Here is a 66,868-nt window from a genome sequence, read left to right as displayed (position 1 = left end):
TGCTACGGGGGATTGGCCCGGATGGGATTTTGGTCCGGTCCGTTCGTGTGAAGACCGGTGCCGCTACCATCATGCCACCGGGCCGCTCCTAAATTCTTCTTCTTATCGGGATAACAACCTCAAGAGGTCAAGGGCTGCCATTTTTGGCTTTCTTTGACATTATTTACCCGTTGCGGGAAGGTCAGTCCTGCGTACGGGGGTTTGGTTCGAATGGGATTTTGAATCAATCCTGTCATGTGAAAATCGGCGCCGCTACCACTATCTCACCGAGCCGTTCCAATCTGAATAAATTAAACCTACAATTTAAAAGAAGTGTAATCAATCGGGCAAATAACTAAATAAATAATGCTGAATAAATCGGGTGGACCGACGAGATGGGCGAAGAGGTATTCCTTTGTTCATAAACTGTTAAAGAAACAAAAAATACAAACAAACTTTAATTGTATATTACAAATAAAATGATCTAATTGAAAATTAAAACACTACGCAGGGATACACTGCATTGTTATTCGCAACAATTTGAATGATGTAATTGGCAAATAAACGCAGAAGTAGCAGTTGGATTCACTTACTCTTACTTCAGGCAATCGTAGGTTTAGGAATGAAGACGTAAAAGTTTATTAGAGATTTCGTTTGCTTGCTTGTTGAATGTTTCAAATCTAAGACACTTAGGCCTATCAAGACATTTGTGTGCTCCGTTGGACCAGGGAGCATACTTTACGCCCCTTGGATGTATAGAGTATAAGAATTAATTTTATATTTATGACACTTTATACATGTTGAATCATCTATTACTCATTCATAACATAAGGGTTTAATCTGTTCATCAGGTCGACAATGTACCAAAGAGTATAGTCATAATATTTTCAATATTTTTGTCATGAATGAATGAATAGAGCTGAGCTGCTAATTGACGAGACCTCCTACGACGTCATGTAAAACAAAACACTGCCTTCCTGGGTGGCCACACATTGTGAATCTTCGGATGAATTAATCAGGAAATCAATTGGAAAGTGTTAAATGAACACACACGTTGAATAACGTTTTAAAAAATTACTCAACACATAAACAAATGCCATCGTTATTGCCGTGACCTATCACTCCAAATTAGTCAAAGCTAATGCGCAGGTAATTAGTCGCAAATCAAATGGGCGCCATCGAGTTATTCAATGGGAGATTAAATACATTGATTAACACTGCACCGAACACAGAGAATTGAAAAAATCTCAGTAAAAGATAAGTGCTGTCAACTTATCGTACCTTCTGACTTTTTTAAAGGCCCTCTAGGTGGAGAAATGTTTGGTAAAAAATAGCAATACTATTACAAACCACAAAGTGGGATCCTAAAGAGTAAACTTATCTTCATTTAAAAACGTGTATACTCAATGGTCAAAAATATTTTGCTCACTGTTGTTTTGCAAATAAGTACTCATAAATTGAGTACAGATTGACTTGATTTTGTTCTAGGTCTTTTTTAGTACCAATTAATAGCTCAGGGCAAATTTTTTTTGTAAAGTATAAAGTTTTGTTGTTAAAAAATAATAAATTTTCAATCCCATTTCAAGTCTCATTTTTGAATTGTGAGTTTTGCACTTTTTTATATAGCGCATATGATCTAGGGAGGATCCGCATGATTTTTTAACTGCACGAATTCATGACAAAACCCTCGATAACGCACGATATAGCAATGCTATTATTACGTTAAATTTTCAACATTTCCAACAATTTCAATTTTTCAAATGTAAGTAATTCGTAGCTTGTATCCATGGCTTAATGAAATTCTTAGCTCAAGCTAGCTTACTTGTTGGTTAGCTTTTACTTGTTTATCGGCACTACAGTCTCGAGAGATCTGGGTCTGCCATTTCTTGCTCTCTTAGACTTTATTTACCCATTACTGAATAGTCAAGACTGTATACGAAAGCTTAAGCTCTTAATTCAATCTTACTGTTGCTCAACAGTACGTTTCACCAAACGTTCACCAAACATTTCGTATGGCTTCTAATCGTATAGCTTGCTTCGCTTGAAATGCTACATTTTTGACAGCCAAATGTGTTAACAGCAAATCACTAATCATGTTTACTTTGAAGACAGTATACAGGCGAAATAGGCTTATATGGTTAGGAACAGTATAGCTATAATTGGTAAATTTTAATTCAGTTGTTAATTAAGATTTGAAATGGCGATTCTGATCAATTTTCACAATTTTGTTTCCTTATCTACAAAATTTAGGCTTCTAAACAATACATATCAATATTACCAAAGCTTAAACTTTAAAACCGATGAAAAATATCTCGTTGATGAGACATCTCAGCCATAATTGGATTTATGTAGGAATCCATCAGTAGTTGACACACATCATTACATACATTTTGATAACTGTGAGACAGTTTTAAAAAATAATTGGCATTTTACACTAACAAGCACTTTCAAACATCTTTATTGGATTTTATTTTCCTTTTCCGTGTCTATGTAATAATTTGATTTCCAGGTTTACTCTTACCTGATTGCATTGATAATTGATGCCATTGTTTTGTTACAATACTTAAGAGATAATCATAAAACAAATCAAATGCTAAATTGTCGCCTTATCATCACAACAGCATAAATTCATACAGTTAAAAGAAAATTGTAAAAGTGTCTTGCTGAATAAGATTACAAATCGGTGAGCACCACTCCGCAGTTGCTTTGTCATACAAACATCCATATAAATTACCATCATTTTAACACACTTTCCGCGAGAAACGTCAACGAAATTGACAACCGATTGCAATCAAACATTGCACCAGTTCAGCATGCTGCACGTTTTACCTCCTTCCTCGATCCTTGCTTAAGTCGTCCGCATCCTCCCCCACACGCATACACGGACGCATTCCCCCGTACAGGCAGTAGGAAGAAATAAAGCATTAATTACATTCAATTGCGGTTCCTCATTAAAGCACTGACGTGTGTATCGGGCCGGGATCGGTCCGGCTTTCCCATCATTAAATGTGCGTACATCCTTCGGCGTTCAGCGACCGAGAATTGTTCGATTCCGGGAGTGCATAAGTGCACATTCCCGTAGCAATATGGGAACCGTCCGATACCGTGCTATGTGCGTGTGTCGCGTGATTTTGACTTTTGATTTATTTCAACGGCAACAATTCCACGTAGTGGTATGCTCCGCGGAGGCCACGCCAGGATTGATTATTATTCTGACCAACGCACCGAGATGCTGGGCGTACGATATCACATCATGGAGCTCGGCGTTGCATTTATCACACGCAATTATAAATTCCAGTACGCTGGTCCTTTTTTCTTCCCTCAGCGTATAGCACGCTTTTTTGCTCGCACATTTTACCTGTTTTGCGACAACCGATCGGTTGAATTTGTTTCGAGATGACCCCGGGAGTGTCCTTTTGATGCAATGCAAAGTGCCAAACAACGAACAGCAGCATTTTTTCCATCATCCTTTACTACACTTTCCAAACCAATCGATCGCATCAAACGGTAGACCTACGGGGCGATTATTTTCCGCACGATGGAAACCCCCTCGCACTCGTTGCATTGCTAGAAGCTATTAAATTATTTAATGCACGTCACCTGCCCGTGATAAGTTGGCCTTCCCATCACATTGTCCTTCCCACTGCGTTCTCATTTTCCCTTGCATTCGAGCTCGTGCATTTTTCACCATAGATGGAAGCATCACGAAATGTGTCGCCAGCTTGTCTTCCATCGTTCGTCTGCAATGTCCGTTTGCTTTCCCCTTGGCAAAGTAGATACACTTGCCCCGGAGGGCCTTAGACAAGTGCATCCCTTCAAAGAGCGATAGATGTCGTACCGAGATGTGAGACAAACGATATTTCATTTATTTTTCCTCATCCGTACCGCCTTCACTGTCAACGTGTTTTTGTTGTTATCAGTGCCCGAATGCACTTTCAACATGGTGATATTATGACGGCGGAGAAGATTGAGGATGCGAGACGCATTAAAACGCCCAGTGAAATGCAGCTCACGTTTGCCCGGGAGGATTCCAACTGTGTGCTGCGGGAAAACGGGCTGCCTGTGGCTTTCTCCAGACTGTTTTTCTACCACGAATTGACCTCTCTTATTTTCATCATAAGGGTTTTACCGCTTCTGCCGTCATACTCTTAGGGATCGCTTGTGGGGCTGTATGGGCTGGAAGTTGATGTTGTTGCACCAGTCGTTCCCCATGGGAAAATGGGAATGTAAAGGCCCGAGGGCTATCGTTTTTCATAGTAAATCGTTCACTGGAAACATGCGAAACGAGTGTTTCTGGTTAGACATCGTGGCAGCTTCAGTAAGTTACACCTTTGATCGTTAAGGGGACCATTCGGAATGATGCTGTGATAGACGATCTGATTCTGGCTCATCGTAATCGATCGGTGTGATGCGGTTTAGACCATCTCTAAGTCCTAACAAAATCCAAGTTAAAGTTTTTCATTTTAAATATAATTTCGTGTTTATTGTTAGATATTGCAAATTTATGCACTTATCAAAAGCATATCGGTTGGATTCGTACTGATTAAACCGTAATGAGTAGAAGGGAACGGTGGTCTGCGCAGAATTGCTTGGCGTAAGATCTAGTTGGTAGTAACAACAGCTGTGCAACAGCTTAAACATTTGATAATTAACTTGAAAATTTATTGTTTGATACTTAGATGGATGCTATTTAAAGACATCAGATGTAATGTCAAAATTAAAAATAATCAGTCTGTTGATTAAGTTACTGTGAATTTCGTAGTGACTCGTTGTATTTTTTAGTAAAAATACTATTATAGTGAAATTTTCGTGTATTTTAGTTCCGGAGAAAGTCAAGAGGAAGGTAAGAGGACCCGAGTATGATTCTTCAGTAACATGCCAGGTGTATGATTTTTTTTAAATAAATTTTAGCTACAAATAAAAACCCAAACCCATATAAAAATAAATTAAAGTGGTAATCTAGGATACTTCTCAACCCTCGACAGCGAGGTAAAGCAGCATTTAAAGGTAAACCTAATAATTAGCTTTCGCACAGCTTTTTTTTTGTAGTTTAAACATGATTCTCTACTAATCATTAGTGATATTTTTTCGGATTTTAATGTCTGTAGTTAACTGTACTAGTTAAGAGAGGACTAGCAGCACTAGCTTAACTTTATTTTTATTTACCCGTTGCTGGCTAGTCAGTACTACATGCGGATGGCTGATCCGGATGGAATTTTGGACCGGCCCTGTCGTGTGAAGACTGTCGCCGCTATCAATACACTACTGAAGGGGGCGGCCCCCTTAGTTAAGTTTACCTTGATGTTAATGTTAATACTGCACAGTTGTCCAGAATTATAATCAAACTGCATCTGTGATTTCAACTCATTTAAATATCTTAAAGATGATTTCCGTTTTCTCAAATCTTTGTTGAGGTGGAACTTATTACCATCATCATCAACTGTAACCAATATATTGATCCTTTTTTTTACACCTGAGCTAATTTCACATATTAAACCGTAATTTATGCTAACCGATTATCTGTTATCTCATTAAGTAACTCAACTCGTCGCTCAGTGAATAAGATTACCAAAACTCACAACATTTGTTTTAAGTCTCAGTGTTTTTCGATCAAAAAGGTATGAAGAAAATACAACAACAAAATATTAATTCGCCCTGAGTCGCTACGCCTCAGTACACAATTTGCGTTTTTGCACCTTCCTCCAACAACCTCAATGTATAACGCAATCATTCCCGGTGCGGTAAATCACAACTTCAATCTGCGCCACCCCGACATCCCCTAACCCGCGATAGCGTATGTTTAATTTAATGCACTTATTTTCTTTACCAATATGTGAGAAAACTGATCTTCCCCCTTCTCGATACACCATTTCTAGCGGGTTTTGTGCAGAAAAATTCTTGTCTCGCTCCTTGCATTACTTCTTTTTTCCTGTTTATATTTTTTTAAGTGGGACGGTATTGTCTCGAGAGTTGTCGATCGAGATGTGATGCAATGCAACAAACGCATCATTGCACCCTCTTGTTCCACTGGGGCAAGAAAAAAGCCATGTATCTTTTTTTATGTAGCTTATGATGGTTTAAACTCATCGCACTTTCGTAACGGGTTCCAAAGGTTCTTTGATTTTCTTCTCTCTTGGACGTTCCTTGAAGCTTTTCCTTGCTTTTTCTTGTTTTTTTCCGCTCTCGCCGCAAAAGACCACCTTCAATCGTTTTCTTTACGTGTGGTTGATGGCGGTAGCGAAATGCATTTTCCATGCGACCTCATTCATTATCACGCACAGTATCAATACCGCCGCCTTCATCGTGGAGGCTGTGGTTTGCAGCTGCTGTCCCTTTTCCCTAGCACGCACTGTTCCGTCATACAGACCGACGGTACAAAAACCAGCTCATGCCAGTGGTCATGTCACTATGCTACATCTATTGAATCGTTGATCATTCGTCGCGATCTCGTTTGGGTCGCACTTGCGGTAAAAATCTTTCACAGACATGCGGGAAGCACCGTGGGAAACTGTTTTCCTTAAAGAGCCCACATGTACACTGAAAAGGTGGTTGCTTTATACTAGGGTTATTTAATTCCTAGAACCGATCTCTTAGCGTAATGGAAAAAACGCTCTTAAAATGAACATTACATGTATTAGATCATTAAAAATAAACATCTAAAATAATTGCCGATAATGTGCCGATCTATTCGATTTGACAATAGAGCAAGAAACTAAACATAAATTCGAGGCGTATCAAAATATCAGTAAATTTTTACCAATGCCATATCTTCTAAAATGTCAATGCAAAGACCAGCACAGCTGACAAATTACCACCGAAGTGTTATTATCATATATTGTGATTTATTTTTGTAAAGATCGTTATCTAAATATCATTTTAAGTTGAGACTAATATTGTAACATTGGTGATATATTTCTGGAACAGCGTTCATTGTGGTAACGTATGCACTAAAATTAATGAACAAATCTTCCACCTAATAGAGTAGAAAGAAACGAAAAGATAAACGCAATTGCTTTGGGGGCCAACAAATCTATAAAATGCATTACCTAAGTTTACTACTTTTACTACGTAGGATGAAGATCAAAGGCAAAGGGATCCCTTCGTTTTTTTTCTGGAAGTTGAAGCAATCGTTACAACAGTCAAGAAGTACCTAAACAATAAGAAATTTGTTTTGGGAACTTATTTGTTAAATCCAGTCGCATCTGGTAAAATGGTAAGAAAATAGGTGTGGTAGGAAATAACCCAGGAGCACTGACTTGTAAAAATTACTTAGATTAGAATAAAATTACTAAAAAATTTAAACGTATTGCCGTAGAACTTCAACACCCTTAATGGCACTCGAAATCAATTTTTTTTTTCAATTGTTCTCTGTTTGGGTAAAGATTAATTAGAAAAATAAATCCATTAACTTTGAGGTCAACAAGCCTAATCCACGAAAGAGTTACATTTTGGTTTTGGGGTGACCGTTGACGTGTGTTCGCCCGTCATGGCTTCACAGCATTTTTCCTGTAGACTTATTTAACATAGGACTCAAGCATAGTTTGTTCTATTATCTTTAATAATTGTTATTTTTATTAGTATCATTTGTTTCAAAATTTGCCCTATTGATTGTTCTATTAATCTATTAATATATTCATACATTATTGGAACGCGTTACCTTGTTACCTTAAAAGGAATAGATTTCTGTATTTCTTTTCGGAATATAAATTAAATGTCATAGAAAATCAAAGTTACAACAATCAAATTTTTCGTTTAGAATGGTGCCTTTTTTCTTCCTTAGTAAAATCTATATTTTACTGTATGTATGTTATTTGTACATGTCTACTTCCAGCTTGCGACATGAATAGGACTGTCCAGTTGTCACATCAATTTCAAAACTTTGTTTCTATCATTACAAATAGCAAAAATAAATTTTACTCCTAAATGTATGCATTTTGCATTACATCGCTGAAATTAAACTTTCTTCTACCATTTTCAACTTCAACTCTTCTTTGTTTTACTTCGCACATTCTAGCTTTTCCGTAATTGTGATTGAACCAATTTTATCCGCTAGGTGACGCTAGTAGCAGTAACGCATTAGCAATTAGCGGCAATTATGTTAGACGGAACATTTTAAATATTTTAGTTAACTCTGTCACTGCAACCAAAAACACATATTCCTACCAACCGGGCTACGCGGGTAGCCCATAACATCAAAGTCGAATAACTTTTAATGGTTTATCCGATTCGGATGATACATTGGAACAAAAAATAAGTAAACTATTTATGTTCCTAAATCAATTTTGGTTCTGCTGCAACTTTCAGCCGTTTTGATGATCTTTGGTTTCTATTGAAGCTCTAGCTTTTTTAAATGTCAAAAAACAGGCCTCATTAATTGTAAATATTTACTATACCATTTTTATATATACCAAGTTTTTATCTATGAAAAGGTGAATAAACCTATGACATTTTTTTCTGAATTTTTCATCGAGAGAATAATAAACTAATTATTTTGTAGTAACAATTGCAATGAATTGCTTGGCTCAATGTTCAAACAATTATAAAGAAAAGACTATCGCTATTCTGGGTCCTTTCGTGTTCCTTGGTTCGGTGGGTTTCCCTTTAGATCGTGCGTCCATTCGTATGATGTCCCGACTCACGTCGAATCATTACGCATTGGATGTACATTTACAGCGTTTCAATGTCAGTGGCAGAGACAAAATTGTGTGTTTCTGGGGTCGGATTCCATGATGTGGAGTACCATCTTCTATGGTACTGCTTGGAATTCGTGTAGAAAGAGCAGTCGAATCCAGCGGTAGAATCCCAAATACACTGATTCGAGATGTATTGGCTTGCAGGGACATGGAGTTCATGAGGCTTATCTTTCGCTACGCCAGGGACAACGGTCTACTCCTTTGATTGACATCCCTTGTATCCCTTCCTTTTCTATTATTTGTTATATGTTGTGTTGTCTTTGCCGATAAATGTTTTATGTAGTACCACATTAAGCTAATGAGCCATCAGCCACCTTCGAGGACAGGACTTAAATCGCATAAAGGGGGACAGTCTTCTACGTGTATGCTTGTAGTCTGTTTAAACTATTTGATGTCTGTTTTGTTTCAATTCCGTCAAAGCTCGGTCAATGTCTAACTCAGGAGGTTGTTCCAGTGCAGAGCGACGCAATCGCACATCAGTCACACCACAAGCAATAGTTCCACAACCACAACAACATCTACAATAATAGCACCGGAGTTAGACCATCACCATAAAACAATAGGACAGACAGCAACAATAGTACGATAACAACACCCCATACGACAATCAACCGACAACCACCATACACCAACAACCAATACAACCGGGTAAGCACGGGGTAAGGGATTTGCAAGGAGGAAAAACCTTACCAAACCGTAGCCCTGTTGCAGGAAGTGGGGTATTGAAAAAAATAATCGGAAAACAGTGATTAAACAATTTTTAAATAATACCTCACATGTACTTATTGGAAAAGCACAGTGAATTTCATATATATTACAAATTTTGAATAGCTACGATTAGTATTCGTAAGTTATCAGCGAATAAAAACGCCTGGGCTACCCGGGTGGCCGGTTGCCACGAATATTATTGATTTGAATGTGATATTTTGGTTTCTTCAAAAAAGGAAATCTACCAGCGAATTATCGGAAGAAATAAAAACTGTAATAATCCATAACATAGAATTTATGACCTTTATTTAAGGCCATCAGAACACTTTTCAGAGGTGTACTACATGAACCTTTGGTGTTTGTTGCGTTGTGGCATTTTAGGTGTTTTTATTTATCATTTTTTCTTTTTCTTTCGAATATTTTTTGCACGATTTTAAAGTAGTTAAGTCGAACAAAATTTCATAAACATACATGGTATAAATAATGAGGATATATTTTGATTGACTGTCACCGATCAACGATATGACGGTAAGGTTACAATTGCCGCAGCACATTACAATCTCGTCTTTGGGTTAAACTGGAAACCCGATGCAGGCCGAATATATTTAACACAAAAAGCAACTATCATGTGTCGGTGCGTAACGGTGCTACTGGTAGTTAATCAATACGTTACAGAATTTCCAGATAATGCCATACTTTCGTCAACATCCCCTAATGTTAAACCACATGAGCTCTCGTTGTATCTCGATCTCACACGTTCAAAAAGTAACCTGTCTTGGATTAGAAACACTCATGATTTTTTAATGATTGAAAAGAAACATTTTGCCATCGCCGTCATCTTCATCTGCAATCCTATGCGTCACTAGTCGTTTGGAACTCGCGGCAAATAATTTCTCCGGCGTCGAGAAACTTTGCTGGAGCACTCATACAACGGGAGACAAAACTTCCGTCCTCAGAAAAAAATCAGATAGCTCTTAATGCTTGTTTTTGCTTAAGAATCTACAACATATCTCCTCTCAGAAATAGTTTCTGTCTTGAGATCCAAGATGATATTGAGTGGTTGGTGTTCGTTATGAATTCGTATGTATGCAGGAATCTAGCTAGGATGTTCGAACGATTAATCGAGTTGATCCTTATGATATTTTTTTCTGGCTTCATTTTTTTCATCTTGAGTTTTTTTTAGTTAATGTTATTTTAATGCTTCTTTACACACACGCAGTCTCCGGTATTCGGAATATAAAATCGTTTGCCTAGCTACGAAAAAATTTAATAAATAATAAAAATGCCAAAGCCAGGAAGTTGATACTGGCCACGGACTGTTGTCTTCTTATGCCCGGGGTTTTCAAACGCATTCACCTTCCATCTCATCCTGGCAGTCTTCCTGCTCGAATTCATCATCCGCGGTCGCCTCCTGGTACTGCTGGTATTCCGACACCAAGTCGTTCATGTTGCTCTCCGCCTCGGTGAATTCCATCTCGTCCATGCCTTCGCCGGTGTACCAATGCAAGAACGCCTTGCGACGGAACATAGCGGAAAACTGTTCGGAGATACGTTTGAACAGCTCCTGGATGGCGGTCGTGTTACCGATGAAGGTGGAGGACATCTTCAGACCTTTCGGTGGAATATCACAGACGGCGGTCTTGACGTTGTTTGGGATCCACTCTACGAAGTAGCTACTATTCTTGTTCTGAACCGCAAGCATCTGCTCATCCACCTCCTTCATGGACATGCGGCCACGGAATACGGCAGCTACCGTCAGGTAGCGGCCATGTCGCGGATCACAAGCCGCCATCATGTTCTTAGCATCGAACATCTGTTGCGTCAGCTCCGGCACAGTCAGTGCTCGGTACTGTTGCGAGCCACGAGATGTGAGCGGAGCGAAGCCAGGCATGAAGAAGTGAAGACGCGGGAAAGGGACCATGTTGACGGCCAGCTTGCGCAGATCCGCATTCAGCTGACCCGGGAATCGTAGGCAGGTAGTGACGCCAGACATCGTCAGCGAAACAAGGTGATTCAAGTCACCGTAGCTAGGGTTAGGTACCTTCAGGGTGCGGAAGCAAATATCGTACAGAGCTTCATTGTCGATACAGTATGTCTCGTCCGTATTTTCCACCAGCTGATGGATCGAGAGAGTGGCGTTGTAAGGTTCAACCACCGTGTCCGACACTTTCGGTGACGGTACAACCGAGTAGGTGTTCATAATACGATCAGGATATTCCTCACGGATTTTCGAGATGAGCAACGTACCCATTCCCGAACCAGTACCACCTCCAAGCGAGTGGGTCAATTGGAATCCCTACAATGGAACATTTATATTAGTATAACAAACAACACTAGTTCGCATCTGTCCTACTCACCTGCAGACAGTCACAGTTTTCGCATTCCTTGCGCACCACATCCAACACAGCATCAACCAGCTCAGCCCCCTCGGTATAGTGACCTTTCGCCCAATTGTTACCTGCACCGGATTGTCCAAAGACGAAGTTATCCGGACGGAACAGCTTTCCGTACGATCCGGAACGAACCGCCTCCATTGTACCCGGTTCCAAATCGAGCAAGATCGCACGGGGCACATACTTGCCACCGGACGCCCGCGAAACTGCTGGAAAGAGCCAATAAAACCCAGAACGCACGTGGCGAATTATAAGATATGTTGCTTCTGACTCCCACGTCCAGGCTACCATGAATCAGCACAAACTTCCTTCTGTACGAACAGGTGACTCACACCTACTACCACTTCCGATGCACAAACGGAACCGCTAATCGATGGAATTCCGAGCACGTTCCTTCACCATTCTATGCAGCCTCGCATCGCATCGCATTCTAATTATTATTGTTTCAAACAGCAATCGGACCGGACCGGAAACAATTAATAACAGCGAAAAGATGATCGTTCCGTTCGTTGGTTGTTGGTCAGCTAACATCAAAGCGAAATGTTTGCAAGTACCACTATCGTGATGCATCGATAGGTTCGTTCGCTGTACGTAGCCGCCAGAACCTCTAGCAAACAGAACGGACTGTCGGTACTAGCGGTGACTGACTTGATCATTATCGAGAATAACGGACAAAAGTTTCAAACAACTGAAGAGCAAGAAATGGAAACTAGAACACTAGCCATGAGCAAGAAACTTTACGTCATTTTCATGATACTAGAATTTACAGTGGTTTGGTAATGATCACCTGACGGTAGGTTGTGCTGATTCTATGGAGTTAGCTCTATTATTGAGCCTCGTTTGCTTACCCGAGGCTTCGTTGTAATACACGCTCACACGCTCCAGCTGTAGATCGGACTCTCCATTGTAAACACCAGTAGCATCGATTCCGTGCTCCTCGGAGATGATCTCCCAGAACTGGAAAGAAAAATTATAATGAAAGAATAATTATAAACATGTTTTACTTAATATCAAATTTCATGCGCTTTTTTGAAAAGCTAGTTGAACTTCTAGAGTTTCTTTACATTGAAAGAGGGCTGAGAACCAAGGCTGGAAATTGACTCATAACGAGTATTAATAAACGATGATCGAGGCAAAGCAGATGACATCATATTCCATATAATTGTTCCCCATCGTTTCGAAACTGTAATAAACCCACCAATGTGAAACCCAACACTAAATCTAATCCGAACTTAACTCATTAAAGCGTTGCAAATCAAACCACATGAGCTATGTCGATTCTTACACAGTACATCTAAACTTTCTTCCGAGAAAATTACGTTAGAATTATGTCATTCCTGTCTCCTTGCCGACCACAAATTGGTTTTTAAGAAACACTACACCCAACAATCGTTAAAACATAACCTACTGAATAAAGCAATAGAAATCCCAATAGTAAGGGTGTAGATTTTAATATCCCAGCCCTATTCGAAACAGAACTTAACTTAACCACCCCCCATATGCTCGAAATCATTTCAATCTAACCGCAGTGACAGTGAAGAAATATTGACCATTATTCATCCAGTATGAAGGGAAAACTCTATTCACAGCTTCCCTCTTACGGCTGAAGCAGAAGGTCGCCGATGCAGTTTCCTTATGGGAAATATTTACGATCGGCAACCCATTCAAACAAACACTTGAGGCCACCATGGTGGGTTCGGCAGCAATTCATCTAATCCACGTAAGCCATAATCGGTATCCCATCCCACACTAAGAGATGGTGCCATACCAAAAACCTGCTTACAAACGAAACAGAACTCCAATGTCAGCGATTCTCTCTGAGCTGCATCCAGGCGCTTGTTAACATTTTCATAAAAATAAAAATTAGATTTAACGATTTCTTTCGGTACTTCTGTGGCTCATTTGTGGCTTCCTTTCGCTGCCAACCGTACACGCAACACCTCCAACTTGAAACCATTAAGTGGGGGCTTTAAAAATAAAATGGATCTCGTTGGATTGTGCGGGATCGCACTCTGGTAACATCGCTAGCCAAGTTATAAATAAATCAGGGTTTACACCAAACGACTGCACCGAACGACTGCAGCATGCGTTTTGTCATCGCCCAACGTTGACAGCGATCGTCAATTAGATGGAATGGGGGGAGAAACAACCCGAAAGGAAATCCGATTCTACCCGTCTCTCTTAATGCGTGATGGGGCTTTTCCGGACTTAGAGAAACTTCATCGCAAGAGTTGGGTGCTGTTTGACGTTTCCTCTCACCGGTCACCTTCGAACCGGTCGTCCATTTTGACTGTCCCATTAAGATTAAACGCTAAAGTTTTGTACAGATTGCACAATCGATGTATGTCGCATGGAATGTGATATACAGTATACAAGCGCCGAAATTGTAATTTCATCCTAGGCGAACCAAATGATGCGGAAGTGCCAGCATGTCGTTTGCGAAACCGCACCATAAATCTAACACTCTCCTACCAAAATCCGGTCTTAGTAAAAGTTGTTTCCCCCCGGAAACGTGTACTAGATCCACGTCGGGACACATGAGGTGTGTGCAGTGTTGTTTGTGTATCCAAAAATAAATCTTCCAGAAAAGATTACTTTTTTACTTGAAGTCAACACACAAGTTTAAAAAAATCTTCACAACCCTTTCTCCTTTAGCTACATGCATATACGGCATGACATTCGAGCCACTTCTTAGGTGTCAGAAGATAACTCTTGCTTGGGTCGATTGTTTTGGTTAGAGGAACGATGTCATTTCATGCTTCGCGCTGACACCCTCCAATATGGGAGCTTCTGATAAAAAGCGAATGCTACATTCCCATGCTGAATTCATTAGGCGTTTCCTGTTAAACACTTGATCTCGGGCACAGCCTAATCATGACCATGATTAGAAATGTAGGAAGGGTTCCTCTCTATTCGTGCTCAAATAAAAGGCATTGTTGTACTAAGAGAGGTTATAGTAATCTGTAATTTCATTACAGTGAATCATTATGTTTTCCTAACTTTTTAATCACAAATTAGAAAATTTGTCGATTGTTACTAATAATGAACGATAAAGCTGCTAATAATGCTATACTCAGAGAGTATTGAGTAATTACGCCCTCTTAATGTGTTTGAACCACCAACAATATGCGATCTAATAAAACTCAAGTTACTGTGTGCATATCTGGGACAGTACTTCATTCTAAGCGCTTTCGACTCGCTGATCCGCATCGAAAAACTATAAAATCTATGTGTATGGAACCTTTCGTTCATAATACCATTCCGAAACAACACCAATGGCATCTCCACGCCTTCTTGCATTCGGAATGTCACACAATGTGCTAGAAAATTTTCCTCTAAACCACGTTCGCTTCGAATCTCTTATTAACCGACCGAAAGGCAGCAATAGTAAGACGATCAAATCTGTGGCCTAACAAAGCGTGACAAAATAATTTACAGTTCCATGTATGATCGTTCCAAGCTGTGCAGCATAACTGAAACCCGAAAATACCGTTCCGCTTCCCGAAATCGCTGTAACGACGACCACAAAACGTTCCTGCGTATGATGAAGGGTGGCTCTACCAGATTGACGTCCCATTTTTATGACGCACGACCTCGACCGTTTCGTGCGGAAAAGTTTTCAAAAACGAGGCAACCAATGCTGGAATTCAGTTTATTCTTGATTTGGTTGGATTGTTCCTGTTATTCATTCCGAAAAGTCGAAGAGGGACTGCAAAACCATGTCACATTCAATCGCCACATAACTGTCACTTCCGATGACGAAGAAGGTTAAGTTGTGTTTATTGATCCGTGAAGTACTCCCGGTAAAGCACTGTTGGAACTGTGTCAAATATGTAATTTACATAAAAACAATAGGCACACTCTGCTCGAACTTTCCTCGATGACTCTTGACTGGATACGTGCACATTTACAAACAATCTTCTGTACACGATTCATTCCCCTTGGCTATTAGAATACCTCTACTTGATTAGCTTTAGCATTAAGCATGGTACATTCTTTCACAAAGAGGAACATTATCGATTTTGTGACGGTTTTTTTGCGATGCATAGGGACACCTTACTCTATTACAAACATAGTGTCTGGGTGAAACATACAGTGATACGTCTAATGATAGGTTTTTGTTCTGCTCAGGTCGCTTGATAGAAGCGGAACAGTTTAGATTCTATTGGCCATGCCGTTCTCTTTCCCGACAACGAAATTCACATCGTGATGTCATGAAGGTAGCGAGTAATATTTGTTTATTGTACCTAGCAATTAAGTCGTCCGAAGCTCTCAAAAGACTCACTGGTTCGCTCAGAACGGGCGGGCTACAATTCAGACATTTCCGGCATAGAATCTCCACCGTTCCGTTGAGTTGTCGGTGAGAGTTGGTAACCAATTTCTATGCTTCGTTGTTCACGTTGGTAGTTGTTGATCAGCCCCATCAGTGGACATGAGAAGTTTTGGCGGTGTACATAAGATTCTAATCAAAGGTCCACGAAAGGTCTCACGCTAGACTTTCGTGCAAACTATTTATATCTAGTTTTTTTGGAATGCCATTTCCGTGGTAAGTGCGCTTGTTCTGGCACGACAGACCGTCGTGTGGACGGAATATTTCGATGATTTCTTAACCCACCGCACATCGGGTACGTTCACCTTCGATCAGTCGCACGACACCGGGTCATCGTCCAGAGCCACGACCGCTTCAGTGATGCTGTGGGAGCATCGCCGACTTATCTTTCACATCTTCACAACATCTCTATGACAGTGAGTTTAAGTTTGGTTTCGCCTATTTTCAGCATACCATCCGCTGCAAGAGACAAAGCTGTCAGTTCACAGTCGAACACTGTGTCCCTGCCTTCCCAAAATTTATCCTGTCTTCAGCGTGCGAAGAGTGCGTAATTCTTCTCTTCCAAAAAGTTCTCCCGCATCGAAATGCCTCACCTGAAATGTCTTCTCCCTGGTGGTGCATTGGGTACGTCTTGCCGACATGATGAAGAACGCCATTCTGGCATCATGTATGCAGGCGGCGTAGCTGCAGCTTATTAGTATTTTTAGACCACAGCATAATTTATGGCCTGCAACGACGAGCGTGCGTGCATCGTGTGCGCTTGTCGAAAGCAACGCGAAGCGACGCATCGCCAATGATGCTCCATACTCGAAATGATCGATGCGATAAGCGAGCAAGTTATTACGAGGCAGACGTACCGCAACGCGGAAATATCAAAGAAGCTGACTCGTTAAATGTCGGTGCAAGACTAACGATGTTTAGTCAGTGCATTTATGGTTCGATCTATTCTTTACCGTCCGACAGTAATGGGTGAAAATTCTTAGAAATGAATTATGTGAAACATTTATGACTATGTAGAAAAGATTTATCAGCTCGATGAAAATGATTTATGTGATGTAAATGAGAGATCAATTTTGTACAATAGCATATTTAGATCCATCTGGCACATACCAGATAGATCGTGACTGGTATACTCACCGGTCTCATGGATCTATTTACAAAATTTTTTGTCCTACCGAGACGTTTTGTCTAGCAAATACGAGAAATTAATTGTTTTCCTTTACGGTTGCTGAACGATACTCGTCTGGAAGGTCATATTCCTACCATAAATTCATTTGATCCAATTTCTGACCATTTTTTGCATTACACCAACAACAGCTGCACATTTACTCTGCTGAACCGGACGATAAAATGAAAATGCAATTTCATTCTCACTGCCCAAAGGAGCATCGTTTACAGAAGTCACATGTTCGGAATATACATACAAGAGGGTGTATGACCGAAACCGATCGGATGACTGCAAACTTTACATCAGGGTCAGCAACAAAGTGAACCCATAAAACTGTTACAATGTTGCACTGACGATAGGTCTTCGCCTGTTGTGAATGTTCAGGTCTTAGTTTAGTAGACTCTTGTTTTTATTTTGAAACAGAAACAGTGCAATATCCTTTTCCATCCGGTGCATAAGACGTCAAAAGTTTTACATCACGAGTGTCGGATTTATGAGAGCAAAGTAACACTCATTCTCAGACATAATGGAAATGAAGGTTCCAGCTTCTCTTATGGCGCCATTCGTTAGAACATTTTTGAGAACGTTTGCACTTTCGCTGGTTCTCTTTCACAGTTATATGGTGATCTGGTTCATTGTGTTGCTTTTTTTTCTTTTTTCAGCCGGCGGAGTTGAAGTGTACCGTGGATATGCGATACGTCTGGATGTGAATGTCTCCATCGTCGCCTATCGTACCAAACGTAGACGTTATTATTGTCTGGCGTTTAAGTGCCTTTCTCACACATATCGTTCCGCCTCTTCCACATCCCATCGTCCTCATAAAACCATCATGAATGAAGTGACTGAGAATCGCTTGAATTCCGATTTCGCGCAAGAATTTAACGCCGTCGCAAAATCCTGTGTCGCCAGGCGACCGAACTAAACGAACTCGATTGAAGAATGCTACAAGCGCGAGCAAATCGCTCGGTAACAATTATTATTGTTCATGTGTAGTAGCTGCCGGTACAACCGCGGACAGCGTGTGTGCAATGGCACACAATTAGTTAAACCACGACCATTAATATATGTCGTTTCGGTATGATTAATACAAATGTCCCAGCAGCAGCTGGATGGTCCAATGGGAAGAGATTAGTCATCAAATTTAAAAACAATTCGTTGAATGAGCCACAGAAATTGTGTCAAGTATTAATAGTTTTGTTGGAATAATTCAAGTAATTCTTTCATCACTGTCAGAAAACCTTCACCTGAAGATAGCGATATACTAGCAGACAAGATATCTGGTATATTCACGTTTATTGTCATACATTGCCGTTCATCTTCCCTTTATGAAGCCATCAAAATGCAAGACAAGTGATACTCTGTGGTATGAACAAATATTCAACAACACAACGCACACGTACACATAAAAGGAAATACAGCTGATCGGACGAAATGGACATCGTTAAACTGCAATTACCACCATCCGGCCATAAGCCCCATAATATGCTGGCCTGAAAGCGATTGACTCGGGGAAAAAACGAATAAAAAACCACTGTTGCCAAAATTGGAGCTGCTTAATCGTCAGAAGCCGCGAAAATTGCGCTGAAAACGACTAATCATATACAGTGGTATAGCGTTTCGGCACCAAACCCGTACGATGACCGTTCGTTCGTGTACCAAAAGATGACAATAAAACATATTCATAAGCCTACATAAACGATCTCCAGATCCGTAGTACGAACTGGATACGGAACATCAATCTTGGGGGGTTCTGTTTGGATGGATGATGTTTCACTGTGTTTTGTGGTCTCATAAGAAACAAGAAGAAGCAGGTGTCTTAATAACCTCCACTTTCTATCGTTCCAACCGATACGGATCCCACCACGAACCAGGCCAACAGGGAGGCTTATAACCGCGTCAGCTTGCAACCGTTTTTGTCTGGCTGGGCATGAAAATATGAACATGTTTTCTGCTCACACTCAGCAGCGAACCCCACGAGATCGCAACATCCCGTAGGATCTTGCACCAGGGACAGAGTTGGAGCGCACACCCTGTGGCAACACCAAGACATCAGCTGCAATTAGTGTAATGAGTGCAATTTAAATCAGTTTAACGGCTAAAGAACTAGCGGTCCGCACAAGCATCAGTTCGGTGTTTTAGGTCTCAAGAAGCTACAATCTTGGAATGACGGTGTTGTGAAAAGTTGACTTCATGCCGACAGCGTCTAACGACAGATCGTATCGCGTAATGCTTCTCTGTCAGTTGTGACATCGCACCAGAATCTAACAGTTCAAATTATTTGTCGCTCACGAAATTTTCTTCCATACCCGAAACGCATGAGGGTATGTTCCTTTAGACGATTCACGGCAAGCATAGGAAGTGAAACGTTCATAAACTTGGAACAGTTTTGAAAATCGGTACAATGTCATTAATTCAGTTTCATTTCTAATTTGTTTTAACGTTTCTTTACATTTCTCTACATCCGGCTTGTTAAATCACGAGATAAAATTGATTGTCGAGTGCCGGATCCGTTAGATACATTAATTATTTCACTTTTTTTTACGAAAAGAGATAGTACGACAATTCAGTCGTTGCGGTGAATATAAAATAAAACGAAATCAACTTTCCCGTTGAGATATAGGTTCCTACTCTCTGTAGAGAAATGTTGACCATCAAAGGTTCAATGCTGTTATTCAGTATTACAACTGCAAGCTCACATTTAAATCACAATCGTCGACTTCTTATTTCCAAATGGATTAATTTAAACTTCGTTTTAAATCTCAATCACTGTGCAGAAGAGAAAAAAAACATCTTTCTAAAACACTTTACCTCTTGCTGTCGATGAAAATGAACATTTTATGTAAGATAATTCACACCTCATAAATATTGCCCCGAAAAAAAGTTAAAGGCGTATCGAAACTAAAATGCAAATTGTTGTGGCATTTTAAGAGACAATATCATAATTATCGCTGTAATCTGAGCCTTTCATCGACTGATGGGGTGATATTGGACACCGGTAGAAAGTGCTCCGAGTGAATTGGAAGTACCCTTCTCTTAATTAATATACAATTTTAGTGGAGTACCCATGTGTAGACAAAATGGTGATTTTGAATCACGCTCGTGCTCGTTTTATTCCATACCGTTTCTTGGTATGTTTTATTGTATAACTTTTTTCTGGTTATCTTTTCCATAGGGCCACTGCGAAAACCCGACATAAGAAACTGCTAGCTCGAATTTGTAAACTAAATTAAAACTTAATTGCTCCAAGAAAGCAGAAATTCATGGGAAAAGATCTCATAGCCGGCTCTGTCTGATAAGATCATCGTTTACAGCGTGGTATCATATGGCTCACCTGGAAATTAACCTCAATCACGCTCGCTCCATGTGTCGCACAGATGCTTACAGGCATACCCAATACCCAAACCTGACTTTTTTATATTCACGCCTGCTAGCGTCTTGGATTTGCCACCAAATCAATCAAATCGATCAAAATTCCATTCCGCCAGCCCACGGTGGAGGTGTTACCACCTTCACTTGTATTCGCTCTGTATTTTCTTCCGTTAGTTGTGTCGGTGGCCCGAAGACCTCGTGGACCCCTCATAATTACGGTGCACGGTGTAATGGTGTAACCCAAATTCGACGCGGTGATTACACCGCACCACACCCGCCTGAACAATTAGTTCAGTAATTAATGGATTTTCTACCACCTTGCAGTCGCGGTGGAGGAAAAGGCACACCGCAAGAAGAGACGGGTGGTGAAAATCGGTTTCATGTTCGCATGTTTGCGTTAATCATGTAGGTTTTATTTCCACACGTTCGATACGCTCGATGGAAAAGCTTATTATGCTTATCCACCGTAGCGGTGACGATCGGATCGGAATCGTAAGGAAGAAGATGATCAAAGGAAAATGCGATCTTCGAATCGAATCTCTCACGAGAAACGAGACAACGCTAATGCTACTTTGTTACACCAACAGTGTATCGGGCTTTGTCACGGGGCGTTTGCCAAAAAAAAACATGGCCCATTGTGTCAAAATGTCTAATTCGTGTATCTTGTGCACAACTTCTAAATTCCAATGCGATTTAAAACTTTTCCAAAATTAAGCCTCATTTATTGAAGACATTGGCTGCAGACTAAATGTGCTGACCTGGTCATGGATCCCATTTTGCAAATAATTCCAAGATCGTAATGCAGAAACGCACAAATGATTTTCGCAGGACGATTTCTTTGCCATTTCGTTTACATTTGCGATTGGCTTTGCATTCTGTTTGCTGGCAGAAGCAGGTCACTTTCAGCTATAGATACATCACCTTTGTGAATCAAGGTCTCGGTCGTAGCTAGTGAAAAAATATGATAGACGACAGCAATATCGTGCAAATTTTTATTTGCTGCCGATTGACCTGCTTTCGAGTGTTTCCCATTTTTCCCCCTAACTCCTTCTAGTATTGCACACGTGAAATAAAGATGTGAGGTGCAGTTTATATAAAGGATTATATATCAGTGTGTAATTCATGCTGGTATAAATGAATTTTTATAAATTTTGTTTAAATATTTAAGAATGTGTTAGAATCAAATGTTTGTTTACAATAAAATAAAAGCTGAGGGAATAATAGCAAGGTTATCGAAACAGATCGCATTTGAACAATAGTAGCTACAAGTCACATACGTAAATGTTTATGTTTATTAAGGACCAACCCAAATACTCTTTTAAAATGTCTTAAAGATGTGCTTCAACATCAATTTATTTTGGATTTGATTGCCTTCAACCGTAAAGCTCTCAATCTCTCAGCTTCTCATAAAGCCACACAAGGTGGCTTATGGTGGCTTCCACTTTCTCTTCGGAATATTTTTCCCGTCACAATGATTGGATTACGTGTAACTAAGTTAAACTGATTGGAAACATTAACCCAGTGGTAACTAGTGCTCCCGAAAAACGGTACCTTATGTTAATACACGCGAATCAATTAATTTGTGCAAAACTTTTCCAAAACATCATCCACTGTGAAATAAAAAAAAAAACAATGTTAGGTTGCATTGTTTCGAGTTTGCGTCTACGAGCATCGCCGGAAGAGTAGTTATCCCAATAACAGCACTATGGACGATAATGATAGTGTGGTAGGAAACATTGAAGAAAATGAGTATTTCACAACTTGTTTAATTCATATCGTCATCCAACCACACAGACAATAATTCGTTTCGTTTCGTTTCGATCAAAAAGAGAATGATTATTGGTTTTCCTTTCCCGATCACCGTCTTTGTAGTACGAAAAACCCTTCAATTGGCAAAAAAATACTAATACGGTGGAAGTTCAAAACGCTTCCTCTTGGCCGTCTGTCTTAAACAGTTGAAACATTCCCCAATTTATCAATCGAAGTAACTGCAGAACAATGCCATAAACTAACTTTCCAATTTGCAACCTGCCTTCGGTCTAAACCGGATGCCTTCCGCCTGTCACAACAACAAGTGGCCCCGTTTTTCTGATTTTCCAATTTCCCACTCGAAGTATTGCTTCGAGTTGGAATAATCGGATGCGGTACTGTACCGGGCAACGTAATCACGAAACGACAATTAACTACCACTTCAATCCATCGGTCAAAACGTGATTGAAAATCGTCGGAAAATGAAGTTTTGCAGATTTCTTACCAGTGTGCGAAACTGGTGAGTCAGAAGACAATCTGACTGCAAAGACTGCCGCGGAATCAATTTCTACATGATCAGCTTCTTTCGTTTCCAAAGTATTCGCACAGCACAACGGGCAGACTGGTTGTGCTCGTTTTCTCCTTGGTGGATTGTTTTGTTTTGCTCTGTTTCTATTTGTACTGTAACGATGTGAGGCTACAGTTTTGGGTTACCGTATGGTTGATTGGTTTTCGATTTTGCATTTGCCCACATTTGCGATCGCTACCAGCAAGATCAATCGGGTTTGTTTTTAACACATTTTACACATTGTTTCTTGTTTCCCTAAATTTGTGACTTTTTCGCTCGAAATTGCAAGGTAAATCTTCTCTATGTGTTGTGTGACTACTATTTAAGTGGAGATACAAGTAACCAACAATTACCGAATGCAAGCTCCACTGCCATTATTTCTACGATTCCGTGAGAAACCTCAGCCACCGGAAATAACCTTTCTTCGCTACATATGCAACGCATCCGGTCGATCCGGTACACTATTAGCCTTTCGCTTTCACAAACAAACGATTTCTATCATGCAAGTGCGTTGAATCGTGGCTCTCCATCGTATTCCTGTGCTCCGAACCGTTGTCCTCTGTTCAGTGACCTTAAGATCGCTAGATAAAAATTTGCATTCGCACTCCCAAAAAAAGTGGAAAGTAAGCTGTCAGCAGAGCGATCCACCAAACAGATCATGCACAGATCAATCGCAAGTGACGTTCGTGTTGAGTCGATATGACAGGTGCTGGATCGGTGGCTCGTATCAGGTGGAATGAGATGAGAATGGAAATGAAAGGTAAAGATGAAAGCAAAATTGGTTCGGCTCCATTCATCAACAGCGCGATGGATGCCCGTGGTCAGGTATTGCAGAAATCTTAATCAGTCATGCTTAACCCTCGAACTAGCCGGATACCAACGTCTAGTTTCATGCTCTTCCTTTCTCCTCCTAAATGCTTCAACAAACAGAGCCGTTTTGATTTGAAAAGGAAATGCCGACGATTCGTTCCTCTTGGATCCATCCCCACTACCGGGTGTGCTGATTAATGCTGGTAGATAAATTTTTTGCATTTTCATCACCACGATCAGCCGGCTTCTTCTTCAAATGAGTCGATTCCTGCTGCCTTTTGCTGTTGTGTGTACGATGGCAGAGCATTGTGAGGACTCGTTTGTCACGCTCCATGACTGTGTGGTTCACGTTGGATGATCCATTTTAAGATTGCTTTGGTTTACTACTATTTGCCTTTTTTTTGTAACACTAACCACAAGTGTCCCTAGAAAGAGTAACGACACGATCTCGTCAAGCACTGTGTGATTCGTTGGCATTAGCACACGCTAAGCTGGATTAATGCAATGCCAAGTGAAATATGTTGAGAAGACGTTTGGGATCCAAAGGCATGGCTAGTTAGTGTGGTTTGTCAGCGGAAAAGTGCAGTGTGGAATTTGGGATGGGAAATACTTGCCAAAGAGTATCCGACGACACTCTTGTTTGATGACATTGTTAATGAACACCATAACCTAATTGGTAGACTGGCGTAAGCGCAATAAATTGTCGTTACAGAAGAGGTTTTACAATTAAGTCTGTTGTTTTGTAACAATAACTAGGAGTTATTTTGAAGACTCTAATTATTAACACTTCTTAAAGTATCCGCAACAAACTCATTTGCTTGGAGCATACCTTTTTCGTAAAGCAACGTCAATCTTGGCTTGGAAAATGGTTCAGCGTGAATGATACTAATTTCTAACGAGCACTACCAAAAATCCCAAACTGTTAGCTTACCTGTAAATAGAGACAGAAAAATGAAACATTAGTTATCATTATTTAAATTTAAAATAAATTACTGCCACGTCTTCTGGAGTCTTATCTGTAGAACGCTACTTCAAGAAACCAGACATTGAGAATAAAAAAAAATCATGCAATCATAACCACGTTTGCCGTCGTATAACTCTTATCGGTCTTTTTGGGCTTCTCGACATGTGCGGCGAACCTGTTCAAATATTTGTATGGCCAACAAACAACTGTGCAGGCTTTTTGACTGCAATTCCGATAAGCAAAAAAAAACTGCTCAGTTTTTGTTGCTATTTGCAGTTATTTTGTGTTTTCTTTACTTTCGAAATAAACTTTTTTTTCCTTATTTCGCGAGCAAGCATAAGCAAGAAACCGTGCTAAAGTATTACAAAGCTGTTTGGTGAGTAATATCGCTCATGAAGGTGTTTCTTGTTCTGTTTTTGTTTCATTCATAAACGAAGCGTAACGGTTATGATCATTAGAATGTAACTTAATTTTTTTAATTCATCTTTTGTTAAGCAGAATCTATGCAATAGGAACACGATCCCGATTATCACTCGATCACTCCCAACGTTAACATCAATCTTCTGCTTGACCTCAATAAGCATTGACTTCAATTGGATCTAGCGCTTTCGCCATCCAAACAAACCATAGCGATAAGAGCCATCTCGAACGTCGTTTGTTGGAGCAACAAAAGTACCTTGAATGTCGCATCTTTGCTACTTCTTGTTGTTTGACTGCCAATTGCAGAACGCACCACCGAGGGGAAAGTTTAATTAATTGTATCAAATTAAATTAACGTCGTCTAACGTGGGTCTCAGATGCCGCCAACAGACAACCGGAACATCGTCGCCTTGCGATCCTATCGCTGCGGTGAGTCAGTTCAGCTGCGACGGGACACAGTTCGTCCCTTTCAAGCAATTAGCTCCATTTTAATCATGGCTGCAACTTTATCGTCGCGTGGCAACACACACTGCAACATGTCCAGTGAGCGTGAGGTGCAGATATTTATAGTCTTCAAAGTATCAAAAACTGAGGTTCGTTATTCTAAAGCAGTGTCACATAAATGCCAGTCCGAGAATTTGCAGGCACTCTGTGGAACATGTGGTAACGAGGATTTCTTGGAGTAACGACGACATTTCTCGAAGTACGTGCGGCTAATTTCAGTGCTGCGACTTGACACTTGGTTTCTATATATAGTTCCCAAAGTTGAAAGACCAGCCTACGTGGAAGGCTTTGCAGAGTAAGAGATTCTGCTCACACTTCATGCATTTGGACCACAGTAGATGATGTCAGGAACAACCCGTTCTTGTCACACTATTAAACGAACCAGGCACTGTACATAACAGCTAGTTGCATGCATAAGAAGAGTACTTCAAATACTTTTACAATTTGGTGAGACACTGGTAGGGATATGGCATGTTTAGAGCTATTCCTTTCTTGTCTTATGATTTATTTATAACACCACACGCATTCCGTGAGCTTCCGCTATGTATTAGTCACGGCAGCTAATTCACTAAAAACGAATTCTGTAACATCTTTCAGTGATTGCATCAAAATTTGTACTTGCTTGCTTGCTTGCAAATGCTTATAGTAAAATCAATGAGCATCATAACAAGCACCCAATAACATGCGTTTTTCTACATGGCACTGACCGTTACTAATTCCTGGACGTATGTCTATTGTTCAAAACTGAATTCACTCAAATCTGTACGAACAGTCCGCCATGGTGCAAAGGTAATCAGAAAATGCTGGTACTTATGCGGGCTGTTTTCATAGCACGACAGTAGCATAACTAATTCTCCATGAAACCACTTTCCGCACACAATCTGACATGGATAATAATGCGTAACTCCATTGTTGTTCAGCTACTGACGAACGAAATGTTTATAGTTTTTTTTATGGTATGATTGTCAAAAACCAGCCTTTTCCGAACTCGCATGACATTGACCCCGTGAAGTATATTATTGCTTTGACACTTCTTCTGTATTCATTCAAACCAGATCACACCTCGTTTGTTTGTGCACTCTTACTTGTTGGCATGTCTCGAAAATTTATTCGCAGCACGCACATCTAGTGACACGTATTGCAAAGAGAATCGAATGTCGTGATTTTGTGGTATTTCATTAAATGAGACAACTTAAGTATGGGTGTCTGAAGTTATTGCTTCATCTACAACAATCCGAAAACTATTTTAATCATTTGCGTGTTATACATGCAGAATGACAAAAGGAATACGTTGTAAACTAACAACCAATCATCAAACTTCCGTTTCAACAGCTATGAAAGATACATTCGTAACATTATATTGAACACTGATTATACTTTTTCTGATTGTTATTTGAAAGATTGACCTGCAGTGAAACAATTTCATGTAAAAAAATGTATGGTTCAATGGTCTATGTTCGATTGTTTTTATTAGACTCTTTTCTCAGTAGCGCTCAAAAGTGTCAATCCATTAACGTCATCATTCAAAAAACCAAGCGGGAGTTGTTAATATCTTTTTTCAGTTTTTTAGGTTGCGGTCAATTTCCTTTTTTTTATCATGAGAGAGAAAAATTTTGAATGCATCGGATATGAATCATATTAGTTGCCACAAAATGACCGCGGTCAGACAGACGCCAACATTACCCACATGAAACACCGATTAACGAATCCCCAGCAGATTTAAAGTCTGAAGATCTCCGAGCGCTCTTGAGTGTCCAAAAAGTGCAGTGCCACATTTCATTATGCGTTGCGTTAAGTTTTCCGGGTTATTCCTTTCCAAAAATAACACCATGGACTTCGAAGGGCTCCGAATTTGTTCTGTACCAGTAATCAAACCATATCTCGGGATGTGTAGGTAGCTGGACCACACAGTTTCAAGTCGAATAAGCCGGTAGCTCTTCACAGAGAAAAGTTAATTACCAATGTTAATACAAGTAATTAACATCGGTAATTAACTTTTCTCTAAACGGAACGTTTTCTTAAAACGGAGTTGGTCGTTTTGTCTACGAGAACGAAACAAGAGCTAGGATAAAGCAAACTGAAACTGGATCGCTAGATTAAACTCACGAGCAGCCGTCTAGTCATGCAGAAGTGATCACCAGCAGGAAATTCTATCGTAGTACGAGTGCAGGTTAGAATTCTACACTGTGTACACCGCTGTGGCTTTTGCGATGAGTATGATAATTATTCTTTCATGGTGCGAACTATTACCAACTTTAATTTTGTTCATTATCAACACTTCAAAAACGTGTTTATGGCTTCTTGGGAATAGTGTCTTAGAAGATCGGGTCTACTAAGTTTAATATTATGGAGCTTTGGATAATTTATTAAAGGAGGTCATTGGTTTGACAAAAAAAAAAATCATGAAAATCTAATAATTCACGAAAGAAAAGATACACGGATGAGATAATATCCATCAAAATATAATATGAATAGATAATCCTAAAATATCTAGATTAATATCACATAACCGCGATGCGTAAACCAAACGATTCTTATCATTCTTCCATACATGCAGATAACATTTAGCTTTGAGGTAAACGTTAAACGTTGCGTTAAACAAATTCGTTCAATCAGCTGCCTCTCTATGTATCCGGCTGTGATAGTTGCATTGTTGACACAGACAGAGCCCATCATTCAATGTTAGGCGTCAGACGCTTGACCGTGTAGGGTTTGAAAGCGATAAGACTTCTAATACATCACCTAATCGGTGATTGTGTGAACAGTCATCAGCGGTAGTGTGGAGTACAACGATCTCTATGCCATGCATCAATGCGTTCTAGGCGATCGTATTGCTAGTAACCAAGTTCGTAGATCTTGGTGAACCACCGCAGCACGTTGTTGAATTCTCAACGCTTAATTGCAATTTTTTTTAGCATTCCATCTCTAAGGTTAAGAGCAGTTAGTATTGTAATAGAAATCCCGAACCTAAACGATCCCTTACTCTACTTCGATCATGGATCAATTCTTAGATTTCTTCAAGCATCCATGATTTCACCGATCAAAGGGCCGATTCCGAGCTTACCAATTTGTTCTAATAGACTAATGGAGTTTGCGATCTGAGCTATGATGCAGTTCACCATTAGGGAGCATACCGGCGCACCTGACTTTAACCTCAACCATAACGCCAATAACTCATAACCGCGATTCGTCTCGGTCCAAACCGAAGAATCATCGTGCGCTGAACCGTGCGCAGATGAGTTTGATTTAATTTTTCCAAAGCACGGAGAGTCCAACTAGGCGGGCGTGTAAGACCAACATTGCGAATAGCAGAAAGCCGTGGTACCATGGTTTAATGATTCTTCAGCTACTTGCCAGACGCTACACCTTCTCTTACACTCTGTAAGGTATGCATTTATGGTTTCAATAAAAAAGTGGAAGAACATGAAACGAAAACGATGAACCGACGATGACGAACGAAACCGAACGAACCGTGCAAGTAGAAGGCGCCATAAAACGTTTCACTTGGCAAACTTGACTTCCCTAGTCTTTTAAGTTACCATAAATCCCAAAAACGTGCTCGTTTAGTGCTGGTAAAACCGTTATCTAATGAAGGTTCTTGCCCTTTCTCTAATCCCGACAATATGTTATTCGCTGAACCGTTTACGTTTCGTGAGAGATATCTTTTAATTAATCTATGAAAGCTTAACACTAAAATATAAGTAGAAGATGGGCGATTAGATAACGATTAAACTCACACATTCACTGACGCACGTTAAACGATCACTAATTGCTCACTCTGGATATCCACCGGCGTATCTTTCAGCTTCAGGTTGAAATTCAATCACAACTTAGAGACATTCCAATACTCTTTTATAGACATCAAAGCGATACAACTTCGTCAGTTCATCTCTCCTTTACGAGTAAACGAATGCTGCTGCAAACGTAAGCTGCAAGAAAATCGCATCAAGTGTTTTGTGGTTTTTGTGGACGTCATGAACGTACTTGTCATGAAAATAAATCGTTTCACATCCTACTGGAAAAAACGATCTTGGTTTTATGAAAAAGCATTTTATCGTAATTCTACACATAACGTTTTAAACCGGTAATTAACCTTGACCTCGACTTCATCAGCAATAGATACCATATTTAGGGAAAGAATGTTTTTCCCGACTATTCGCATCAGAAGCCCGGCTAAGGAGAAGTCTATTGCATTTTATGTGCTTTTTGGAGCGACAGGCTCCAGTTGTCGATGTGACACACTATTTATGTAATCAGAACGAGCTCTGCCACTGCCCGAAGGCACCAAAAGCTGCCATATACAGGCAGCGGCCGCACGGTGTTAATACCCAACCACATTCATTACGGAACACATTAAAATTCCATCGCGATTTGTCTCCAGCCGTATCGAGCCGAGCCGCGAGTGAACCTCTAAAGTGCTGGTAATGCACATCTCTTCCACAGTGGCTAATTCTGCTAATGCCGAATCATTCATCGATAACCCTTGGCCCTGTTTGAATGTTTCTTTCGATTTTCGTCTCGAGTGAAAGTACCCCATTTAAGGGTCGTAACCTGGGTCATCGGCGCAGGTTGAAAGCAACCACCTATTCGAAAGGCAGGTAAGGGCATATTAAGGGCTTCATAATCATAAAACTTTCACGCGGAAAGTGAAGTCAACTCGCTGCCTACCAAAATCTATTGCTCTGTACCGTGTGGAGGATTAATTAATGTTGTTTTGACTCCCAACTAATCAAGGCAGAGGGCAAGTGCACCTGACCTCGTTGAGCGACATCACCCATCCAGCCGTTCAAAGTTTGCTGTGTGATCTATATGCACAACCTATGCTGTCTCACAATCAGATCACGATCACGCGAAGTTTTATCATGTTTTAGTGAAAGGAGTTTTTGCTTCATGTTTGAGATTTTTTGTGTGCATAAACTACGCTTTCACGTTATCTATGGGGTGTGTAAGCTGAAAAACAAAATCACGCAACGCAAGCATTAAAAACTATCCAGACACACAAAACAAAAAACTGACGCTTCAAAATAGCAGTAGGGTCAAGGTTGAACTGGTTTGAGTGAGTTTTTTTTTTGCCTAATGTGCTCTTCTGGGAAATTCACACCTGAGTCGAACATTTTCACACATATAAACAAAAACAAAAAAAAACACTAACAAAAAAAAAACAGTGGGAAGATTTTTTTGGAAAACCTTCCCATATAGTTTTATCATTTTGTGTGTCTCAGCACGCATGTGTTACAGGAGGTCATGTTATCATTTTGGGCTAGGAATTTTTTACATTGGATTTTTGTTTTTCATTGCTGTTAATATTTTCAGTTGCGTGATCTGCTTCCCTATTTCGATATTATCTGTACGGTGCTTATTGCTTTGCTTTTAAGCACGTCAAGAGCGCGACCATGTTGTTACAATACTTTAAGCTCTAGGTATCGGATAACGTTATCAATCCGAGCGGGACTCTTCAATGTTCGTGAGGAATAAGAATTAGGATTTCTGACTTACTCGAAACATTACTCACACACAGCAAATGCTCTGGTGTGGTTAGTGCATCGCAGTTGATAAGATTCTTTTTGCAATAAAGGTATGATTCGCTCGGATTCCCAGGCAACGTTACTCATTGACAATTAATTCTTAAGAATGTATTACTCAAGGAAAGAGCAATTGTATTCCTTGAAAACGCTCAACAACGCTCAACATGTTCGAGATACTGCGATGTTTATTTTGCGATGATTCATTGTCAAACATCGTTTGCAATAGATGCTGAGATGAATTTTTCGCTTATTCTCGAGACACGTCTACCCGTGTAATCAGAAACCAGACAGTTCCAACAGCTGGTGGGCAGACTGCACCGTCATTTATTACAGTATTGCTGTGACGATATGGTTCTTTGCTTTGCTCCAGTACTTCCTGGGAGGGGTTACTCGGGTTCTCGCATAATCTTAAGATAAACATATTTCACTACCAAACCTCCCATGGAATGGCATTGTACAAGACACAAAGAAGACCAATTCGCATGCGGCAGATAAAGCTAACCGTTTGCCCGGGAGCGGGCAGCAATAGTGCGAACTGGGAACGAACACCAACCAACAAGATATCAACTGGAAGACCCCACCGCGAGAGGTCGTTACACTGCAGAAAATCTTCGTTTCGGCTCTACACTCGTTCTTGGCTCGCTGATTCGCAAATCTCTGCACGCGGAACGGCTTCCATGCGATTTTATTCCCGCGTCCGAAAAAGAAGCGCTCGAAAACGTAGCCTTACTCAACAGGCTACCGGCCAACCAGTCAGTCATGCTGAACAAATGCCGTTAATTAGAATGGGTACGCCAATCGGGCGTTGCGCCTAGGTAGAAGAACTAGACCACCTCATCCAACACTGCCCGGAGGGTGTGTTTGTGTGTGCGGAATGACGTCGCTGCTTCTGGTGGGCATGAGAAGAAAAAAAATCGCCAAACACTCAGACACGCTGATTACTTCGTCCAGCCCCGAGGTCAGCACCGGATGTTGCCACAGCAAGCACCGTGAATGTCGGGAACAAAGGAAACCCGCAGATCGTACGATCTTGCACACCCGCAATCACTGCAGTACATGCTCGGAGCGTTTCGGAGGCGAAATACAAAAAATAAAACAGAAAGAAAACTTGTCCGACTTTCCGGTTGCTCCGTAGACCAATCTCGTACAACCTCCAAACACAAACCGACCCGAAGATAGCGCAATTGGAATTTAATAGTCCAATGCAAAACACAAGTATGAATTGTTATCACTGTAATAAAGAGAAAGGGAGAAAATAACACTAGAAGTTCCGAACACGTTTATCTGGATGCAAGCGGGGCACGCATGGACGTGGCACTGATATACGTTCTTAGAAACTAATTGGAATCTTCATGTAGAAAGCATTCCATAGTTTTGATAATTTACTAAACATTTCCCACTCTTCTTCAGCGAACACGTGACCATGCATCGTGGACCCTCAGTAATAGAACTAAGACAACCGTCTCAGTAAATTCAATTTTTTTTTCACTAGATGTGACCGTCACACACAGTCTTCTTCAGAAGTCCTTCTCAACTCTTGAATGCTTCTTCAGAACTTCCTGCACAACCTACCTTGGCTCCAATCTGGTTACCGCACTGACCGGCCTGAAGATGCACAATTTCTCTCATGTTGACGGAGTGTTTTCTTCCTTGCACACAAACGGTTTTAAGCAACAATTACAACTCGCACTTAACGCACTTTAAGGAACGACCACGATCACTTGCGTTACCGTTGGGTGAAACACTGTGGCAAATGATACTCGGCACGATAGGTAAAGCGCACACGTGCACAGAATTGTTCACGAGTCCCGAATAGAGTTTTGGGATAGTTGCAGAGTTGGAGCGCTGCTGGCACGATCCGACCACGAGCTATGTTCAACGTTAACTGAACCACCAGTCCTACAGTGACTGACGATCGAACCTCCGACCGAGCGTACGAATGCGTAAGATAAGCGCGTGCTGGACCGAACAGTACACGATGGTCGCTTTGTGCCGAACGTTGGGCTCACGAAAGCGATCGTACAGTGACGGGCGATTTCAGTGGATGCAAAGCCGGAAGTGGTACGTTATTTGAGAGTTTGCTCGTTTCGCTTTTCACTCCCCAAGCGCCACAGAATACGCTTTTCATCGGCGAACCTGACAACCCGTTCGATGCAACGTGCACAACGCAACTGGTCGGAATGTGGGAATTGAAGGGAAATTTTATCATCGTTCGACTGCCGACAAATGCTGGTAAAGTTCGAACGACACGCGATCGGGAGCGGACTAGTGTGAGTGTGATCATCAAGGAAAATGCTAGCCGCTACATTTATGGGTATCCACCCATTGGAAGCAATATAACCGCGAAGAAGGAAGCTCCTGTATGGTCTGATCCGCTTGTGTGGAACGTTACAGGGGAAAAATTTGGTTTATTAACGTCGATTGAAGGGATTAATGTTTCATGATTAATAATATGTTCTAAGAATAGCAAGATCATCACATAATCTGTGAATTCGTTTATTAAATCAAACATTAAACTTTCGGCAAACTTTCCTGTACACTTTAGGTATATGAGTCAATCAAAGAATTTGCAATTTAATTTTGCTGGTGCAAATAAATTTTAATTTGTTTGATTCGTAGCTTTTATGTTTTCGTCAAAACATCTTTTAAATTCCTCTATTAGAAAGTTATATTTTTTTATGCAATAAAGGAACTGAATAAATAAATAAGTACACGATAATAACAAAATCACAGCATAACCGCAATCGTTGTACTCAGGGTTGACGAACTGTTTATTGTGAGAGAGAAAAAAATCGTTTACTGTTAGATGTTTTCCGCTTGTGTAAAATAAAAAAAATGAAAAACTTAACAAAACTGCTGTCTTTCATTCGAATTAAAAAATAAAGTTATATTCAATAAAAGTTATCTTTATTTCAACTATAACACTGTGTATGCACTATTTGAAAATGGTATGAGTCATCCCCAAATCAGCCAACCAAAGATACTTATCTACTGACATTTTTCGACCTATTCTTTCGCTATAAAATTCGCTTACTCTTCGGGAAATTCGCCGCATGTGAATTTCGATCTAGCACGTCTGTGTAACACATTCTCGTTCCTACCATGCGAACATGACTGTTCCCGCTTTTCCCCTTCCTTCCTTCGTACACACGCGTCCGTACGGCACAGAAATGCATACCAAAAGAACGGTAAAAGGAATAAAATTACTCACAAAAAAAACACAACCTACACATTACCACCACATACCTTCCAGAAAGCCGAGTGAAGATGCAGTTGGAGGACGTTGGTAGGAAAATCTCCCGTTCGAATGCTGTTTCCTATTGCGCGTGTGTTTGTAGTTTTCGTTTTTCCCTACTTTTCCGCTGTCAAAAGAAAGAAAGTCCCAAAGAAGGAAGTAAAAGACTTGCCTCACTCTCTTGGCTACATCGGGCACACCAACGGGTAACAAAGGCAATGGAAAATGGGAAGAAAAAGGTACATAATTTTATTTTTAACCGATCATTCCCTCTACCAGACCAGTTTGCGTGCCCTAGCCTGAGAGCATTTTACATTTTTTGCAGAAACATAAGGAAACCAACTTTGAGTTACTTCAAGTGTATGATCGGTTTGGCTAGGGATGAGGTTTGGTGCACATTTTTCATCGATCAGTTTGAGTTGGCTGCAGAGTACTAGTATTGGTGCATTTGCAGGCTGGTCTGGTGGTTGAGTTCCCTTTTCGACACTTCAGTTACGTTGAGCGCTCTGCTGCACCAGGGAATATGTAACAAGGCCTAGAATTAGGGCAATTGATTACAGATAGAATTTATGATATTATTCATTCCTGGCATTACTGATCACGAACCATTTTATCAATGGTTCATATTGGCAAATATTGAATCTGTAATTGTTTTTTTTTTTGTTGAATCCAGCAATAACTATGAATCATGCTGAAGCGTATTTTAACTAGTTTTCTCATATTGTTGTTATTTATCGACGATTGTGCGTATTCCCACCTCACTCAACAACTCGTATCACCTGTTCGATTACAACGTTCCTGTGTCCCATTTCCGTTCACGTCTACGTGAGTCCTCGTCCTTTGATCGTCATTAGCGTTATTTGTAATTTGTTATCTTCCTACTGATTTTTTCCACTAAATAAGACAAATTTGTAAAACCCTTGCGTCAGGCAAATAAAATAAAATAAAATAAATAAATACCTGGGCCTGGGCGAAGCCTGGTGGTGCATTGAAAGCGGCGCCGGTCTTCACACGACAGGACCGGTTTAAAATCCCATCTAGAACAAACCCCAGTAGCAAAGACTGACTATCCGGCTCATAATAATACTGTCCAGTTTATAATTAGTATAGTAAGACATAAATGGAAGGCATTACCTAGTAGGTCATTTTACCAAGAAGAAGAAATGGAAATAAATAGAATTTTTTAAAGTGTTATCGTATTTTTTTACAACCTTAGACTTTTAAGTAGATTAATTACTCGAACGCGTTAAGGGAATTGGGGTAATGGGATACTGAGCGTGTTTTTGAGTGAATTGAGTTATTGAATATTGAATTGTGATTTTTAAAGGAAACGTTATCTTAAATATTAAATTAGAAATTGTTCAAGTTTCATGCAAAAAGTACGCCAAAATATTTGATAATCAAGTAAACAGTAACTAAATAATCAAATGATAGAGGGCATTATCGTTTTTTTATTATTTTATACCTTAAATTTGTGCATCAAACTAGCTAAGCCGGCAGATATTAAAAAGTGCGTGAATATTTCTCGGAATCCGCGTACAACCAGGCGGACTACTGTCACTGAACAATAGGCAAAAGCTGTCAAATTGTATGGAAAATTTAGGTATAATTTTAGGTATAAAACAAAAATAAAAATCAAACAAAAAAGGTTTCTTCAAGCGATAGTAAATTAAGTAATTAACATTTGATGAATGCTTCAAATCAATCGTTTCACATTAATCTTTCACACGTTACGTTAATAATAATTGATTATTGTTACTTATTTTTAAGACTTATGTAAAGACATAACACATTTAATGGATTAAAGTATTTTTATAGGCATCAAATGCGCCTAGGTGATTATTTGAAATATGTTATAGCAATTCCGTTTTTACAGTTGTACATAATTGAGCATTGTGGAGAAGAGTAAACATTGTCATTCATCTTTAAGCACAATTACAACAAATGCAATAAAACAAATTGAAAGCATTCACTCTATTATAGAAACAATACACGAAGCGACAAATAGCATTTCAAAATAACTTTCGTAACTAACACTCACAATTGTTTTATTTTGTGTTTTGCATTTTTACACTCTTTGCAGGTTTAAATGTATGGTAAAAAATATCTCGGTTTCACTTACTGATTACTACTTCCTATTTTCATAAAAATCAACAGCTTATCACAGAATGGATGTAATTCATCAACATGATTTTTAATTTATACACCTATTATTCGGCGCATATTACCATCCTAAAGTAGTTTGATCTTCTATTTTCCCTACACCTTAGTGTTTTTATACCACTAAGCATAAGAAATTCAAAATATTGCATATAATTATTGGCAAAACACATAAGCTAAAGTTGATGGTTTCCATATACAAAAACAAACAAATACAAGGGGACAAAAACTGTAAAAACGCTGTCGTAAAAAATTAGACACCTAATTAAGATTATAAAACTCAATCCAATTCAAGCCAACCTGCCTAGCAAACACAGCAAACTTACTACCCAAAAACAGAAAAAGCAACATCATACTCAAACCCAGAGATAAAACCGCAACAATAAAATGCGAACGTAGCAAGTACGGCACAGTGTTTGATTTTAATGACGATTTTTGTTGTTGTTTGGCGTTATGATTTTCACTCCGTTTTTTATTCGTGCTCTCCACCATCATCGACGTGCCATCGTCGAATTTTGAACAGTTTTGTTTTTTTCCCATACATTTTCCTTGTTACTCTTACTTCCGCTACAACTGTACAACTACAACAACAATTGTGGATAAAAATGAACAAACTGAAAATGCTGCCGATGTCACCCCGTTTTCTTTGCCATAAATCCCGCACCTGATCGTATCGAAATAAATGAATACGAATGATCAACGATCGTTGCAGTTTTCGGAAAGTTAAAAAAAGAAGGTAAAAAACAGGCCAGCGTTTGTGAAATGATGAGAAGGTAAGGAGGAAATTCGCAACAACAACAAAAAAGTAATCACACTTTCGCAATTCGAATTTTTTCGCCTCCTATTTAATTTATCTTCATCGTTCCCGCCCGTTCCTGAACCACCACTGAACACACCCACACGGCCACACACACATAAAGCGCTTTTGCGAATGCTTTCTGTTGCGTTCCGAATTGAGCAGCTACATGCATTTTCCGTTTTTTATTTCACCAAAGCTTGTGGTTTTGTTGATTTCCTTTCCATTCGTTACCTGTATTTGGCCTCTTGCTTTTATCAATTAGATTAATTATAGACCTCGAAACACGGAATCCATGAAAACACAAAGCTCGCCTTCCAGCGTGCCCATCCGGCGACGTTTTTCGGGGGGACAGGGAAGGAATGTTGAACACTATCCAGAGACTTTTCCTTTACCTCCCGAAAACTTACTGAAGTAAGCGCAAAGATTCATCGTCGGAGTTCGCTGCACCCGCATGTGTTCGGTGGCGTGACGTGTGGGCGAGGTGAATTTTTGGTAAAGATGGTGCTGTTTCGGTGCGGTACCTGTGTTGACCGGTTTCGGTTTAAGTACGCTTCAATGTGATGCTGCTAGACACGTGTGAATTTCGGTACCCGGCAAGTGAGCCGGTGAACCGAATCGAGCGATACAGTAACTGGACGCGTTCGACCGTTGCACTCGGACGGTCCCGGATTCCCCGGGAAAACACCGATATGTATTTAACAGGTCAAAACGGATTAGCTTACAAGCATGAGGGACTTTCTGTAAACGAAGACTGTATGGTACATGTTTTAGATAGCTACGTGGACTATTGAAACTCGACAGATTCGATTGGTAAATCTGTTGAACAGTTTAACATGTCCTAACAATATTTACACTGCCTACTATCTGTAGTACAATATGGTGGTGCATATGTGTACTAAAACTTTTACACAAATGGTGTAGTAAATGTATTTATTTTTGCAATGTAATTCTTTTTTGAAGAATCTTCCACATGTATCCTCTATAATGTGTCATTCCAACCATGAATCAACTCAAAAGACTCGTCTGAATGAGTTATCGAGAAATGTGCAATTATTTTGTTACGATGGATTGGAATTGGAATTGGATGAAATGTTTTGCATGGAATAAGAAGGCATTATTACTTTTTTTTATTTTTGCATCAAACTAGCTCTGCTAACAAATTTAAAAATCAGTGCAGTCACTGAAGTTACTGAACAATGTATGGAAAATGTTTTCGACGAAAAATATTCTCCACGCAATTTGAGAACCTTTGCTGTGTCAGACATGTCAAACAAATTTAATAAAGTTTATTCAAAAATAATGTCTTATTGTTGTATAATGCACTGTTTTCTTTTCTTTCCATTTGTGAGCTATTTTATCAATCTGTTTAATATATGGTTTAATATCTGATATTTAAATTATAAAAATTTATAATTAAAAACTTCAAAAACCTATGTGAAAATCAACCAAACACACCTAGTAAAAAGGGGCTTTCTACGGTTTGGAGTAATGAATAGCTTCCAACTTTTATGCATTTCGATACAGATTTAGTTATCTTTAATTACTTTTCATTACTACTAAGATTCTTAATAATTTATTAGTTTCTATTGATCTAATTATACATACAGTATACATAGGTTTGCAATATATAAGCTTTTTCTTCGTCAATTCCCAAATGTTAAACAAATCGCTTTCTTACACAATGCATTGTTTGACAGACAGGAAAATCTGGTATGATTCGAACTTTTGATACAATTTGCTGCTAGCAGCATTCATAATCTTGTTGTAGGTGCAACATCGAGCAGCATAAAACCCAGTACATAATGTGACACCAGAACACGACGGTCCGACATCGGTTTCTGCTCATCGGCGTTCACTCATTAGGCTTTCAACGGCGCGCAGAAATAAACCTGCCGCACATTTCAACAGTCTAATGCATCACCGGTGTTTCCGAACACTTTCCCCTACTCTGCCAGCTACCCCTGTACGTTACGGTTCTTCGTAATAGCTCTTAATGTTTGTACGCCGGTGTGTTACAGCTTCCTAGCCAGCGTAAAGAAGGCAGCAAAGTTTGCTACATTTGCCACGTGCTGCCTCGAGACTCTTCTGCTACGGTGCATTTCTTCGAGTCTCTCTTGCATCCCTCACACTCACTCTTTCTAGCTTCCGTATGCACTTCCGCCCGCAGATACGCGATCATGCAGATCTGCCCGGCTGCCCAGAAGACGGTACGGCTAAAAGTGTCAATTAGGCAAAATAGACTAAATAGAAGCATCAGGTTGAACGTTGCATTTCAAACGTACGGCCGCCACTGCCACTATCGGGTGTTTTATTTTCTTTTACATTTTCCACCCTCTTGGCAGAAGTGTTTATCTCGGCGGAAACCGTGGCGACGTGTGTTCGGACGGACACGGATACGCGATCGCGAGAAATAGAACTAACAGAAACGGTGCATCCAGAAGCACATGCTGGTGGTTCGCAACACTCCACGGCCGCAGCCGATGCATGGATGTTTGTGAAATAGAAACGAAACAATACCAACAACCGATGATAAATTGGTAAGAAAAAGCAGGAAAAAGATTGACTCAGCAACAAAAAAAAACTAAGACTGCACGGAAGTTTCCATACGCTGACCAGAAAGCATTGACCAACCGTAAGCACATGAAAGCTTGAGTGATTTCCAAAGCAACAGTCTATGCAGACGGTCAAGAGCATCAGAGCAACAAATAATACTAAACATATGAACAAACAAATGTGGCTAAAGCCACTATTTACAATCTGTAAAAACATCCACATATGACTTTGCCAAACTGCATCTACTGATACGACTAACGAATACAAATAAGCTTTCCTCATACTTTGAACATAAATACACTTTCGACATAAATAAATATTCAGAGGCATAATTTGTATGGACACTGCATGAAGCATTCATTCTGCATGCAGTTGTAAAAACCCGCTCTGTTGTTCGTCGGTCCAACGACAAAAACTGCTGACCATACAGTTTGCTTTTTCGAGTCTATCAATGAATTGAACCATTGACGTACAGTTTGTCATTGGATAGTAGCGAGGTGGCTAAACATGCTGATGTAAGAAAATTATGGTTATGACAAGTAAAATAAAAACACATTTTCAATGTCAATGACAATGTTGGTTCCGCAAAGTATTTTTCGTTTTACTCACTTGATGTAATTGCTACTGCTAATTGATAGAATTGTACTTTTGTATATTTAGTAAAGAACTATTGTTTTGAAACAGTAGAAGTATTAATATTTTGTGAATCATTTTTTGTATATTGAATTTACATCAAATATTTAATATTTCTAGCTAGTCTGCTCAAATAAGTTGCAACTAATTATTCCTATAATCCAATATTTTCTGCAATCATTGTGCTTTACATAAAGTACATTACAACACACGCGTTTGAATCGAAATTGCAATCGGTTGGACATGAATGTGTTATGGCTCGCATCTTCAATCAATTAGACAGTCTTGTAAAGCGTAATTCTCTCCGAGGGTGAAAATGTAAATAAAAGAATGGAATTGGTTTCATCTGTGTTGAATGCTGCATGCTAGATTTGACAACATTAAGGAACAGTGTAAAACATAACTAAATACATATAAATGCTAAACAAACCGTTTACTAACTTTTCTTACCCCATACGATATGAAAATCGATTTACTTTTTAATATAATGTTTGACATGCATATTTTCTGTATTGGATAAAACGGTTGCAGTGAAATATTTCATTTACCCATAATTTAATCATTTCTCGACGCATCCATAAAATGCCTGTGTCTATTTAATACGTATTACCAAAATTTTCAAATTTAAATATCCGACCGATACCAGGTAATCATTTTCCGAACCCTGGGCAGAATGAAATTAGGGCCCTTTAATTTAAAAAAAGTTTGAGCGGTAAGGGATGTCTTGGAGAAAGTATGCTTCGCGATAGAAGGCGAATACAGCACGAGCTAGCGGTACTTGTGTACGGGCGTGCTCTGTGGTGTGAGGAGAAGAGCGGGATTTTCCGCACTGGTTCAAAGCAGTACACTTTGTTGCAGGATTTTCAGATATTTGATAGGATCATGTGATGATTTTGAGTACCTAGTAATTGATTTATTAACATTGAACAGAGAGCATATTAGTGTTACTTTCCGGGCCTTTAATTCTCCTTTTAATTAACCTTTAATTTAAGCCATTCTTTCTCTATTAAAAGAAACAGCTTTCTTAGAGGGTGCTTACACCGTTCATCATTAGATCCACCACTGGCTCTAACAACTTTTAACAAATATATGAACACTTCTTTTAGCGTGTAATGATGAAGTTTAGAAACAATCAAAACAAAACTTGCGATTCCCCAAGTGCATATTGTGAATATTGAAGAAGACTGCGCACTTCTGAATTTGGTCTACAAAACAAGATTCAACGAATCTCAACGACCGATTTGAAATTTTGAAATGCCTGAAGCTATGCTAATGCTATACACGCAGTATCGCATTTGAACGAATAATTTCATCTATTTTTCACACTAGGAGGCGCTAGTGCAAGAGCACGTTCGCATTCTGAATGATAATTTGAACGGTTTCAAATTGAACGTTTTGGTAAAACAGAAGTATTTATTGTTCATATTCGTTTACGATTTACTAGTCATACAAAAACTTGTTTTCTTTTTTATTTTACTTCACAATTACTTTGATTAAAACAACTCTTGTAACCGTCAGGTTTTTTTCCTGAACACAAAAACCTGTTTTCAACTGAACGTCGGACACTCGCAGCTACGAATGAATAGAATAAATGAGTTTTTGAACCGATAAGCCTTGTGAAACCTGGGAAATTTGCCCGCTTAATCTAATATGACCATTCCAATGAAACAAAAAAAAACAAGACAAGACACATCATGAGCTACACGACCTCGTTGAACCTCAATTTGCGCTGTTTATTTAATTGTTGCTTACATACCTAATATTTGTTTATTTTCCATTCAGTCTACTAAAGAAACTGATTTAACCGAGATCACCTTTTGTTTGATTTCCCTCTTCTAGTTTCCCTCCTTGATGCCTTCTTGGTTTCTTTTAAACATTGCCATCTTCTTTAGCTATGAAGTAGCAACTTGGTGAAACCCATAATAGCAGAATATTCCATTTATACAGTAAGCAGTAATAAATTTTTTTACAGTACTGGAATTATTTTTTTTTCTCGCAGCTTCATTTCACTGGCACACACGTACCTAGAAACTACCCGCAACTAGATATATGCAAGAGAAAAACAATAACAATGAATTAACTTTTTTGTGATTACAGATGTATAACCAACCTTGGAAACAAATATTATAGAGTCATAGGAGAGAGCCAAACTTACTACAAGATAATTCGTTTTTACTTTATCATTTATCATTCAACTGCAAGCGATTGTATGTTGTTTGGTGCACAGAAATATCTGCTTTGAAAAATTGCTTTATTTTGTTGTGTAAAAGCTTTTGAGGAGCACTTCAATCAAACTAAGCACCAAACGCTATATCGATCCGGAATGCACACTGTCGTCAAGTGGCAAAGAATTTTATAAAGTGCGTCGACAGCTGCCGGCACACTTCGGACTCCCATCGGCAGAAACGTTCCAATTCGCTACCACTGCACGATAAGAAATTCATTGAGGCTTGAAGCCTCCAAAAAAACAAACAAACCCTTTGCAAAGTGGGAAGTAAGTGGGGTTTGCTATCAACCCCATTATCACAACCACAAACAAAATCGCAGTGTGCGTTTCCGAAGACAACACAGTCAAACATACCCTGTCTATGACGTAGAGTGAATGTGGAAATATGGAAAGATGCGCGTAAACTTCACCAGGCACGCGCAAAACACTTCGATACCACCAGAGAGTAGCGGTTCGACTTTCAGTTAGTACGGATTACTTGTTTGGATTGAGCTGGTGGGTTTGTAGTTAAACAAGTTAGTTTTAACCGGTGTGAAAAGTGGAATGGTTTTCCTTTTGTACAGTTTGCATTGTATTGGTGCGACCGTGTGATGGTCAAGAGCGAAATGCGCGACCGAGTTACCGAACAGATATCAAAATGCAGGCAACAGATGAACCAAACTTATGCAGCCAGATGATAAAACGTTTGAACGATCATTAGCTTGTGGTTGTCGTTTTCGTTTGTGTATTTAACATTGGCTTCGTTGTTATACTGTGAATATTATTCAACCTTGTTGTAGGAGTATGTGTGAACCGTTCGCCAGTTGTTTGGTGCCTGATCGCAATAATTTAACCGGCTCTATCTTGGTCATTTTATCGTACCGGCTTTCTGAGGTACAACAGACGAGTGTGGTTATGCAATGGTTTTTACGCTAGAATTAACCCGATTACACCTACACGTTGAAGTCGAAAAGCAAGGAAGGTCAAAAAGAAAGTACCTAGAGCTGTCTAAAAGCTGTCACTAGTATGCGTGTGCGTGTGGCAGCGTGTTGTCGGCATTTCGGTGGAATATTCATCTGTTTTATTTTCAAACATCGAACACGTGAACGCCATGTGACCCGCTGACCTACATTGAAGTTGATCAGATCTGGTATACTGACGTTTGGCTGTGCGATGCCATACACATCTCAATCACTAATCACACTTTTAGCCAAACACGAAACGATCCTCTTTCACTAAGAATTTGTTCCTAATTCGCAGCTGTGTGAATATGCCATTCCAGTACTGAACAGTGTTTCTATTTCTTTTGTTTTGTTTTATGCACCCCTTCATTCCCTATTAATGATTTAGTTACTGCAAAATCAGACATTACGAACCCTTTTCTAAAGCATCAACGGAAACAACGCAACCTGACTGAAAAAAAATAATGCAAACTATGGTAGCTTGTTGGTGTGCTTATTTTTGCTTTCTTTTCTCGTTTCCGCAACAGGGAACGTAGAAAACTTTCTCATGGCGATTCGAGTTTGCGTTTCTGGCTGGTAATTAAACCGGAGCGAACCAACTGTGCACGTCCAGCGCGGAACACGCTCATTTCCGCGCGATCATTAATTCCGTGGAAATGATACTATTATTACCGTGCATGTATAACTGCACCGGCCTAATAAGGAAGCGAATGAAAACGTGCAGTTAAGTTCTGCATAGAATGCATTCAGCATACTTTTTTTACTTCAGTACCGGGTATACAAACACAAACACAAAATAGTTAAAATAGCTGATGGCAAATCAAAAATGGTTCTATAAATTTTCTTCAGATAGTTAAAATAGGATTTTGGTAAGCCTCCACACGCAGGACTTAAGGTTTGGAATTACTTGTGCAAGACACGGATAGACAAAACCCAAGAAGAATTTTTTATCTGGATGGATAAACGATGTTTGTCCTCGCTTACAACATTCTTGACATGATAAACTAAAAGAATAAGATAAATTCAGCATCAAACTGATTGTCAAGATCCTCCTACAAAGTTGAGCACACAATCTTATTATCTAAGATCGTATTGTTATTTATCCTGCCATGACCTTGTTGTTGAACGCAAGGTTGGTAGGTATAATCATTCTTCGGATCTCGGGCTTCTGCTTTAGTGGTAAAACAACCACAAGAGGTCTTGGTCTGCCATTTCTGGATCACTTTGACTTTATTTACTCGAAGCTGATCTCCTTACGCAAGACTGGATTGATGCGGATGAGATTTTTTACCTGCCTTATTGTGGGGAGCCGCTCCAGGTAACGATGGCTTGGCATTCTTAAAATTGTTTTGCTTTTATCTATAACCTTTACTGTTGTGATTCCATAAAATCCCTTAAAATAAAAATAAGTAGTTAACACAGCGCGGCACATTTTACTCTCAATCACTGTAATTTCATCCACGCCTCGCTGTAAGATTGATTGTGGAATAGTAACATAGCTTAATCTAAAAGAGATATTTACGAATTGTGACTATTGCTTTCCAATTTTTAAGTGGTTGCTCCACTTTACTGACATTCACCAAAAAGGTAGCGAGCATTACACTAGACGCGTGCCCAAATGGAACGTACAAGGTCAGAAACAGGTTAGTCACGTGCTAGCAAGAGTGTTTATTTCTGCTCTTGTTTATGAATGTTCATTTTTTGCGATTATTAGTAGCAATCTCTTTGAAGCACAACATCGCATAACGTTTTGAGCATAGGTTTCTTAGGCCAAAAAGAAATAAAAAAAACCAACGTCAATGGCTCATTAACGCCGCTCGTCAACCGGTTTGTGAAACAATGAAAACCGACGACCGGCGTTGTACAAATGCATCGTAGTTCATTCTGCAACCAACTGCAAGTTGAACTCAAAACTCGGGCGTTACACCCTGCTTCCGTGCCAAGCTGATGTAAAGAAAGTTTATCCGTCCCTTCTTACTTTGCGAATGATACACACTATGATAGAATAGATTTGTTTGTAAACGCTGTCGATCGTGTTCGGCGGCGTTTAGCGCGGCAGTGACATGCTTTATGTGTTTACGCCGCACGATCTTGGTTTCGGTTCAACGCCGCCCGATGAGGTGGCGTTAGTTTCAACCAAGTGGACAAAACGTCCGAACCAGAGGCGTTACTAGAGCGTTGTGGGAAAACTCGTGACCTGACAGTGATAGATTCTGATTTATTCTGTAACAACTTTGTCTTCATCAATGTTTAAACGACTTCGTCAATAATGAAATGAAATAATGAACAATGAAATTCATCAATATGCAGTAATAAATTAAGGCCATAAGTAATTGAAGTTATACATTAATCAGCTTGAATGAATTTTATTTCTGTACATTTTTACACACTAAAATTTTCATCAAACTAATTTAACATGCAAATTTGTTGTATAAATTGTTTTCCTTAACTTGATCTTATGTGACTTTGTATTAGGTATTAATTAATTAACCAATTAATTAACATTTTCCCTCAGATACAATCACACATATGGATTTTAATGATTAAAAAAATCATCACGGCTGCAAACATGGGATGGAAAATGATCACTTAAAGTCCATTAGCGAGAAATTACATTCGAATAAATTAACACCTTTTTTGCATTCGTAACTGCATCCAAAAGTGCGCTCATCGTCCAAAATTGCACTTGCAGCTGATACGCATGGTTCGGGCTTCGTGACGTTGCCCATACTCCTCAGTTCGGGTTTTCGCCGAGCTTCACAGCAAACCGACCCGATTATGTGTGTGAAGCTAAAGGAATCCTCCACTACGCTTACACCCTCGTACGATTGAGGCGAATGCTTTGCTTCACGACAGTGACGCTACAGAGCCACACAATCAACTTTCAACGCGTTACCGAGTGCGCACCGTGACGACACAATCTTACATCGCGGCTAGCCAACGGACAGAAGCAAAGGCAAACCGCGAATTGACCCTTGCGAGCGTTCTTGACGCGCACCAACACGCGAATCGCGCTACGCTTCCCGGCAACGACGGCGTTACCTTTTTTCTGCAGAATCTCTCGCATCAGTTCGCAACGAGACTCCGTGCGCAGACGTACGCTGTTCGCTAGGAGCATACATCCCTTTTCCCGAAGACGATGGCTGTCGATCAGAAGCTGGAGGAGCTGATGGGACTGCTTGGTAAGTTGAGTTGGTTCAGTCGGGGTGGGTGTGTGTGTAATGTGTGTGTGGTTGGGGATTGAAATTGGGCGGCGGTTTGAAATGTGCGATCAATTTGAAAGTGAAATCGAGTGCTCAACTCCAGTGCCCTCCGTCGATTGAAAATGACTGTGTAAAGAAAGCCAAAAGCAGCAACTTCAACACTCACCGCAATATACCAAGCGACCAACGTTGCTACAAGCGAAGAGAATACATTTCAAATAATCAAAGCAAACGTGGCATTGTGCAGTCGCAATGGTTTTTGTAGGTTCTTCAGTGTGACTTAACCTTGAAAAACTCTGTCATGCGTGATCATTGTGAAGCAGCGTCAAGTCGGATAGGCAGCCACGAAGGACGCCTTACAAGCATTCCAGCATTACCGTTTCCTTTGAATAGTGCCTATAAGTGACAAACACGACTGTTACGCTTTGGTAGAACGAAGTTCTACCTCTACTCTTAACTCTTAAAAAACATCACAGCACATAAAGAAACACGTGGTACAGTTTAAACATTGTGAATAACCTGAACGATGAATAAACATAAACTGGTAAATAAGTGATCAAGCTGTGTAAATACATCTAATGTAGAAAAATCACCATCGTTACGTTCATGGAATCCCCATCGACGGAAATGCAATCAATACCGATCGTGCTAGGCATATGAAGTATTCTGAAACTATCGAATATACAGTGGCATGCTCTGTCCTCTTTTTCACCGGCACAACAACGTCAAGAAGTCTAAGCCAGCTATTTTTTACTTTTTTGACTTTATTTACCCGTAGATGGGGAGTCAGTTTTGGGTACGAGACTGATTCTCTGTCAAGTCTACCATTTTTTATTCATAAAGAAAGAATGACCGTATTGCTCAATCTACTATTCTAGTCATCAAGAATGAAATATTGTGAATTCTTTCACTCTTTTTTTAACATGTATTACCATATTATTGAACTACGGCGATTAGAAACTACTATATTGTGCTAGTGATCTTCGTAGTATAGCTTTTTGTATGGTATTTCCTTACAAACATCATAACTTTGTACGGGCAGTGGTCAAAAGTCCAGTCAATAAGCGATAAGGCTATCAATTTTGACAGTCCGATTCTCACATACAACTACCGCATGTGATTGTAATTGAATCGTTTCTTACGAGATGATGACTCTAAATACAGAGGTACTCCCTTCTGGCTTTTGTGTGTGATCGCGTATAGCGCTGGTTTACGCACGGCAGAATAGCATCAGCAAGCAATGATGAATATGGTGTAAATTATCTGTCCTCGAATCGAACCGCCACATGGATAGGTAGCGCTGTCTTATCTCCCAATCACCGGCTGATAGTGTTGTATGCAAGACCACGCATGACCACGATTATTATACGATGTATAAACGAGCTGTTGATTTAACATTACCATAAACGTGTCGTTACTCAACCAGCGATCGCTAGTGAGAACAACAGTTTACGCCCAAGGGAAAACCAAACAAACACGAACTGGTAGCTTGATTTGTGGTTACAAACTGGATTCAACCACCCCTTTTCAGACAGGTTTAATTGAGGACTAGTCATTTGAAGTAGTTTGGATTTTTTTATGTTACAGTACCTCAGTGTCATTAGCTTAAAGATCAAAAGAACACCAACGACGGGAGAAGGCATTGATGGTAGATAATTATGTTTTTGTTCTTCCTGTTGATAATTGATCGTTTAGCAAGATCGGAAGCATTTGTCCGTATGCTAACGATCGGGTGTATTGCTTCATACCGTACCATTCTTTAAAAGGCGAACGCGTTTCAATTAGCGTAAATTCGGCGCCAGCAGTACAACATTGTCGAGCACGCGCTACTCTGACGATCTGCGAGCTCTTCAATTGATACTAATTGAGTTTTACGATAGCGAATTTTGGCGAAACGATCCGCCCGTTCGGTTGTTCTTGGATATATTTCACTGTTATGTCTGCAGTGAGTGTTGCCCGTTGAGCAAATGATATCGGTGACGTACTTAGTGACAACATGTTAATAGCGGAAATCAATAGAATTGTTAACTGCTCTGTTACGACAGTGAACTGTGGCTTCCTGGCAGTTTGCACCATTGGTACAAATGTTTAACACTCTTTTCTGAAGCAGATTGTGTGTAAAAAATTAGTTTGATCTCTACAATGTTTACTTGACATGCATTGCAAGTGTATAATTCTGTTGATCAACATAGCGCGAAGTTTTATTATCACAGCGTTTAAATGGTAAACAAAACTGACGTATAAACAGATCAGATTGTATGGACAGTAATTTAGTTTAGTGTAAATTTGACTGCGTACATCACGAATTGAAACATATTTAAAATGAGTACATTATTTAACATACAAAACCTCCAACACTTTGTTGAGATAATAGTGCTTACTTGAGCTATTGTTTTACCAGATGTTGACTCTTGTTCAATTATCCAATCAAGCTATAATTGCAATTATAAAGGAGGTCAAGAACGAGCAGTTACGTTTGTTCATTGAATTTCCATTGCAGATGAAGGTTATTCGTGCCAAAATTAGTTGTTATGTGAAAAAAGTAAGTCACGAAGTGTTTTTTAAAGTTACTTGAGATGTTATTTTGGTATTAGCAAGTAATACGAATAAATAGTTCTTACTTAAAAACATAGAAGCTAACATATATCATGTGCTACAACTTATTTATTATGATTGCAGTCGGGTTGATTTCTGAAGAAATTTCATGATTGTTAGAGGAGTTAACTCCTTGACTTGCCAAATCTTTCTAGCCTGAACTGGTTAATTTACATTTCTATCGTTCTATATAATGGTGCTCAGTCAAATTAAAGTTGGTTACCGGCATAACAACCGGTTTGATTTTTCTAAGGTTTATACCGTTGATGTTACAGGATCAACAAAGCTATTGTGTTTAAGGAAACTAAAACAAGATAAAAAGATAAAAATAACACGGAGGTTATTCCGTAACATTTTTTCATTGCTAAAAATACCGTCGTTAAATTTCGAATTCAAGGTGTTTCTGCCTGGTCCATTTATGATTGATGTATTTATTGTCTGAGAGTTGAATTGAGTCATTTATAACAATGGTATACATTGGCATTATACATTGGTAATAAAGGTGTTTCAATGTAAGTTAAAAGTTGGTACACTTATACGCTTACACAATCATTTTACACTATACAACCACCAGATTGGCTAGAATTGTGAAATCCAAGGAAATTTTGATAAAGCCAGCATAGTGTTTAACAGAAATATATAAATTCATCAAATTCATGTCATTTTCCTTTATGCTGCTTTTGTATGAACTGAATAAGTTAATAACCGAGTTTTAACAAAGTTTGACAAAGAGAGCATAGTATTTAGATATGAATAAATTGATTGAATTTCAACATAGCAACGCCATAAATAGAAATTTTGATAGTTAATTTTAATGTTGTTTGGTACAGAATATCTGTTGGGAGAACTCACTAAGGAAAAAGTCTGTTTGCTTAGTGAGTTCGGATGAACTCTTTGCTCGTGTTATTTGTAATGTAAGTAAACAGGATAGAAACAAGTATTTGTAGTAACAGTCATGCGGTCATCTCAGTTTTCCATTGAATACATATCGTTGCCTATATTATTTTTAATTTGATACTTACCCTTCTCACTTTACAGGTGACTTTGGCCGGTACCAAGCATTCCAATTTGTGCTCCACCTACTTGCCGCTGTAACCGCTGGTCTACACATGCTATCACTCGTGACAGTTGCTGCAGTACCAGAGCATCGTTGTTACGTAGAAGCATTAGATTCGGCTTCCGCAACTTCCAATGGGACAATCCTGCCATCCTTTAGTCAACTGACAAGCTACATCCCTCTCAACGCAGATGGAGAACTTGAGTCATGCCTGATGTATGATCCACTCAAAACAGACAACAGTACGATCATTTCATGCAGCTCGTACGTGTATAACAACACCTACTACCAGTCATCGCGAACTATGGAATGGAACCTGGTATGTGACAAGCGTTGGATGGGAGCCCTCGGACAAACGATCTACATGTTGGGCGTGTTCACCGGTGCCGTATGGTTGGGCGGATTGGCTGATAAGATTGGTCGCAAGAAAGTGTTCTGCTGGTCGGCACTAATGCAACTGATACTCGGAGTAGCGGTCGCCTTCACACCAGAGTATATCTCATTCCTGGTGCTGCGTTACCTGTATGGCATATTTGGCAGTGCCGGAAGTTATATTACAGGATTCGTCTTGACGATGGAACTGGTGGGACCGAGTAAACGGACACCATGCGGTATCTCCTTCCAGGGAGCGTTTGCTGGTGGTATTATGCTGGTTGCCGCTTGGGGCGCTTTGATCCCTGACCGGATGATCTTGCAAGTTGTGTATGGCTTGCATGGTTTACTGCTTGTAGCACACTGGTGGATCATGGATGAATCACCTCGTTGGCTGTGGATGCAAGGCCGGAAACGAGAGGCGGTAATTATCGTGGACCGAGCCGTTCGGATGAATGGCCGTGGTATGAACGTCGATAAGGAGTACTACCTGGTAGAGGACAAAACTGCATACTCCGAGGACTCAGGAACTACCTCCGCCGGTCTCGGTGATCTATTTAAAACGCCCAACCTGCGTAAAATGACTCTGAACGTGTGTCTGTGCTGGTTTGCAAATTCAATCACATATTATGGTCTCTCGCTGAGTGCTGGAAAGCTGAGTGGAAATCCGTTCCTGATTCTGTTCCTGATGGGTCTGGTAGAGTTCCCAAGCTACATATCAATCAGCTACTTGCTCGACAAGCTCGGTCGGCGCTCGATCACCAGCTCGCTCATGATTGTCGGTGGTATTTGTTGCATCGTAGCTGCGTATCTAACAAGAGGCAGCACCGAATCGACGACGATAGTTATGTTTGGAAAGCTATTCATTGCTGGCTCGTTTGCCGTCATATATAACTACTCTGCCGAGTTGTTTCCGACCGTTGTTCGGAACTCTGCTATGGGTCTTGGATCGATGTGTGCTCGTTTGGCCGGTGCACTCACGCCTATGATCACACTGCTCGATTCGTTCGATCCCAAGATCCCGGCCGTGATCTTTGGGGTGATATCGTTGGTTTCCGGTACCTGGGTTCTATTTCTGCCTGAAACCATGGGCAAACCAATGCCACAAAGTTTGATGGACGGAGAAAACTTTGGCCGTGGAGATACCGCTTTTTCAAGTTGTATGGGACGTAATAAAACGCATACAGAAGACTTTCCACCTCCACAGCAAATGGTACCTCTTAGGAAAAACAGTCGATAAACTAGGTACCTTCTGTTAATATTTGAAGTAATAGGCAAGTAGCGATTGGGTTAGTTATGTAAGAATCTGATGGATCTTAAATACAACTTGTAAAGGTCACCAAACGTGTTCTATTATTTTAATCTTTCTTAATATCTTTCTATTATTTTAGGACACTGATGACCTGAAGGTTTGTACTGAACCCAGCCATTATAAAATATAATCATACATCTAAATGCCGGCGTATGCTGGTAATTTTAAATCAAGCTGCAGAACTCAATTACCAATGTTCCATATGAAATACATGATAAAATGGGATTAACAAAGAAAAAATTCTATTGTGACATATTTTATTTACGATAATTTGTCATCTGGTTTGTTTCGTGAGGTATGGTATGTAAGGTAGGTGCTGAATAAATACATTTATTCTAGTTTTCATACATTTTTATTTACCACGTTCTTAAAGAACGTTTCGAACTTTCCTTTATGAATACAGATTCTTAGTCTGTTGCAGGATTTCGGACAGTATGCTATCTGAGAGATGTATCAAAGATTGCTCGGAATTTTAACGTCTATTCCAAAACTGTCGAAAAAACCTTCCGGTTTCTACTGTGTCTAAATGTGATACATATTAAACTAACTATCCTTCTTCTTCTAGAAGTTCTTATCTCATATACATATGTGAATATTCTAGCTATCTACAAACTTCAGCTTCATCCGCTTTAGCAGATATTTTCCTTTTGAAATATGAAAGGGGTCGTAAGAACTTTTTTAGAGCAAAATTTATTTTGTATATTTGATTAATAAATCAATTTATACAACCTTAATGAATAAGCAACAGCAACCATTTTTAGAATCAATCAATTATTTTCGGAACGTACTACTATTTGTAGAAATCGATTATATCTTCCACACTAGAAATAGTACCCGTAATTAAAAGAAACATTCCAAACACGGCCATAAGACCGTTTTTAACCAACCGCCATTTCATCCATCCAAAGTCGCTCGGCCAACGGTAAATTGTATCTACAATAATCGGAAGCCAAAGGGCTAGGATGGGGTTGAAAACGGCCCCCATAATCCCAATAAAAATACCAATATCCGGAACACCGCAGGCAATTCCAACGATACCCACAAGGAACAGCAATCGTATCAGCGTCTGAGTGGCAATGTGCCATTTTTGTGGTACCCGTTTATGAATTCTTCGCCAAATCGTTTCCATGGGAACGTAGAAAAAGATACCTATCGAGAATAGGATTGCAACTGCTGAAAGAATTTGTATAACCATCGCTAGACTGAAACAAAGCATAAGATAAGTAAGTGCTTTGGAGCATATCCTTGTTAGCAAATAATTCAATCTTAGTGAACATACTTTTCTTCTTGAGGAAAGTTCAGAGTGATTGATCCCTGAATTTTGTCGCCATAACGAAGGTAGCCAACCACACCGATAAAGCAGTACAGAATAGCTAAGCATAAGTTGTTGACGTTCACAATTCCCGGACATCCGAGGTAGTATTGGGGATGTTTCATCTGATTGGAGACCGGAAAAATAAGCGATGTTGCATCGAATGCGAAATACGCAGCGCTGGAGTGATTGAAGAATTAAATGAGCTTTACTAACATAACACTCATGTTATGCTCATTACGCACCCGAGAAATGATGTTAATGAATCGATTGTAGGAAATAGATCCCGATCATCGAACGACAGTGGTTCTTTGAAGATATAGTACAAGGAAATAACAACGTTTGCAAAGATCAAAGTCGTTGCAATTGCCGAGAATGGCACGAGGTATTTAATTTCCCTGACCTGGGTTATTCCTATCGCTGGTATGGCGGCCAACACAATGTAGATTCGAACGTCCCAATCTAGATCTGTGCGGGCATTGATAACGTCATGTATGGTAGAGCCGATGAACACCATATAGATCATGGATGTTTTGGGTATCATCAGGAAATAGTCCACTATGTTCCTGTAATAAAGCAACTCAAAACTTTTTTTGTATGCTACCGTTTTACATGATATTCCGAACTCACTTTAATATTTTACCCATCGGACGCAATTTGGGTGATCCTAAAGCGCATGCTCTATCAACAGTTTGTGCAAAGCTCAGCATCGGTACTCGATCTCGTTTACAAATCTTATATGCGGTGTCAACCTATCGTCGGAAGCGTCACGCAATATTAGTCGCACTCATACACTTACATTTGCATACGTCTCACTCACCAACAAATGCACACAGTGCGAGTAGAGCATTCCCAGAAGAAACGTGCCGATAACTCCAAATATCAGTCCTCCATTTCGAATAGCAAATGGCATCGAAAGAATTCCAACACCCATTGCACCCTTCATAACGTGTATGAATGTACCGAACGTGCTGTCAGAAAAACAATTGCATACATTAATTTAATATGAATTAAATAATATGAACTATATGAATAATGAGAAACACTTACGAGTTGGGCTTGGTGATTGTTCGATGCTTGTAAGGATCATAGTCTTCTAGAGTTTCTTCTTCTGTTCCGAGCTCTGTTAGTGTTTCTTTCGAGATGGTTGTCATTTTGAGACCGTTTACACACTAAACTAAGGTACACGACGCAGCACCTTGTGCGTAGGCTTCAACGTTCGCCTTTTGACTAATCAAATGAGTCTATCGACCGAACGATAACCGTTGTACAAGATACTGCTTCAGACAAAGAGATACAGTTTTATTTCTCAGATTAACTTAGGTATAACATGCAATGCAACCAGCGGTCAAGGCATTGATGAACCAGAAACAATCAATCAAGGGAACAGTAGTAAAATACCAAAAAGTACCGTCAAATCATTTGGACCGTCAAACGATTGTGTTCATTTTTAGCAATTAATTAACGAGTCGGATATCAAAAGATGTTGAAGCCAGCGTTTGTGTTATTTAATAATCAAACAATTTTACGGTAAATGTACCTGCATATCCGCGAGCTTAAAAAATTGAAGTAGATTGAGTATTTTGTGCATTTTTAACGTAGAGATAGTAAAGTATTAAGTGTAATGTTTATTTTATGATACATCAATTTTGAATAAATGCTGTCTTTAGTTTGTGTGTTAATTATTTCAGTGAATTATTTCATAGCTATTTCCCAACTTGCTAAGTTTCAGATGTAGAGGGCGCTAGCAATTTTACCCAACCATCAAATCTACACAAATTTTGCCAGACACTGGTGTACGAATAAATTGCGAATAACTAGTTAATTACTTAATGTTCGATGAGAAGCGTAATCTTACAGAAATGCAAAAAATAAGCTCAAAATTCCAAAATTGTAGATCAGCCACAATTATTCGCATACTATCAAACAAAGCACCAGGGATTATTCATAGAAGTCCATCGTATGATTGAAGTTTGATATAATATACCCCCGGGTTCTCTAGGTTATCCTGAGCAATTTTGAAATGTTTGTGCTGAAAAAAGAAAAAAGGAATGCTGTGATACAATAAATAATGCAGGCTTTGCTTAAAAACACATTGCGTTAATAATCAAGTATAATCAAGTATAGCAGAATGGGCAGCGCAATGATTTTTTAAACTGATTGATTGCCAGTTGAAAAGTCATTTTTGTCATCCTGTAAGCAAATCCTGTGTTCGTTTTTTCAGGTATAATGTTAAATCATTAGAAATAAGTTACACAAATAATCTGTAGCTGAAAGTATTTGACCGTTTTATTAGAATGTTTGACTTTTGTTTTCGAAGTACTACTGTGGTAAAAAATAATGTTACATTGCATTTATTTCAGATCCGTATTGCGTATATCCATAATTCGTATTGCGGAGAATACGGTGGTTGTGGAACGACGTGGGTACAGTTTTTGGCAAAATGGTAACAGAGAACCAGCGCAGTGTGGGATGGCAGATTATCGTGATTCAAAAGCTATGAGTTGTTTAGCCACAATTCCGGCCTCTTTTGGCGGATAGCGTTTCGCAATCAACGCATGTCGACAGGTAATATTCCTTGTACACAGTCTGACCCGGGGGAAGGAACTCTTAATAGACGGCACCACGATAATCAAAGAAAACTGTCACGAGCACTTTGATTTTGGAGCGAGTTTGGCGCGATTTTTTTGGTTTTAGATCGTTCCTGACACGGTATTTGCTTGATTGATCGGCTGTTTCGGGGTCGCATGCGTAAATCCATGATTCATCACCTGTTATGATGCATTTCATCTTTTCGTTGTAGTTCGCTAACATTGTTTGGCACACTTCCACGCGACGACTTTTTTCGAAGAAATTCATTGCTTTCGGTACCAGTCAAGCTTTGAAGCGCTTCAGGTCCAAAACATCCATCAAAATTGTTTTCACCGATCCAGTGGATATGCCAACATCAACGACTAGGTGTCTTATCGTTAATCGACAATTCTGCAGTACCGATTCCTTCGCTATTTGGACGTGCACTTCGACGGTTGAGGTTTTCGGTCCCCCAGGACGGCCGTTCCGGAACGCACTATACCACTTGGATTTTTTTTACTCATTGCTGCATCCCCAAACGTTTTCTGTGCCATTCTTAACGTATCCGATGCAAACAATTCGTTGCACATTCTTTGCTCTACTAAATGAGACATCACGAAAAACGAAAACTATACGGGTAGCAGCTCACATAACAAATGATATCTCCTGCCATTATGAATGTGTTGACGTACAACTTGGCAGGTAACTCAATAACACTACTATTGACAGCAAAAAAAAAACAACTATCAATATCATTGACGCGTGTCGTTTGAGATTGAACCCCCTTGTCACCCCATTTATTGCACATAATAACCAACATATAATTGTACAACATTTATGCCATCAACAATGTGTACCTTTTTTCTACGATCTATGACAACGATAAGAGCATGTCTAATAGTTTATAACATATTGTGATCAATGCATATTTGCATACAGCGTTGTTTAAAAAATGTGAGTGCTTTTATCCTTGAAATAAAACAAATGTGATGCTGTGAGTAGTTTTCAAGCCTTAGTATTTTCCAGCATCATGATCAAAGAGTAGATTAACTTATGAATCTGAAATTGTACAAACAAACAAAGCATTGTAACAAATCATGATTATAGCGTTAAAACTTGGATGTCAATCAATACTTTTAGAAATGCAGTTATATTCAACGGTAACGTGACCACTTTCAGCATCTTTGGTTTCTGTGTCAACGCTAATACCAAATTCATATACTTCATATCTGGAATGGAAAGTTTGTTCCAATGGATTGCACCGACCTTCAGCGTCAGAGCATCGGTCTGTAAGAGGATATCATAAACAATAATACAATAATAAATACATACCAATAAAACTAGCATATAGGACTCTTACCTTGATTTCAAGACTGGTGCCAAGAAAACAAATGTAAAATATTTGAACAGAACCCAGAAACACAATCACAGCACCTGGATACCAATCCAACTAGGAAAACATACGAAAAGGTACCTGTTGTCTAGAAATAAATATATAGTATCAAAAACGATCACTCACTTACCAGAAATAATCCAAGAACAGAAATAACCATCGTTGGGACTGTTGAACCAAGAGTAACACAGTGATACGGGTTCAAAAAGTCTACTAGCTGGTGCAAATATATTCGATGATGTTGATGCTGATGTACGATCTCAATTATTTTATCACGAATTTTCTCAGGACACTCATCACGCTCGAGCTGCTCGTCCAGCTCTTCTATGATCGTCATCAGTGCGTCCAGTTGTCCGTTGGCAGTTAAAAGATTGTAGATAGTAGTTATATCGGTTCCAACCGTTATGATAAAATAGTAAACAGCCATTATGATTTGAATGATATAGTTCCATATGTATCCAGCAAATGTATCATCATTGATAAAAGGAATAGTGAAACCTAATGGTAGAATAAGATCTGACAGAAAAATTGAAGAAATCCCTGGTATTGACATCGCAATGATAACCAAAATGAGGTATACTAAAACAGTTCCTTTGATAACGATATAAATCAGGCTGGCATTATCACACAAAACTCGCTTCACGGTGTTACTTTGGTTCATCATATCCTGATAGTAGTGCTGATTGCTCTCATACAGATCAATTACTCTTTGACGAGTTACGACGAAACAGTAAATTTTCATACTGGCCTGCAAACGAAGATTATATGACTATAATGAGAAAGTACGTGAAGCCATGCTACTCTTTTGTTACCTGGCAGCAAAACCCGAATGTGGCTATACTGTACATGAGCTTCGTCATATCGTGTCGCGAAACGTATGCTGATTTCAACACGCTGACAACATATAGCACCAAGTTGCTTATACCGAAGATAAAGAAGAAGTTTATAAAAGAATGTTTGCGCTTGAAAAACGATACTCCCATTGATTTGTTGAACGTCTCAATGCCGGCAGTAAGATACATGCTGGCTTCCAACGGGTTGGTCGCCGAGTAATGAAAAAAGTGATATTTCTTCAATACGCGTAAATACTCCATGGTGAACTGATTCCAACTCCAGATGGGCAAGGCTTATTTATGCCGCAGATATGCAAATCCGAGTTCATTGAATAATTCGTTTGACATTTTAATTGGTTTTAAAAGACACCAGATGCAAATTTTCCCATTCGATAGGGTGTTGGGTTGGGTAATTAAAGGAAAGTTCATGGCACCTTCTCAAAGCTAAACTAGCTTGTATTTTACGTTCTATAATTTAGTAAATAATATCAGTTGGCTTCGATATTATAAAACCACCGATATAATAAAGAAAACTTCTGGTATAACTCAATTTTTGTTGCTTCTTTTTAGCTCTTAGAACATTTTCTATTCACACAATTGGTAAAGTTTTGAATGTCAGCGTGTACTTAAGACAATTTGGATCGCGAGTATTGCGAATATTGCGTGTAATTTTCCAATATATTTTATGATGTTCAAAGTATGAACCATCCAGCCAAATGCGTATCCACTGGAGAGAATCTGTCTATCTGGAATTACCGTTTAGTTCGATGAGCATAAAGGCAAATGTAGAAAATATCATTGATCCTTACCTTCATCTTATGGATGGATTCTGTTGCAAAAGGAAAATAACAGATTGTTATGGAACTGTGCGACACTTTTATGGTACGTCGTTTACGACTCGAGATAAAAGCTGCTAGCTATCATTTGCGTCTGTTGGTAGAGTGTTTGCCAGCATATTAAAACATACCAAAAGTGATATGCTAAGTGCCTGTCATCCCAGTGGAATAGTGAATGCTTGTGAGTGTCCAAACAAGATTATGATATCAATAAATATACATGATATCATTAAATGCACTTCTATTGGGGTTATGTTCCCATTCGGATAGCTGCAAGGTTCATCCTTCCATACGCTGGAAGAAATGGTTTAGTTTTAAGTATGTATTGTAAACAACGGTTCTTCTTCTTTTCATTGTGGTGTGTGTTCTTTGGTGTTATTTAACAAATTTATAAGAATCATTTGCAAAATTGTATGTATGTATATCTATTACGCCACTTAATTTGTAAAATAGGATATCTAATCAGTTAACACAATGTAAACAGCAAATATTTTCAAAAAAAGTAGCATTTGATGTAACAGTTTCACATCATTAAGCTATGCACCGAAAACACTACGGTTTATTAAATTTTCTACCTTAACCGACATGAACCGGACATAATCAAATTAAGCGCTTAGCTCGGTTATTTGCAACAACTACGTAGTGTAAACTTGGCTTTGTTCAGATTTTATCCATGCCGAAGTTTGTTGCTTTAAATATCCTACCTAAAGTTGTGTGTCACGGTTGTTCTCCTTTAATAGAATGAAGATATTAATCATTATTTTGCGTTTCTTTTTTCTTCTACAGACACATACATTTAACGCGTATAACTTAAGCAGGTTATTTATTTCTTTCTGGAAACTGAACATTATGTTTCATTAAATATGACTGATTAATTTTCGAATAAAATCTCGTAGCTCGCAATCAATTAGTTTAATTTCTGCATAACTTTTCTTGAACAATATTTCTTGAACAAAAAAACAAGATAGATAATATAAGAGTGATTTTGTTAACTTTGAAATTTTGCTAGTTTCGATTAACTATGTTTGTATTTAAAATTTCAATCAAATCATGAAAGGGTGTTTGGTAAACCGTAAGATGATCACGTTTAAACGCTCGGGATTGTTTTGAATAAAACATGAGCAATTGGTACTGAGATCATGATTAAAGTTTCATGATGCCTAACATCCGACCAAGTGACCTTTTTGGTGAAATTAGGATTTCCTTAAAACCATAATGAAGAAGCTTGTTTGGATTATGAGGTAAACCAAAAAACAAAACAAAACAAAACACTCATAAGCGTACTGTTTAATTTAGTTTTAACTCGATTTTTCGTACCAGTTTAGTAATATGCACATAACATGGCCGTGTAAAATGTAGGAATGTAGTGGACTTGTAATAAAAATTCCGTATGTTTAATTCTAAGCAATAGATATTGGTGCAATTAACAAGCATATACCCATGATTGCTTTCACATTGAACATATCTCTTTTTACTGGTTATTGTTTAAAATATACTGTCTAGAAATAAAAATCCTCAATTTCGGGTTGATCATCATTCGAACCATTCGAATGTAAATAGAGTTTTTTCTCATTAAATCAATCCTGCTTGCTCTATATCAGTTTACCCGAGCAAACGACCCGTTACGCAGGTAAACATTTCCTTCGTCCCGTGCTGTTCCACTTCGTACCATGCGAAATAGGAAAGTGTTGAAGTAGACCTCAGAAAAAGAATTTCAATCCGTCTGCTTTTTAAACTGTATTTTCTGAGTTGCGATTGTGAACCTTTCTGAATGGAATTGATTTGGATTCTCTGATTCCAAAAATGCATCATTGTGCTAGTTCGTTCTTAGATAGCACTACATTCCCAATACTTACTACAGCCTCACTTCAGATTTGCTATAGATTTTTTTTTCTATGGTTCCAACATGTACAGTGTAGCTCAGAATGGGATTATTATTGGCTATTGTAAAAGAGGGCTTTATCATATTATAACTGATTTTATTTCGTTATAATAAAATTGCAAACATCATAGACCTTTTGATCTCTAGATCAATTTCAGGATAGTGGAAATTTACAGCATAATTATGAAGCTTTTATTCATAATACAGCATAACAATTTTTCGTATTCTGCTGCCAAGAAATTACCTAGAGTAAGAGAACTATTTAAAATTGTTATTTGTCATAAACATAGAGTTTTTTTCTGTTTTAAAATTTCAATTTGGGTAATGGTTGCGTATGCAATATATTTTTTTGGAATCTTCTTTTACTGTAGCTCACAATTTACTCTAGTGTTTTTTTTTTTATTTCTCTAGTGACAGTTGCTCAGTTCAGTTCATATTGATTGACTAGTTGACAATTGATCAGTTGACTATACAGCTACGGGTAAATAAAGTCACACACGAAAATCAGAAATGGCAGGTGAGACCTCTTGAGGTTGTTGTGCCGATAAAGAAGAAGAAGTTGTGTTCTTTTGAAAAAAAAAGATTATAAGCTTAAAAAGAGCTTACATTCACTGTGATGATCTTAACAATACGTTAAAAATAATGGCGACACACTTTAAAATTTTCCATATTTAAATGTTCAGCATAGAAGTAATGATACAAAACTATTAAAAAGGGTCAAATTTTAGTGATACAAAAGTTGTCCGTGTGTTAAGAATGAGCGTAATTTGTTTTAAATGAATTATTAAACCCACCCTACTTGTTTCATTTTTTTATTCAACAATCAACTACGAAAACCATGTCGCCAGTTCAGTTACAAATTTGAAGTCGCATTCCATCAAATTCATAATATAATAATAGTAATAATTAATAATAATAATAATAGTAATTAATAACAATAATAATAGTCGGACAAATGATTTTTGGCCACGAAACAAATGGTCAAATGAAAAAAATTAAATTCTATTAAAAACTACAATCTACGACAAGTGCTAGTAAATTATACAAAACCTAGTGAAAATTTCTTGTAAATAGTTCAAAGGTCAAAGACGAGAAAATCTCGTTACCCATTTGCAGAAACAATGTTTTGAGAAAACATGATGACCAGTTACCACGGATGATGTTTTCGCATGGCGTGTGAACTTCTTAATCTGTTACAAATCAACACAACAAAAAAGATTTTTACATCCAGTGTTTAACAAGTACAGCTTAAATTATTTTTTTTGAATAGTAATTAATCAATTTTAAAAATATGAAATGTGAACAAGTATCAGCTAATTTGAGTAGTATATCTTCCTAGCTAATAGGTTTATAGATTTTTAAGGGCTGCCGGACACCAATTTGCAAGACGTTGTTTTTAAAATATCACGTTTTATAAATATTGCAATTGCATTAATATTAATGATAAAATAATATCTTATTTGAAAACAATAAAATAGAAGTTAATACAATTCAAATAATACTCTAAGTAGACACACTTTATTCAATACTAGAAATTATGCATTAGAGTCATCAGTTATGAACGTATTTCAAATGAACCTGGAAAGTGGAAGCATTTCTATTTAGATATTATATCTACATTGATATTTTCTCACTTGTCCTAACTCGTCTATCATTTTCCACTTTTCGCTTCCTCCTAAGATCTCCTAAATCTCCTGCCCCATTATGTCCTATAAGTCTGATGTAGCTTAAGTATTCAGTTTAGGATAGTGATTTTAAGCATATTTTACAAAGTTATTACTGTCGCTATGAGGTCAACGTACCCTTAAAAAAGATCTTATACTTCAGTTAACAATTATAAGCATATTGTAAATTTCACCCATTCTTGTATGCGTCAACTACATGTAAAAAATATGTAAATTAAACTATTGCTATTCTACTTATCTATTGCTTTTTTCCATTTCTACAATCAGTGGATGTTGCACTTTGGTGAGAGTTCATTTAAAACTCTATCGTATGAAGTATAAGCACGCCGTAAAAGATTCATTAATTACTTCGCTGAAAAGCACTCTTCAGCACAACTGACAGAACTATCACCATTCTCGTGGGACGAAAGCAAAGTTAACCGTACTGAAAAAGATCGGTGCAAGCTCCATTGTGCTGTGGAGAGTCTGACCGACCTACATCAATTATAATTAGCCTTCTTGACTAAGTGTCTTCATGATATCACGCAGAGTAAGTTACTAATCGAAGTTAATGTGCTCACACTTACTTCACTAATAGTCTTAGGTAAAATAGTTTGGTTCTAAATGTGCACAAAGTTACCAAATCATATGAAAACTTGGCAGGTGTCATGGGTAATGGTATTGTTATTTTTAGTTTTATACGTGAAAGGTGCTAAACTGACTACTGATTCAAAACCATATGAAAAACCTTTATAAACAAATTCAATGATTTTAAATTTATTCTGTATACGTTTGTACCCTGTTATAAAAAATATTGGTAATAACTGTGAATAACCAATGTGATGAGCCTGAAAAAATTAAATTCACAATGATTCGATTTTAATTCCACAGACGCCTACTGGTATAAATGATCTAGTAATGATTATAATTATCTTGTAGACAGATCTAGTAATAATTACAAACACAAACAATGAAAAGAAACATTGATCCACATCCGACACATTTGTAGCTTCCAAAAAGGAAATTAGTAAAATCACAAATCAGTAGCAAGTGGGTTCGTGCGCTTGTGTTATTCTAGGTCCGTACTGTTCACAGTAATCGTTTGAAACAAACTTGCAGGTACCAAGGCTGCACGACGTTGAATGATTGACGGAAATGGGTCAGACAAACAAGAAAAGCTATTTGAAAAGAACTGAACATTAAAGATGCATCCGCACGAAAACCGTTCCACTGGTACGTTGCAACGTTCAAAAAAGGGTTGTTTGCGTTGCTAAACGATAAAAAACACGTATTTAAATTTGAACAAATATGTGTGTGCTTTGTTACATTATTCCCTGACAAAACGGTCCACTGCTTGTTACTAGCTTCGTTTAACTACTTTCAGAAAAATTCGATCGATTTGTTAGCCGATACCTCACATGGACAAGTTAGGATTCTTTTTCATTGTTTTCGAAATTTGCAATGAAGAACATTCTCGAACTTTACGCCACAACGGTGTCATTGTTTTTCTTTGGTTCCTTCGTAACTTTTTACATTGTTACACAGCGTAATGCATAGTATTTCGTTTTGTTGAAACTAGAGAAAATAGTGTTCAACGTTCTATACAAAATGGATCGATTTTTATTCATTCCTTTAGTAAATGCATGCATTTTACACTTTTCTGTTCTCTCAAGCTTCAGCTCAATTTTTTAGAAATTGTATAGTGCTTCTGTAACAATCAAAAACTTTCCACAAAAGTTTCTGTTTAGTTGAACACATTTATTCTAATAACATACTATGTAAGTTTCCAATATGTTAAGATAAAACATCCCTAAAATGTAAAAAACTAAAATTAAATAAAAATTAGGTAATGTTAGTTAGTATTATTGCATGGGATACAGCAAGTAACAATAGTTAATTAGTTTATTATTAGAATGATCCCCTTAGTGTTGAAGTTATGACAATTCCCGCGGGATAGCAAACGAGCGTGAGTCTTACTCATAATAGTACATTTGCTACAAATTGATATAGTGTTTCCATTATTGATACAGAGTGTGTGCAGAACTTTGCCATATCAGAGCTACAAATGCTTTCCTAATGTGATGTTTCGCAGTAAATGCAGAGCAGCAATTAGTTCGGGTGTGGTGAACACGTTACTACTAACCGTTATGTGCAATCATTAAGGATAGCATCAACGTACCTCGAAACCCGAATGGTACACCATTAGCTAGTTCATGGTCCGAACACAACCTATCATTTTAAACATTAAAGTACAGTACAAAAGTTTAAATAAGCAAATTATAGCTTTTACTGAGTAGCGAATGCACGGGATGTACTGATGCTTCATACTAACACGCGTTGGTAACTAAAATGGTAAGAAAGGTTTGAAATGCTCATTTTCGTAACGTACCCAGGACACGTTTGGGAAATGGCGCATCCCGACACATTGCTACGTCAAACTCAATTTACCTTCTGCATTTATAATGCATAGTTGATGCCGGCTGTCGCTTGAAGCTTATTAGATAGCAGCTACTTTGCACAACATGGTCATCTGAACGCTGGTATAAATCAACCATAGTTTGCAGAGCAATAACATTTCCGGCATCATATGTCAAGCATCCGTTTGGGACCAGGTTCTCGTTCAATATTCAGACGGATCAATATTCGGAGTCTAAACTCTATCCTGCTCTAACTAAGCATGGTGCTATACATGACAGCATGAATAACTCACTATGCACCACAAAGCATGATACACATGTTGAAATGAACTTTTTCCATGCATTGGCGAAGTACATTGGCGTTTGAGTAATAGTTTCATGGATACACTTTAAACGATAATAAGTCTTTGGCTGGTGTTGCAAACAGGAGTTATTTGCACTTATTTGAAGATGTTAGACGACCAATTGGCATAAGAATATATTGTTCATTAATACATAATTTTTGTTATTACCACAATAATTAATAATGATAAATAATAATAATAACAATAAATTTACAAATGTATTCATATTATTGTATATTTCCCCTTTAGAGGAAACCTATACATTTTTTTTGACACACACTTGAAGAAATGTTCCATTAAGCCTTGTTAAGCTAATAGATTTTTGTGTGGTTTTTTAATCACCACACCATTAATAACTCGTTCCAGTTCCCATTTTTTTACTTGTCCATCGCTTTTCCCACAATGGAACTATTTCCTTTTTATAAAGACTTTCACTTTTTACAAACATCGTGCAGAGCAAATCATAAAAGAACGTTTTTATTACATTGCCGTAAAACCGGGAATTAATTAATAATACAAACACGCGCCGTCTTGAAGCTGACGAGCTGACCACAGGAAATATCGATTATTTCTTTCTTCCTTCAACGTGTCCGATGGACATTCATCATGCACGCTCGGTAACGTTGCTCCGTCAGGACAAACTGTTGGCCGATATAACCGGCGGAGCTTAACTGGCAATAATGCATTCCCGCTGAGCAGCTTGCATAATTAATTTCTTCTGTCGGGATTTTTCATTCATTTTTGCACGAACAATAGACAAAAGACAGAGATGGTTGTTTTTTCTCTTCTGTCTTTACATAGTAATCATACTTTACTGTAAAAAAGTAATTGCAAAAAAGGTACATGCAAGGTTATTGAAAATTTTAGATTTCTTAAAAAATAATGTAGTCAAGTTTATTTCGGTTTTTATCAGAATTTTTCTTAATGTATTATCAAAACAACGACTACTTTTCTATCTTGACTATCATTTTCTACGAATTTAGTAAAATCTTTTGAGGGACATCAAATTCGAGGAAATGCCTGTGCGCAAAAATAAAGATTCATACGAATGCATTGCTGCCAAAACACAATAGCCTTGCAAAAACTCATATTCTAAAATTACCTGTAACCGTCTCAAGACATATTTGCTTCGCCCAAACCTGTCACTTGTACTGTGTATGTGGGTGTGTGCTTATGTTTATCCGTTTTATGCTTTAAAGTATCTCCGTTCTGTTCCGTATCCAGTGCTGGATTTTAGCCGTGCGTTATGCGTAAACGCGATGCAAATTTCTGCTCCACTGATATGAAAAATTCCTTTACGGCTCGCGATCTACAAGAACAGTTTTTTTTTATTTGGAACGTGGTGACTT

At 38.8% G+C, this 66,868-nt stretch overlaps 4 protein-coding genes across 5 annotated transcripts; 1 reads left to right on the top strand and 3 right to left on the bottom strand.

Annotated features, from left to right (window-relative positions):
• Window positions 1-10,722: 10,722 nt before the first annotated feature.
• LOC128710115 (tubulin beta-3 chain) lies at window positions 10,723-32,809 on the bottom strand. 2 transcript variants are annotated; one of them, XM_053805156.1, is made up of 4 exons: window positions 32,753-32,809; window positions 12,622-12,730; window positions 11,738-11,982; window positions 10,723-11,676 (listed from the first exon to the last, which is right to left on the bottom strand). In XM_053805156.1, exons 1-4 carry the CDS (start codon window positions 32,807-32,809, stop codon window positions 10,723-10,725), a joined length of 1,365 nt encoding a protein of 454 aa, XP_053661131.1. The 2 variants fall into 2 exon arrangements, with proteins under 2 accessions (XP_053661131.1, XP_053661132.1); XM_053805157.1 differs by having other exon boundaries at window positions 11,738-11,979.
• Window positions 32,810-46,867: 14,058 nt separating this feature from the next.
• Window positions 46,868-52,195, top strand: LOC128719761 (organic cation transporter protein). The gene is made up of 2 exons (XM_053813391.1): window positions 46,868-46,910; window positions 50,565-52,195. The coding sequence occupies exons 1-2, from the start codon at window positions 46,868-46,870 to the stop codon at window positions 52,193-52,195; spliced, it is 1,674 nt and encodes a 557-aa protein (XP_053669366.1).
• Window positions 52,196-53,057: 862 nt separating this feature from the next.
• On the bottom strand, window positions 53,058-54,733 carry LOC128718330 (proton-coupled amino acid transporter-like protein CG1139). Its single transcript, XM_053811959.1, has 6 exons — window positions 54,630-54,733; window positions 54,400-54,550; window positions 54,210-54,331; window positions 53,825-54,145; window positions 53,547-53,759; window positions 53,058-53,469 (listed from the first exon to the last, which is right to left on the bottom strand). Exons 1-6 carry the CDS (start codon window positions 54,731-54,733, stop codon window positions 53,058-53,060), a joined length of 1,323 nt encoding a protein of 440 aa, XP_053667934.1.
• A 2,422-nt stretch (window positions 54,734-57,155) lies between these two features.
• Window positions 57,156-58,637, bottom strand: LOC128718329 (odorant receptor 67d-like). The gene is made up of 5 exons (XM_053811958.1): window positions 58,356-58,637; window positions 57,674-58,291; window positions 57,511-57,600; window positions 57,285-57,437; window positions 57,156-57,209 (listed from the first exon to the last, which is right to left on the bottom strand). Exons 1-5 carry the CDS (start codon window positions 58,635-58,637, stop codon window positions 57,156-57,158), a joined length of 1,197 nt encoding a protein of 398 aa, XP_053667933.1.
• Between the last annotated feature and the right edge of the window lie 8,231 nt (window positions 58,638-66,868).

Source organism: Anopheles marshallii, chromosome 2, assembly GCF_943734725.1.
Source record: "Anopheles marshallii chromosome 2, idAnoMarsDA_429_01, whole genome shotgun sequence".
NCBI classification, from domain to species: domain Eukaryota; kingdom Metazoa; phylum Arthropoda; class Insecta; order Diptera; family Culicidae; genus Anopheles; species Anopheles marshallii.
Note: the sequence above shows the minus strand (reverse complement) of the source record. Positions and strands in the feature narration are given on the sequence as shown.

Excerpts from the sequence above, each read along its gene's own strand:
- LOC128719761 (XM_053813391.1), top strand. The coding sequence starts at position 46,868 with ATGGCTGTCGATCAGAAGCTGGAGGAGCTGATGGGACTGCTTG. Across the intron at positions 46,911-50,564 it reads GGAGCTGATGGGACTGCTTG|GTGACTTTGGCCGGTACCAA; the intron begins GTAAGTTGAGTT and ends CTCACTTTACAG.
- LOC128710115 (XM_053805156.1), bottom strand. The coding sequence starts at position 32,809 with ATGAGAGAAATTGTGCATCTTCAGGCCGGTCAGTGCGGTAACCAGATT. Across the intron at positions 12,731-32,752 it reads GTAACCAGATTGGAGCCAAG|TTCTGGGAGATCATCTCCGA; the intron begins GTAGGTTGTGCA and ends TTTTCTTTCCAG. Across the intron at positions 11,983-12,621 it reads GTATTACAACGAAGCCTCGG|CAGTTTCGCGGGCGTCCGGT; the intron begins GTAAGCAAACGA and ends GGCTCTTTCCAG.
- LOC128718330 (XM_053811959.1), bottom strand. The coding sequence starts at position 54,733 with ATGACAACCATCTCGAAAGAAACACTAACAGAGCTCGGAACAGAAGAA. Across the intron at positions 54,551-54,629 it reads ACAATCACCAAGCCCAACTC|CACGTTCGGTACATTCATAC; the intron begins GTAAGTGTTTCT and ends TTTTTCTGACAG. Across the intron at positions 54,146-54,209 it reads CCGATGGGTAAAATATTAAA|GAACATAGTGGACTATTTCC; the intron begins GTGAGTTCGGAA and ends GCTTTATTACAG.
- LOC128718329 (XM_053811958.1), bottom strand. The coding sequence starts at position 58,637 with ATGGAGTATTTACGCGTATTGAAGAAATATCACTTTTTTCATTACTCG. Across the intron at positions 57,438-57,510 it reads GCACCAGTCTTGAAATCAAG|ACCGATGCTCTGACGCTGAA; the intron begins GTAAGAGTCCTA and ends ATCCTCTTACAG. Across the intron at positions 57,210-57,284 it reads ATATAACTGCATTTCTAAAA|ATTCATAAGTTAATCTACTC; the intron begins GTATTGATTGAC and ends GTACAATTTCAG.